Source organism: Mobula birostris, chromosome 29 (genome assembly GCF_030028105.1).
Source record: "Mobula birostris isolate sMobBir1 chromosome 29, sMobBir1.hap1, whole genome shotgun sequence".
Taxonomy (NCBI): Eukaryota; Metazoa; Chordata; class Chondrichthyes; order Myliobatiformes; family Myliobatidae; genus Mobula; species Mobula birostris.
In genome coordinates, this window is record NC_092398.1 from 26,083,129 (window position 1) to 26,154,966 (window position 71,838).

Genomic DNA, 71,838 nt, shown 5'->3' on the forward strand with positions numbered 1-71,838 from the left:
TACAGAGAAAGGTTGAACAAGTTGGGTCTTTATTCTTTGGAACGTAGAAGGTTGAAGGGGGACTTGATAGAGGTGTTTAAAATTATGAGGGGGATAGATAGAGTTGATGTGGATAGACTTTTTCCATTGAGAGTGGGGGAGATTCAAACAAGAGGACATGAGTTGAGAGTTAAAGGGTGAAAGTTTAGGGGTAACCTGAGGGGGAACTTCTTTACTCAGAGAGTGGTAGCTGTGTGGAATGAGCTTCCAGCAGAAGTGGTTGAGGCAGGTTCGATGTTGTTGTTTAAAGTTAAATTGGACAGCTGTATGGACAGGACAGGAAAGGAATGGAGGGTTATGGGCTGAGTGCAGGTCAGTGGGACTAGGTGAGAATAAGAGCTCGGCACGGACTAGAAGGGCCGAGATGGCCTGTTTCCATGCTGTAATTGTTATATGGTTATGTGGTTATTGCATCTGGGTAGCCCCCAACCTAATTTCCCCTTCAGGTGAAATTCCTTTCTTTCTCCCCCTTCCCCTCCCATCTTCTATTTTCCTCTCTGGCCTCTTGCCTCTTCTCCTCAGCTGCCTGTCATCTCCCCCTTGTGCCTCTTCTCCTTCCCCTTATCCCATGGTTCACTCTCCTATCGTATCAGATTCCTTCCTCTTCAGCTCTTTGCCTTTTCCACCTACCACCTCCCAGTCTTGCACTTCATCTTCCCCCTCCCCACTCAGTTGGCTTCACCTATTACTTTCTAACTTGTCCTCCTCTTCCACCCAGCCCCACACCTTCTCAATCTGGCACCGTTCTCCTTCCTTTCCAGTCCTGATGAAAGGTCTCGGGCCAAAACATCGACGGTTTACTCATTTCCATGGATGCTGCCTGACCTGCTGAGTCCTCCAGCATTATGTGCTGGGTTTCCAACTTCTGCAGAATATCTTGTGTTTATGAGTCATTGGTGAAGTTAGAACTTGTGAAAAGCGATACATAAACAAAGAGTGACAAACAGGCACTGTGCCAATGTGTAAATGATAATAAATAAATAATACTGAGAACAGGAGGCCTTGTAAGTCGGTCCACAGGTTGTGGAATCGGTTCAGAGTTGGGGTGAGTGAAGTGATCCACACTGGTTCAGGAGCCTGATGGTTGAGGGGTAATTACTGTTCCTGAACCTGGTGGTGTGGGACCTGAGGCTCCTGTACCTCCTTCCCGATGGCAGCAGTGAGAAGAGAGCATGGCCTGGGTGGTGGGGTTCTTGATGATGGATGCTGCTTTCTTGAGGTGAGTGAAGCTGTCCACACTGTACTCCTGCTGTAAAGTTGACAAATTTCACAACATATGCCAGTGATATTAAATCTGATTCTGATTATTATTTGCTTTAAATTTAGTGAGGTAGTGTGATGGGTTCATTTATGGGACGATGAACCTACTCTGGACCCTCTCCAATATCAGCACATCGTTTCCTCGTTAAGGGACTCAAAGCTGCTCAGAATACTCCAAGTTGGTTTTTGAAGAGCATTTGGCTTGTTGACATTATTTGAGGGAGGTTAATAAGGGAGAGAGTTTCCCGTCTCTTTGCTGTCAGTAGATTGTTTGTTCTACACTCCGGTCAGTAGGGGCTGGTAATGAGAGTGAGAGGCAGCTGCAGAGAGAGAAACCGGGAGAACTCGAGAGATCGACGAGTTAGAAACGGCGCCGATTGTCGGTGAAGTGACTGAATTTCAATTTCAGTGAGAAACTGTGAACTTCCATTTAACTTTGTGAGTCAATTTGAATTTAAATTTAAGTTGGAGCGACAAGGTCAGAACGAGTCCCCGAGTGAGTCACAGTGGGCTCACTTTCAAAAACCCTTTACCTCACGTTCTCGATACTTATTCATTCATTTTTCTTTTTGTGTTGATCTAGCTTATTGTCTTTTACACACTCAACACCTATAGCTATAAGGTATGGAGACTCAGTTGACACGTTTTACACGCCAGATCAAGACCTGTTTATTTAACCATCTCCTCCTCCTCCTCCCCCTTTCTCTCACCCTCAACCTCCCCTCCCTCGCCCTCCCTGCCTCTTTCTCTCCCTCCCCCTCCCCTTTCTCTCCCTCCCCTCCCCCTTTTTTCTCCCTCCTCCTCCCCATTCTCCTCTCCCCATTCTCCCCCTCCCCTTTCTCCCCCTCCCCCTTTCTCCCCCTCCCCTCTTTCTCCCCCTCCCCTCTTTCTCCCCCTCCCCCTTTCTCCCCCCCCTTTCTCTCCTTCCCCCTGTTTGTGCTACACTCCGGGCAGTAGATGGCGGTAATGAGAGTGGGAGGTAGCGGGAGAGAGAGAAAAAGAAACGGTAGAGAGCTTGAGAAAACGAGGAGTCAGAAAAAAGTGCCAATTGTCAGTGAAGTGAGTGAATTTCAGTTTCAGTGAGAATCTGAGCGAACTTATTTTCAACACTTTTTGTAGGGTTTCAGTTGCTGGGATTGCTGTTTCCATACCAGGTCCAGTCAGGATACACTCCACCGTGCATCTCTTGAAGTTTGTCAAAGTTTTAGATGATGAGTCGGATCTGCACAATCCAGGGAAGTAGAGGTTCTGTAGTGCCTTTTTCGTAATGACACTTTGGTGTTGGTCCCTGGGGAGGTCCTCTGCCCTGATAAAGCCAAGGAATTTACTGATAATACTGGTTACCTCTTCAGATGTCCATCGACAGCATTCTTACTGGCTGCATCACCGCCTGGTATGGCGGGGACGGGGGAGCTACTGCACAGGATCGAAGTAAGCTACAGAGAATTGTAAGCTTAGTCAGATCCATCATGGGCACTAGCCTCTGTAGTATCTCAGACATCTTCAAAGATCAATGCCACAGAAAGGGCATCCGTGAGAGATCACCTCAAAGCCAGTGTTAAGTTGTCTTCAAAGAGGGTGAACCCTCGCAAATAGGAAGGTCCCAATGGAGTACCTGGTAAGGCTCTGAAAACCTGTGCCAACTAACTGGTGTGAATATTCAAGGACATTTTCAACCTCACACTGCTACAGGCAGAAGTTCTCACTTGCTTCAAAAAGGCAACAATTATACCAGTGTCTAAGAAGAATAATGTGAGCTGCCTTAATGACTATCGCCCGGTAGCACTCACATCTACAGTGATGAAATGCTTTGAGAGGTTAGTCATGACTAGAGTGAACTTCAACCTCAGCAAGGACCTGGACCCATTTCAATTTGCCTATCGCTACAATAGGTTAACAGCAGATGCGTTCTCAATGGCTCTTCACATGGCTTTAGACCACCTGGACAACACAAACACTTACGTCAGGATGCTGTTCATCGACTATAGCTCAGCATTTAATTCCATCATTCCCACAATCCTGATTGAGAAGTTACAGAACCTGGGCCTCTGTACTTCCCTCTGCAATTGAATCCTTGACTTCCTAACCAGAAGACCACAATCTGTGTGGATTGGTGACAATATCTCCTCAGGAGTGTGTGTTTAGTCCACGGCTCTTCTCTCTATACCAATGGCTGTGTGGCTGGGCATAGCTCAAATACCATCTATAAATTTGCTGATGATACAACCATTGTTGGTAGAATCTCAGATGGAGATGAGGGTGCATACAGAGTGAGATATACCAACTAGTGGAGTGGTGTCACAGCAACAACCTGGCACTCAATGTCAGTTAGACAAAAGCTGATTGTGGACTTCAGGAAGGGTAAGACGAAGGAACACATACCAATCCTCATAGAGGGATCGGAAGTGGAGAAGAGTGAGCAGCTTCAAGTTCCTGGGTGTCAAGATCTCTGAGGACCTAACCTGGTCCCAACATATCGATGCAGTTATAAAGAAGATAAGACAGCGACTGTACTTTGTTAGGAGATTAAAGAGATTTGGGATGTCAACAAATATACTCAAAAACTTCCATAGATGTACAGTGGAGAGCACTCTGACAGGCTGCGTCACTGACTGGTTTGCAGGAGCTACTGCACAGGACCAAATAAAGCTGCAGAGATTTGTAAATTTAGTCGGCTCCAACCTGGGTAGTAGCCTACAAAGTACCTAGGACATCTTCCAGGAATGGTGTCTCAGAAAGGCAGCATTTATTATTAAGGACCTCCAGCACCCAGGGCATGCCCTTTTCTAACTGTTACCATCAGGTAGGAGGTACAGAAGCCTGAAGGCACACACTCAGCGATTCAGGAACAGCTTCTTCCCCTCTGCCATCTGATTCCTCAATGGACATTGAACCCATGAACACAACCTCACTTCATTTTTTAATTTCTATCTTTGCATTGCTTATTTAATTTAACTATGTCAAATTCTGTGAGAATCTTGCCAGCCAGGACTGTACACTGCTTCCCCAACAACAAGCCCTGGATCACCAGTGACCCGAAAGAGCTTTTGAATATGAAGAAGTAAGCCTTCAGGTCTGGAGATTGACAGATACTGAGGCAAGTATGTAGTGAACTGGGGATAAAGCTGAGGGAGTGGAAAGAGCCCTACAAGAGGAAGCTGGAGTACAAGCTCCAGCAGAATAGCATAATGGAAGTGTGGTTGGGCATGCAGCAGATCACTGGCCTCAAGGTTAAGGAAAGGAAGATGGAGGGCTGCCTGGATAGGGCCAACAAATTGAAGTTGTTTTTCAACAGGTTCACCACGGGACCTCCTGATGTCCCCTCCCCCACTTGCCCAGATCACACACCCTCCCTTCCCCCAAAGCCTTCTCCCTCCTCTCTGGTGAGCACTCGTGTTCTAAATCCCCAAAGTTTGGAGCCTCCTGCCTCCATGGGGATGACTGCCTTCCCCCGCCTGACTGCGACTGCAGGTCAGGTTAAGAGACGGCTGGAGAGACAATATCAAGGCAAGGCTGCTGGCCCAACAGTATCAGCCCCAGGGTACTGAAGGCCTGTGCGGCCAGCTGTCTGGTATTTTGCAGCACCTTTAAAATCTGAGTCAGGAAAAGATACTGATGCTATGGAAGATACCATAGTACAATAGTCTGTTTTATTGTTTTGTACATTAATATATGCACATTGGTAAATTATTATTGTGTATATTGTTATTCTATACTTTATTATTAGTTAATATTATTATATTTATTATTGTTAAGTGTGTTTTCAAATGTTGGTGCTGTAACAAAATAATTTCCCGCTCATGATTAAGAAAGTGCTTATTATTATTATATATTTACTGTAGTTCAGATTTTTCTCCATTGTTATGTATTGCATTGCACTGCTGCCGCAAAGTTAATATTAGAAACATAGAAAATAGGTGCAGGAGTAGGCCATTCGGCCCTTCCAGCCTGCACAGCCATTCAGTACGATCATGGCTGATCATCCAACTCAGAACCCTGTACGTGCCTTCTCTCCATACCCCCTGATCCCTTTAGCCACAAGGGCCATATCTAACTCCCTCTTCAATATAGCCAGTGAACTGGCCTCAACTGTTTCCTGTGGCAGAGAATTCCACAGATCCACCACTCTCTGTGTGAAGAAGTTTTTCCTCATCTCGGTCCTAAAAGGCTTCCCCTTTATCCTCAAACTGTGACTCCTCGTTCTGGACTTCCCCAACATCGGGAACAATCTTCCTGCATCTAGCCTGTCCAATCCCTTCAGGATTTTAGACGTTTCAATACTCTCAATCTTCTAAATTCCATTGAGTATAAGCCTAGTCGATCCAGTCTTTCATCATATGAAAGTCCTGCCATCCCAGGAATCAATCTGGTGAACCTTCTTTGTACTCCCTCTATGGCAAGGATGTCTTTCCTCAGATTAGGGGACCAAAACTGCACACAATACTCCAGGTGTGGTCTCACCAAGGCCTTGTACAACTGCAGTAGTACCTCCCTGCTCCTGTACTCGAATCCTCTTGCTATGAATGCCAGCGTGCCATTCGCCTTTTTCACTGCCTGCTGTACCTGCATGCCCACTTTCAATGACTGGTGTATAATGACACCCAGGTCTCGTTGCACCTCCCCTTTTCCTAATCGGCCACCATTCAAATAATAATCTGTTTTCCTGTTTTTGCCACCAAAGTGGATAACCTCACATTTATCCACATTAAATTGCATTTGCCATGAATTTGCCCACTCACCCAACCTATCCAAGTCACCCTGCATCCTCTTAGCATCCTCCTCACAGCTAACACTGCCGCCCAGCTTCGTGTCATCCGCAAACTTGGAGATGCTGCATTTAATTCCCTCATCTAAGTCATTAATATATATTGTAAACAACTGGAGTCCCAGCACTGAGCCTTGTGGTACCCCACTAGTCACTGCCTGCCATTCTGAAAAGGTCCCGTTTATTCCCACTCTTTGCTTCCTGTCTGCCAACCAATTCTCTATCCACATCAATACCTTACCCCAATACCATGTACTTTAAGTTTGCATACTAATCTCCTGTGTGGGACCTTGTCAAAAGCCTTTTGAAAATCCAAATATACCACATCCACTGGTTCTCCCCTATCCACTCTACTAGTTACATCCTCAAAAAATTCTATGAGATTCGTCAGATGTGACTTTCCTTTCACAAATCCATGCTGACTTTGTCCAATAATTTCACTGCTTTCCAAATGTGCTGTTATCACATCTTTGATAACTGACTCTAGCATTTTCCCCACCACTGATGTTAGGCTAACCGGTCTAAAATTCCCCGGTTTCTCTCTCCCTCCTTTTTTAAAAAGCGGGGTTACATTAGCCACCCTCCAATCCTCAGGAACTAGTCCAGAATCTAAAGAGTTTTGAAAAATTACCACTAACACGTCGACTGCACCTCTTCCTACAGATGCTGCCTGGCCTGCTGCGTTCACCAGCAACTTTGATGTGTGTTGCTTGAATTTCCAGCATCTGCAGAATTCCTGTTGTTTGCATCCACTATTTCTTGGACTACTTCCTTAAGCACTCTGGGATGCAGACCATCTGGCCCTGGGGATTTATCTGCCTTTAATCCCTTCAATTTACCTAACACCACTTCCCTACTAACATGTATTTCCCTCAGTTCCTCCATCTCACTGGACCCTCGGTCCCCTACTATTTCTGGAAGATTACTTATGTCCTCCTCAGTGAAGACAGAACCAAAGTAGTTATTCAATTGGTCTGCCATGTCCTTGCTCCCCATAATCAATTCACCTGTTTCTGTCTCTAGGGGACCTACATTTGTCTTAACCAATCTTTTTCTTTTTACGTATCTATAAAAGCTTTTACAGTCAGTTTTTATGTTCCCTGCCAGTTTTCTCTCATAATCTTTTTTCCCTTTCCTAATTAAGCCCTTTGTCCTTCTCTGCTGGACTCTGAATTTCCCCCAGTCCTCAGGTGAGCCACTTTTTCTGTCTAATTTGTATGCTTCTTCTTTGGAATTGATACTATCCCTAATTTCCCTCATCAGCCACGGGTGCACTACCTTCCTTGATTTATTCTTTTGCCAAACTGGGATGAACAATTGTTGTAGTTCATCCATGCGATCTTTAAATACTTGCCATTGCATATCCACCGTCAACCCTTTAAGTGTCATTTGCCAGTCTATTTTAGCTAATTCACATCTCATACCTTCAAAGTTACCCTTCTTTAAGTTCAGAACCTTTTTTTCTGAATTTACTATGTCACTCTCCATCTTAATGAAGAATTCCACCATATTATGGTCACTCTTACCCAAGGGGCCTCTCATGACAAGATTGCTAATTAACCCTTCCTCATTGCTCAATACCCAGTCTAGGATAGCTTGCTCTCTGGTCAGTTCCCTGACATGTTGGTTCAAAAAACCATCCTGCATTCATTCCAAGAAATCCTCTTCCTCAGCACCTTTACCAATTTGGTTCACCCAATCTGTATGTAGATTGAAGTCACCCATTATAACTGCTGTTCCTTTATTGCACACATTTCTAATTTCCTGTTTAATATCATCCCCAACCTCACTATTACTGTTAGGTGGCCTGTACACAACTCCCACCAGTGTTTTCTGCCCCTTAGTATTATGCAGCTCTACCCATATCGATTCCACATCCTTCCGGCTTATGTCCTTCCTTTCTATTGCGTTAATCTCCTCTCTAACCAGCAATGCTACCCTACCTCCTTTCCTTTCATGTCTATCCTCCTGAATATTGAATATCCCTGAATGTTGAACTCCCATCCTTGGTCACCCTGGAACCATATTAAACCTGATTCTGATTCTCCATTTAAGGAAGGGTATCACCCCCTCTGTAACCGTCATAAAGTTTACTGGAATGATACCAGGTGTGGAGAGGTTGCCTGTCAGATAATGCTCTCAGATATGGTAAAGCAAAGTGTGAAGGTCAAATTGAGTTTGTTGTCACGCACAGGAGCAAATGAAAAACTTGCTTACAGCAGCATTATGGGTATATCACAACATTCAGTAAACAAAAATCCAAAACTATTCAAGGGAAAAACACCAAAGGCCCATTGTGGTGCAACGTGGACACAGTTTTGCTGACTGATGTAGTGATTAGGGTTGTGCCCCTAGGTTCAAGAACAGAGTGATCGAAGGGAAGTAGCTGTTTCTGAACCCGGCAGTGCGGGATGTCAAGCTTCTGTACCTTCTGCCTGATGGGAGTTGTGAGAAGATGACACGGCCTGGATGCTGATGGATGTTACGTTTCTGAGGCGGCAGCTCCTGTGGATAGTGCGAATAGTGAGGGAAGGTATGTGTCCGCGATGTATTGGCTGAGTCCATTATACCCTGGAGCTTCTTGCGTTCCTGTACGTTCGAATTGCTGAACTAGACTGTGATGCAAGCAAGACACTTTCAACAGGACATCTGTAGAAGTTTGGAACTTGGAACTTGCAGAACATGATAAAGTTCAAAGCTCTAGGTAAATTTTATTATCAGAGTACCTATATGTCACCATATACAACCTTGAGATTCATTTACCTGCGGGAATACTCAGCAAATCTATAGAATCGTAACTGTAACAGGGTCGATGAAAGATCAGCCAGAGTGCAGAAGACAACAAACTGTGCAGATGCAAATATAAATAAATAGTAATAAATAACAAGAATATGAGATAACAAAATAAAGAGTCCTTAAAGTGAGATCATTGGATCATATCTCAATGGATGGGCAAGTGAACGTAGTTATCACCTTTGGTTCAAGGGCCTGATGGTTGAGGGGTAGTAACTGATCTTGAAACTAGTGGTGTGAGTCCTGAGGCTCCTGTATCTTCTGCCTGATGGCAGCAGTGGGAAGGGAGCACGGCCTTGGTGATGTGAGTCCTGAGGATGGATGCTGCTGTCATGTAGATGTGCTCAATGGTTGTGATGGCTTTACTCGTGATGTACTGGGCCGAATCCATCGCCTTTTGTAGAATTTTCCACTCAAAGGCACAGGTGTTTCCATACCAAGCTGTCATACAACCAGTCAATACACTCTGCACCACACATCTGTAGAAGTTTGTGAAAGTTTGTTGTACTGTATATTGATCCTGTTTATAGTTACTGTTCTAGAGACTTGCTAAGTATGCTCACAGAGAAAGAATCTCAGGGTTGTATGTGGTGACGTGTATGTACTCCGATCATACATTTTACTTTGAACTTTGACTGAAGAGATTGTCTGCCTGGAGTCAGTGGTTGCATAACCAGGACTTGTGATCTGCACCGGCTGCTCATACGACCACCAGCCCCTGCTCCCGTGGCTTCACGTGCCCCTGATCAGGGGGTGAAGCAGGTGCTACACCTTGCCCAAGGGTGCCCAGCAGGCTAGCGGAGGGAAGGAGCACCTCGCACCTCCTTCGGCAGAGGTGTATCCACCACCCCTTCCCCAGGATAGTGGAGTCTAAATTAGAGGGGAGAGATTTGAAGGGGATTTTAGAGACAAGGTTTTGGTGGGTCTCGGGAATGAGCAACGGGGGGAGATGGGTGAGGATGGAGTGGGAGGTGAACAGATGTGCCAGGAATGGACTGACCAAGGGACAGCACCTGGTGGTGGGGCAGAGTGGCCTCCGCTCATTAATCACTGACAACGTTCCAAGATCGCCGACTGGCGGCAGGGTTCAGTTGGTAATTATCAAAGGCTGTGTCAGTGCCGACGGATTCCAGGAAAAGGCCACTCTCGTCCCGGAACAAGGGGGCTTTCGGAGAGAGAGAGGATGTGTTGTACTCCACACCACTTCTCTACTCTCCTCCCTCTCCCCCTCCTCTGTAACCATCTATACTACTACAAGTTTGTGTGATCTTTGCCAGAGTACACCCCTCCCTGTCTCTGTAACCCCTCCCTCTCCAACGGCCCTCCCTGCCTCTGTAACGGCCTCCAGCCCCTGCACCCCTCCACATCTCTGTGACCCTCCATCTGGTCCCAATATCTCTCCTTTCTGAAACTCCCCTTCCCCATCTCTATGACCCCTCCCTGTGTCTCCATCACCCTTCCCCGTCTCTTTAAGACCCACCAGCAGGAGACCAACACCCCTCACTGTCTGTCTCTATAACCCCCATCTTTCCCTCTCCCTGTCTGAGGTAAGCCCTTTCTCTTTCACTTTCTTTCTGTCAAAGGAAGCTTCACTCTCCTCACACCCCTCCCCCGGGTAAGAAATGACAGCTGAGGGGTGGGGAGTAGGTTGTAGCTGATTAATCCTGTTCTGCTGTTGAGAACCGGCGTGACTGGATATCACCTGTGGAACGTTGCTGCTGTCTGCCTGGTGCAGGAATGTCTTCCACCGGTGAGTACACGCCTGGTCGGGTGGTGGGGGGAACCTGGCTCTGGGGGTGTCCCGAGACCCTTGTGTTGGGACCCCCATATCGCACTCTCCCTCTCTCAACATCTGTCTCGCTCCCTCTATTCCTCTCTCACTAACTCTTCTCACCCGCTCTCCTTTCTCTCTCTCTCCCTCACCTCTCCCTCCCTCTCTCTCTCTCTCCCCCCTCTCCCTCTCGTCTCCCCACCTGCTTTCCTCACTCTCCCCATGTTTCGATCCTTCTATCCCACTCGCTGCCCTCCCTCTCTCACTACCTCCTCTCTCCCCGTATTCTCTCTCTCGCTCCTTTCTCTCCTTTCTCCCCCTCTCTCTCTCCCCCTCTACCCTCTCCCTTTCTCCCTTCTCTCCCTTTCACACTCCTTTCGCTCTCCCTTCCCCTCACCCCACTCTCTTCCCCCTCTCGCCACTGTCTCTTGCCCCTCCCCCCAGCTGTGGGACGAGGGTGAGCCTTTCTCCCGGAAACCACAGCACAGACACACCCTTGTAAGAATCTCAGCCAGTCCCTGCCCCCACTCGGCAATCTGGGAATGTTGCCAGTGATTAACGAGTGGAGGCCGCTCCATCCCCACCATCCAGTGCTGTCCCTTTGGTCAGTATATTCCCGGCCAGCGGCTATGGGCTTGCAGCGTTCCCAGATTCCAGAGGAAAGGTGCCAGAATGCCAGCTGATTCCGGGAAATGAGACTCCCCTTCCGGGAATCATCAAGAGTTGGGATGTGGGTAAAGGGGAGGATACAGAGGGAGAGAGAAATAGGGGAGGGGGAAGGGAGCGACAAAGGGAGGTGAGGATGGAGGGAAGGGAGGTGGGAGAAGGGGTGGGGGTGAGAGAAGGGGTGTATGGAAGCGACTGAACTGGATGTTTGGAAGATGATTTGGGCCCCAGGCTGAATCGGAAAGGTCAGGTACAGGCCGAATCAAGGTGGTGCAGTCCAGGCTATCGAAGATTTAGCACTGGACCCGATTGAAAATGTCAGGGTGTCGAGGTCCGAGGTGAGGGATGGGCTGGTTCAGGTCACTGCTCCATGACGTTTGCTTGGCTCTGCACTGAAGTAAGGGTCTGTGGACAAAGTGCTTGGGGACTTCAGTTCTGAACATCATTTGTTTGTGTTTATTGTTTGCAGGATTTCTGCTTTATTTCTCTTTTTGCTCATTGGATGTGTGATGATCTTTTTTAAGGGTTTTATTGGGTATCTTTGTTTTGTGGCTGCTGTAAGGAGACAAATCTCAAGCTTGTATAGCGAGTATAGGTATATTCTGATAAAAAATGTACTTTGGAATCTTTGAGAGAGGGAGGATATCATGAAGCTGGAGAGGGAGCTTTCATTTAAAATGCTGGCGGAACTGAGCAGGTCAGGCAGCATCTATGGAAAACGTACGGGCTGAGACCCCCGAAATGTTGACTGTACTATCATTGAACCCTCCGACAAACTTTGTACATCTATAAGTCATAAGAGCCGAATTAGGCCGTTCGGCCCATTGAGTCTGCTCCACCATTTCACCATGGCTGACTCATTTCCTGCTCAGCCCCATTCTCCTGCCTTCTCCCCGTAATCTTCCACACCGTGACTGATGAAGAATGTACCAAGCTCCACCTTAAATGCCCCCAGTGACCCAGCCTCCACTGTTGCCTGTGGCAATGAATTCCACAGATTTACCACCCTCTGGCTGAAGAAATTCCTGCTCATCTCTGTTCTAAATGGACATCCCTCTATTTTGAGAGTGTACACTCTGGTCCTAGACTGCACCGCCACAGGAAACCTCCTCTCCATGTTCACTGTATCAGGGCCTTTCAACATTCAATAGGTTTCAATAACATCCCCCCTCATTCTTCTGAATTCCAATGAGTACAGGCCCAAAGCTATCAAAAGCCCCTCATATGATGACCCTTTCCTGGAATCATTCTCGTAAACCTCCTTTGAATCCTCTCCAATGTCAGCAGATCCTTTTTCAGATAAGGCCCCCAAAACTACCGACGATTCTCCAAGTGAGGCCTCACCAGTGCCTGATTAAGCCTCAACGTTACGTCCTTGCTTTTATGTTTTAGTCCTTTCAAAATGATTGCTACCATTTACCTTCCTCGCCACAGACTCAAGCTGAAAATTAACCTTTAGAGAATCCTGCATGAGGTCTCCCAAGCCCCTTTGTACCTTGGATTTTTGTATGTTCTCTTTATTTAGAAAATAGCGTATGCTTTTATTCCTTGCAGTAACGTTCATGAGCATTTAGGTTCAAAGCAAATGTATTATCAAAGTATATATTTGCCACCATATACAACCCTGAGATTCGTTTTCTTGTGGGCATACTCAACAAGTATACAGAATAATAACTAGAGGAGAATTAATGAAAGACCACCCAATTAGGGCATTAAACCAAAGAACAGATAACAAGTTGCACAAACACAAAAAGAAGAAATAATAAATAAATAAGCGGGAACATGAGATGAAGAGCTCTTGAAAGTGGGTCCATAGGTTTCGGGAAGAGTTCAGTGATGGGGCAAGTGAAGATATCCCCTCTGATTCAAGGGCCTGATGTTTGGGGTAGTGACTGTTCCTGAACCTGCTGGTGTGAGTCCTCCCTTCACTGGGTTTCAGTGAGATCCCCACACCTCAGTTCTTCCCTCTTGCAGGGATGAGGTTCTGTTGCCATTTCCATAGCTCTGGGGTTTTATGGGAAGGCGTTGCTAGCCCTATGTTCAACCCTCTTCCTTTCACAGCCGGGTTTGTGACCGTCCGCAGGGGTGTCTTAACTCATGGTCTTAATATTTATTATTTATTTTGTTATTATTACCATTTCTATAACTTGCCTTTTTCATATTGGTCGATTTTCCCAGTTTTTGTTATGTGATGTTTTCTATTCTTTCTAATGTGTTTCTTACTCTTTACTGTGAATGCCCTCAAAAATGATGAATCTTGGGGTAGTCTATGGTGATGTATACATTATTTACTTTAAACTCTGGAAAGAATGGCAGTGGACAGGCCGTGGTGAAGAGCATTTTTGAGTGAAGTTTCCCTTTGGTTCAGGAGCCTGTTAGTTGAGGGGTAATAACTGTTCCTAAAACCGAGTCTTTCTCTCAACTATGGGCTCCAGGGCTTCATTGATCTTGAATTTGTTTCCTCAGATGTGGACAGCGAAGCTGCCCTGGAGTCCCCTCGTCCAGACAATGATGTGTCGTTGCCATCACCGAGAGCCTCTAGGCCGCAGGACGTGCAGGATCAGGTGGGTCAGGGAGGAGTGGGGTAGACACATCTGGTGAAACGATGTGAGCTCAGTACGCAACAGGGGGCGGTGGTGGGGGAGGAGACCATTAAACAGCACGGGCGTTGACCAGACCCTGGGTGTGGCATCACATGGGCGTCCAACTCGCAGGTCAAATGGGAGAGAGGCCAGAGGTGTGGGTGTGGTCAGTTGTCAGGCTGGTGGACTGGCGAGGGGGTTGGGGGTCCTGTCACCAGTGAGACCAGAGGTTGAGGCCTAGTTTTCAGGGTCCCACTATTGGTGAGTCCAGTGTTCATAGTCTTTGGTTCAGGTTCTCATTCATTGTTGTCTGTGAGTCCTACATTGATACTAGATATTGAGGTCCAAAGACCAGTAGGAAGCCTGGGTCAAGGCCCAAAGGCCAGACAGCGGTCCGGGTCAAGGCCTGAAGACTGGTAGGAGGCCAGGGTCGAGGCCTGAGTCCAGGCCTGAAGACCTGTAGGAGGCTCAGACACTGGTTAGAGGCAGAGGCCAGATGGTGGTCTGGGTCAAGGCCCAATTGAGGCACAAACATAGCATGCCCACAACTCACTAACCCTAACCCAAATGTCTTTGGAATGTGGAAGAAATCCACATGGTTGTAGGGAGAACATACAGTGGGAAGCGGGCAGGGAGATAGGACCCGTGGTTTGGAAAAGGGGAAGGGAACGGGAAACACCAGAGAGACATTCTGTACTGATCAATAAACCAATTATTTGGAATCAGATGACCTTGCCTGGTGTCTCAGGGCTGGGTGTGTCTGCTCCCACACCCCTGGCACTCGCTCCCTGCCACCTGTTCCACACCCCTCCACCCTCGCCATTCCCAACACCCTTTGTTCCCAGGGACCCTGTGATCTCCGTCTCAGAGGCCGACCTTAGGCTGTCTTTAAAGAGAGTGAACCCTCGCAATGTGGAATGCCCCAATAGAGTACCTGGCAAGGCTCTGAAAACTTGCACCAACCAACTGACGGGAGTATTCAAGGACATTTTCAACCTCTCACTGCTATGGGCAGAAGTTCTCACGCTTCAAAAAGGCAACAATTATGCCAGTGCTTAAGAAGAAAAATGTGAGCTGCCTTAATGACTATTGCCCAGTAGCACTCACATTGACAGTGATGAAATGCTTTGAGAAGTTGGTCATGACTAGACTGAACTCCTGCCTCGGTAAGAACCTGGACCCATTGCAATTTGCCTATCACCACAATAGGTCAACGGTAGGCACAATCTCAATAGCTCTTCACAGGGCCGTAGACCACCTGGACAATACAAACCCCTGTGTCAGGATGCAGTTCATTGACTATAGCTCAGCATTGAACACCATCATTCCCATGATCCTGATTGAGAAGTTACAGAACCTGGGCCTCTGTACCTCCCTCTGCAACTGGATCCTCGACTTCCTAACCACAAAACCACGATCTTTGTGGATTGGTGATAATATCTCCTCCTCGCTGATGATCAACACTGGTGCACCTCTCTCTGTAGCCGCGACTGTGCGGCTAGGCATAGCTCAAATACCATCTATAACTTTGCTGATGATACAACCATTGTTGGTAGAATCTCAGATGGAGACAAGAGGGCGTACAGGAGTGAGATATGCCAACTAGTGGAGTGGTGTTGCAGCAACAACCTGGCAGTCAACGTCAGCAAGACGAAAGAGCTGATTGTCGATTTCAGAAAGGGTAAGATGATAGAACATATACCAATCCTCATAGAGGGATCGGAAGTGGAGAGAGAACAGTTTTAAGTTCCCGGATGTCAAAATCTCTGAGGACCTAACCTGGTCCCAACATATCGATGCAGTTATAAAGAAGACAAGACAGCGACTGTACTTCATTAGGAGTTTGAAGAGATTTGGTATGTCAACAAAAACAATCAAAACCTGTAGATGTACCGTGGAGAGGATTCTGACAGGCTGTATTCTATGTGGTATGGGAGAGGGGGGCTACCGCTCAGGACCGAAAGAAGCTGCAGAGGGTTGTAAATTTAGTCAGCTCCATCTTGGGCATTAGCCTATAAAGTACCATGACATCTTCAAGGAGTGGGGTCTCAGAAAGGCAGTGTCCATTATTAAGGACCCCCAGCACCCAGGGTGTGCCCTGTTCTCATTGCTACAATCAGGAAGGAGGTACAGAGCCTGAAGGCACACACTCAGCGATTCAAGAACAGCTTCTTCCCCTCTGCCATCCGATTCCTAAATGGACATTGAACCCGTGAACACTACCTCACTTTTTTAATATATATTATTTCTGTTTTTGCATGATTTTAAGTCTATTCTATATATGTATATTGTAATTGATTTATTTATTCTTCTAGATTATGTATTGCATTGAACTGCTGCTGCTAAGTTAACAAATTTCACGACCCATGCTGGTAATAATAAATCTGATTCTGATTTATAAACTGGCTCTCCGTTCCATGTTGACAAATACAGTAGTGTGCAAAAGTCCCGTTCACCCTAACAATAGAAAATCTGCAGATGCTGGAAATCCAAGCAACACACACAAAATGCTCCTGTTCACACTCGCTATCTACATGTGCCTAAAGCTTTTGCACGTTACTGTATAAACTTGTTACAGGCAGCGGCAGGATTTGAACCCAGATTACTGGCACTGTAAAGGCGTTACGCGAACCGCTAAACTACTGCAGATTAATTCGTTGAAGTTATTCAGGGGTTTGTAGGTAATGGTGGGACAGAAATGTGATGTGATATTTCCTGTATTCTATCTCACAGGATGACCGCTACAACATGTCCGGTGTAAGGAAGGCCTTCATCCTCTGTGTCACAGAGCAGAGAGAAGGGGCCAAAATAGATTTGCGTAATCTCAAGGATATATTGCAGACCCTGGATTTCGAAGTGACTGAGTGTATCAATCCGACTGGCAAGGTGAGGTATTTTCATAGTATTTGTTCACTGTATAGGGTCCACATTTCCGAGGATCTCACCTGGTTCCTGGACTCCTCCATCCTGATCAAAAAGGCACAACAGCACCTTTATTTCCTGCGGAGCATGAAAAAAGCTCACCTCTGTCCCAGGATACTGACGGACTTTTACCGCTGTTCCACTGAGAGCATACTCAGCAACTGCATCTCAGTGTGGTATGGCAATTGTCCCGTATCGGACTGCAAAGCACTCCAGCATGTGGTGAAAACTGCCCAGCAGATTATCGGCACCCAATTGCCCACCATTGAGAACATCTACCATAAACACTGCCTGGGCAGGGCGAAAAGCAATATCAGGGATGCATCTCATCCTAACTATGGACTTTTTACTCTTCTCCCATCCGGTAGGTGCTACAGGAGCCTCCGTTCCCGCACCAGCAGGCACAGGAAGAGCTTCTTCCCTGAGGCTGTAACACTATTGAACCTCACATCACAGCGCTAAGCAGTATTGCATCTGTATTGTGCTGTCTCAGTACTTTTATATTTGTGTGCTGTCGCACTTACTTTTATTCACAGTTATTTTGTAAGTAACACTATTCTTTGCATTTCTGGTCAGGTGCTAAATGCATTTCATTGGCATTGTATCTGTACCCGGCACAATGACAATAACACCTGCAAGAAGTGCATCCAGCTGCAGCTCCTAACAAACCGCGTTAGGGAACTGGAGCAGGAGCTGGATGACCTGCGGATCATTCGGGAGAATGAGGAGATTATAGGTAGTAGCTACAGGGAGGTAATTATGCCAAAGGAGCAGAGGACAGGAAATTGGGTCACTGTCAGGCGAGGGAAGAGGAAAGGGCAGGCAGAGCAGGGTTCCCCTGTGGCCATTCCCCTCAACAACAAGTATACCGCATTGGATACTGTTGGGGGGGGATGACTTACCTGGGACAAGCTGCAGTAGCTGGATCTCTGGCACTGAGTCTGGCTCTGCAGTGCAGAAGGGAGGGTGGAAAAAGAGGAGAGCAGTAGTGATAGGGGACTCGATTGTTAGAGGTGCAGATAGGAGGTTCTGTGGTCGTGACAGAGAATCCAGGATGATTTGTTGCCTCCCGGGTGCCAGGGTCAAGGTTGTCTCTGATCGATTGCATGACATTCTGAAGTGGGAGGGTGATCAGCCAGATGTCGTGGTGCACATTGGTACCAATGACATAGTAAGGAAGAGTGAGGAGGTCCGGGAGAGTGAGTATAGAGAGCTTGGTAGGAAGTTGAAAAGCAGGACCTCGAGGGTGGTAATCTCAGGATTGCTACCTGTGCTACGTACCAGTGAGGGTAAGAATAGGATGCTCTGGAGGATGAACAAGTGGCTGAGGAACTGGTGTAGGGGGCAGGATTTCAGATTTCAGGATAATTGGGACCTCTTCTGGGGCAGCTGGGACCTGTACAAGAGAGACGGTTTACACTTGAACTACAGGGGGACCAATATCCTTTCAGGGAGGTTTGTTAGTGCTATTGGGGAGGCTTTAAACTAGATTTGCAGGGGGATGGGAACCAGAGTGCCAGAGCCGACAGTAGGGCTGGGGTGAAAATAAATGATGTTAAAAGTTCAAACAAATCCGCTAATAGAAAGGTTGTGAGTGGTGGTAAAAATCTTCTGAGGTGTAAATATTTCAATGCTAGGAGTATTGCGGGGAAGGCGGATGAGTTGAGGGCGTGGATTGATATGTGGAGTTATGACGTTATAGCAATTAGTGAAACTTGGCTACAGGAGGGGCAGGACTGGCAGCTTAATATTCCAGGGTTCCGATGTTTCAGATGTGATCGAGGCAGAGGAATGAAAGGTGGGGGAGTAGCATTGCTTGTTAGGGAAAATATTACTGCAGTGCTCAGGCAGGACAGATTAGAGGGCTTGTCTACTGAGTTCCTATGGGTGGAGCTGAGAAACAGGAAAGGTATGGCCACATTAGTGGGGTTGTATTATAGACCACCCAATAGTCAGCGAGAATTGGAGGAGCAAATCTGCAGAGAGACAGCAGGGAACTGCAGGAAACATAAGAGTGTGGTGGTAGGGGATTTTAATTTTCCACATATTCGTTGGGACTCCCATACTGTTAGGGGTCTAGATGGGTTAGAGTGTGTAAAATGTGTTCAGGAAAGTTTTCTAAATCAGTATATAGCGGTACCAGCTAGAGGGGATGCAATATTAGATCTCCTATTAAGAAACGAGTTAGGACAAGTGACGGAAGTGTGTGTAGGGGAGCACTTCGGTTCCAGTGAATCATAACACCATTAGTTTCAACCTGATCATGGATAAAGATAGATCTGATCCTAGGGTTGAGGTTCTAAACTGGAAGAAGGCCACATTTGAAGAAATGAGAAAGGATCTAAAAAGTGTGTATTGGGACATGTTGTTCTCTGGCAAGGATGTGATCGGTAAGTGGGAAGCCTTCAAAGGAGAAATTTTGAGAGTGCAGAATTTGTATGTTCCTGTCAGGATTAAAGGCAAAGTGAATAGGAATAAGGAACCTTGGTTCTCAAGGGATATTGCAACTCTGATAAAGAAGAAGAGAGAGTTGTATGGCATGTATAGGAAACAGGGAGTAAATAAGGTGCTTGAGGAGTATAAAAAGTGCAAGAAAACACTTAAGAAGGAAATCAGGAGGGCTAAAAGAAGACATGAGGTTGCCTTGGCAGTCAAAGTGAAGGATAATCCAAAGAGCTTTTACAGGTATATTAAGAGTAAAAGGATTGTAAGGGATAAAATTGGTCCTCTTGAAGATCAGAGTGGTTGGCTATGTGCAGAACCAAAAGAAATGGGGGAGATCTTAAATGGTTTTTTTGCATCTGTATTTACTAAGGAAACTGGCATGAAGTCTATGGAATTAAGGGAAACAAGTAGTGAGATAATGGAAACTGTACAGATTGAAAAGGAGGAGGTGCTTGCTATCGTGAGGTAAATTAAAGTGGATAAATCCCCAGGACCTGACAGGGTATTCCCTCGGACCTTGAAGGAGACTAGTGTTGAAATTGCAGGGGCCCTGGCAGATATATTTAAAATGTCGGTGTCTACGGGTGAGGTGCTGGAGGATTGGAGAATGGCTCATGTTGTTCCGTTGTTTAAAAAAAGATCAAAAAGTAATTTGGGAAATTATAGGCCGGTAAGTCTGACGTCGGTGGTGGTTAAGTTATTGGAGGGAGTACTAAGAGACAGAATCTACAAGCATTTGGATAGACAGGGACTTATTAGGGAGAGTCAACATGGCTTTGTGCGTGGTAGGTCATGTTTGACCAATCTATTGGTGTTTTTTGAGGAGGTTACCAGGAAAGTGGATGAAGGGAAGGCAGTGGATGGTGTCTACATGGACTTCAGTAAGGCCTTTGACAAGGTCCCGCATGGGAGGTTAGTTAGGAAAATTCAGTCGCTAGGTATACATGGGGAGGTGGTAAATTGGATTAGACATTGGCTCGATGGAAGAAGCAGAGAGTGGTAGTAGAGAATTGCTTCTCCGAGTGGAGGCCTGTGACTAGTGGTGTGCCACAGGGATCAGTGCTGGGTCCATTGTTATTTGTCATCTATATCAATGATCTGGATGATAATGTGGTAAATTGGATCAGCAAATTTGCTGACGATACAAAGATTGGAGATGTAGTGGACAGTCAGGAAGGTTTTCAAAGCTTGCAGAGGGTCTTGGACCAGCTGGAAAAATGGGCTGAAAAATGGCAAATGGAGTTTAATACAGCCAAGTGTGAGGTATTGCACTTTGGAAGGACAATCCCAAGTAGAACATACAGGGTAAATGGTAAGGCACTGAGGAATGCAGAAGAACAGAGGGATCTGGAAATACAGATACAAAATTCCCTAAAAGTGGCGTCACAGGTCGATAGGGTCGTAAAGAGAGCTTTTGGTACATTGGCCTTTATTAATCAAAGTATTGAGTATAAGAGTTGGAATGTTATGATGAGGTTGTATAAGCATTGGTGAGGCCGAATCTGGAGTATTGTGTTCAGTTTTGGTCACCAAATTACAGGAAGGATATTAATAAGGTTGAAAGAGTGCAGAGAAGGTTTACAAGGATGTTGCCGGGACTTGAGAAACTCAGTAACAGAGAAAGGTTGAATAGGTTAGGACTTTATTCCCTGGAGCGTAGAAGAATGAGGGGAGATTTGATAGAGGTATATAAAATTATGATGGGTATCGATAGAGTGAATGCAAGCAGGCTTTTTCCACTGAGGCAAGGGGAGAAAAAAACCAGAGGACATGGGTTAAGGGTGAAGGGGGAGAAGTTTAAAGGGAACATTTGGGGAGACTTCTTCACACAGAGAGTGGTGGGAGTGTGGAATGAGCTGGCAGACGAGGTGGTAAATGCGAGTTTTTTTTTTGACATTTAAGAATAAATTGGACAGATACATGGATGGGAGATGGGAGGTGTATGGAGGGATATGGTCCGTGTGCAGGTCAGTGGGACTAGGCAGAAAATGGTTCTGCACAGCCAAGAAGGGCCAAAAGGCCTGTTTCTGTGCTGTAGTTTTTCTATGGTTTCTAAATTGAATCTAATCTAATCTAATATTTCTCACTCACTCTTAGAGAAATTGGGGGGGCATATCACCTGTTTTCCTCCCCCCCCCCCCCCCCCCCCCGTGTTGGCAAAGGGATTCTCAGATTTGAGAAGGGTCGAAATCGGAACGACTTTGTTATTGTCACGTGAACAGTGAGGAGGAGATGGTCACCTCTTTGTACACTGTGGCTTTGTGAAGAGGGTCTGGATAAGGCAGCAGGGATCTACAAGTTGCTACGAGAAAGACAAAGAAGGACCGGCTGTGATGAAATGGTGAAGTAGACTTGATGGGCTAAATGGCCTAATTCTGCTCCTGTATCTTATGGTCAGACCCCGGCACCTGCTTGGCAGAGGACTTGTCTGGTCTTCTGGGAGGGTAGGGGCGGGGGGACACGCAGTGACAGACAACGAGTGAGTACCCCGGTGAAGGACGCCCAAAGCATGCTTAAGCCAGTTCCATTTGTCTGTACTTGGCCCGTGTCATAAGACACCACCCACCACGTGACAATTAACCAATTTACTAACTTATCGTTTTCTGTTTGTACGACTTCAATTTATTGAAAAGATCTGTATGGATGGGAAACAATTCAAATGTTTAGACTGTGCTTGTTGTTCTGTACTTAATATTTCAGTAATCTTGTATATATACTGGCTGATTAAGCATTCTTGTTCTTTTAAGTAATCCATTACAGGTTGTATGTATAAATACGTGAATTGCATACTACTGTCATATCGCATACAGTTTGCCCACTACAGAAAGGATGTTGAGGCTTTGGAGAGGGTGCAGAGGAGGTTTACCAGAATACTGCCTGGTTTAGAGGGCGTATGCTATCACGAGAGGCTGGATAAACTTGGGTTGTTTTCTCTGGAGTGCCGGAGGCTGAGAGGAGATCTGATATGTGAGGCATCAATAGAGTAGATGGGGAGTATCTGTTTCCCAGGGTTGAGATGTTTAATACCAGAAGGGCATGCATGAAAGTGAGAGGGGGTAGGTTCAAAGGGGTAAGTTTTTTACTCAGTGCCTGGAATGTGCTCCCTGGTATGGTGGGAGAGGCAAATATATTAGAGGTTTCTAAGAGCAGTTTGAATTGGCACATAAATGTGCGGAAGATGAAGGGATATGGACTTTGTGTAAGTAGGAGGGAATAGTGCTTGGGTGTATTCTTTTTAATTTTTAGCTGGTTCAGCACAACATTGTGGGCCGAATGGCCTGTTCCTGTGCTGTATCTTCTATGTTCTATCATGCTACCATGTGAAACGTGCACACCTTGCATAAAGTAAACCCAAAGTTCCCCGACTCCTGTGTCTTCATTTGAATTAATCTAATGTTTTGAAATGACAAACCTGTACTTGCTCAGCATCTGAACCAAGTTTGGATGCAGGGCGAGGAGCAATAGTCTCACGAGCCGTGGCCAGAGGGGCAGTAAACAAGGGCATTCACACCTTGGCTCTTCACGCAGGAAATCATCTCCTCCCTGGAGAAGTACCGTGACAGCATCGAGGACGAAGTCTGCTGCTCCTTCGTGTTCATTCTGGCGCATGGATCGGAGGGCAAGGTTAAGGGTCGTGACAAAAAAGAGGTTGACCTTGAGGAGATCTTCGACATGTTCAACAACGAGGAGTGTTGTAGTCTGCAGCAGAAGCCCAAGGTGTTCGTCATCCAAGCCTGCAGAGGAGGTGAGAACAGAGAGAGAGACACACAAAGATAGAGAGAGAAAGAGAGGAAAAAAAAAGAGACAGAGAGTGACACAGACAGAGAGACCGGGAGAGAGGGAGACAGAGAGGGAATGACAGATAGACAGAGAGACGGGGGACAGACAGAGAGAGTGACAGAGAGGGACAGATAGACAGCCGGAGAGAGAGAGAGAAAGGTGAGATGGGGAGAGGCAGGCAGTCAGAGAAAGAGACAGAGAGACTGTGTGAGAGAGGCAGAGATATGAGATATGACAGGCAGACAGACACTTGGTGTGAGAGAGAGAGAGAGAGAGAGAGAGAGACTGAGAGGAGAGCAGGAAAGAGAGAGAGTAATACGAGAGTGAAAGGGAAGATGAGATGAGGAAACAGGCTGAGAGGAAAAGGGAATGAGAAGGGATGGGAAGGGTGAACAGGGAAAATGTGGAACAAGCAACTTGGGGGAACTTCGGCAAACCCACTACATGCCTCACCACACCCAACTACATAACGGGGGTGAGAGAGGGTAGAGACAGAGAGAGGTGAGGGAAATGGAGAGAGAGAGAGAAAGAGACAGAGAGGGAGAGATACAGGGGTCTCAGGACCATTTCCAAATGCAGCTTTCCCCAATCGCCCAGACATGTACTCGCTGGTAGAAGACATTCCTGAACTACTGAGACAGGACCAACATCCCCCAGACAACAGGAAGATGTGCCCTGTCTCAATACTGGCACAGGGTTAATCAGGGTGGGGTGAGGTGAGGGGGATGGAGTGAGGAGGTGTTGGAGTGGGGGGTAGGGTGAGGGGGATGCGGTGGGGGTGTTGGGGTCAAGGGGATGAAGTGAGGGTGTTGGGGTGAGGGGGATAGGGGATGGGAGTTAGGGTGAGGGGGATGGAGTGAGGGTGTTGGGGTGAGGGGGATGGGGTGAGGGTGTTGGGGTGAGGGGGATAGGGGATGGGGGTAGGGTGAGTGGGATGGGGTGAGGGGGATGCGGTGGGGGTGTTGGGGTCAAGGGGATGGAGTGAGGGTGTTGGGGTGAAGGGGATAGGGGACAGGGTTAGGGTGAGGGTGTTGGGGTGAGGGGGATGGGGGTGGGGTGAGTGGGATGGAGTGGCTTTCCCTGAGGCCCACAGGACCAGGAATTCTGCTAGTTGGATCAGGATGAGACGTATTTGTTGCTTCCTGCATTCAATATACTCCAGGCTCATCCTGTCTCTCGATTGCAATTCCTGCTCTCTCCACTCACCCCTTGGCACCTCTCATGGCTGGAATTTTCTCAGGGCGGCACGGTTATCGTGACACCATTGCAGTGCCAGTGACCCGGGTTCGATCACTGTCAGTAAGGAGTTTCTCCGCTCTCACGAAACCGCTTGGGAGCAAATTCCATGCATTTACCACCCTCAAGAAGGGAAGGAATTTTTCATCCCATTTCAAATTGCTTTGGTTGTGCCCTGAGCCCCACCCCCACCCCCACCCAGAGACAAAAGAAACAAACCCCTCCCAGGGTTTACACACAACCTGTTCTTTGCAAGTATGTGATGGGACAGTGTGGAGGGAGATTCACTCTCTGTCTGACCCTGGGAGTGTGCGATGGGACAGTGTGGAGGGAGCCTCACTCTGTGTGTGACCCCGGGAGTGTGTGATGGGACAGTGCGGAGGGAGTTTCATTCTCTGTCTGACCCCGGGAGTGTGTGATGGGACAATGTGGAGGGAGTTTCACTCTCTGTCTGACCTCGGGAGTGTGCAATGGGACAGTGTGGAGGGAGCCTCACTCTGTGTGTGACCCCGGGAGTGTGCGATGGGACAGTGTGGAGGCAGCTTCACTTTGTGTCTGATCCCAGGATTGTGTGATGCAACAATGTAGAGGGAATTTCACTGCGTGTCTGACCCCAGGAGTGTGTGATGGGACAGTGTGGAGGGAGCTTCACTCTGTGTCTGAACCCAGGAGTGTGTTATGGGACAGTGTGGAGGGAGACTCCTCCGTGTCTGACCCCGGGAGTGTGTGATGGGACATTGTGGAGGGAGTTTCATTCTCTGTCTGACCCCGGGAGTGTGTGATGGGACAATGTGGAGGGAGTTTCACTCTGTGTCTGACCCCAGGAGTGTGTGATGGGACGGTGTGGAGGGAGCTTCACTGTGTGTGTGACCCCAGGAGTGTTGTGATGGGACAGTGTGGAGGGAGCCTCACTCTGTGTCTGACCCTGGGAGTGTGTGATGGGACGGTGTGGAGGGAGTTTCACTCTGTGTCTGACCCCGGGAGTGTGTGATGGGACAGTGTGCAGGGAATTTCACTCTTTGTCTGACCCCAGGAGTGTGTGATGGGACAGTGTGGAGGGAGCTTCACTTGGTGTCTGACCCCGGGAGTGTGTGATGCAACAGTGTAGAGGGAATTTCACTGCGTGTCTGACCCTAGGAGTGTGTGATGGGACAGTGTGGAGGGAGCTTCACTCTGTGTCTGACCCTGGGAGTGTGCGATGGGACAGTGTGGAGGGAGCTTCACTCTGTGTCTGACCCCGGGAGTGTGTGATGGGACAGTGTGGAGGGAGCTCTATGTCTGACCTTGGGGGTATGCGATGGGATGGGACAGTGTGGTAGGAGTTTTTCTCTGTGTTCGACTGTGGGATTGTGTGATAGGTCGGTGTGGAGGGAATTTTTACTTTATGTCTGGCTCTGGGATTGTGTGATGAGATATATAATGGAAAGTTTTGATGTATTTTTCTAGAGAAAAAAGACCATGGTTCTGATTTGGCCGGCTTCCGTGCTTTGCCTTCGGAACCTGAGAAACTCCCGATGGTTTCGGACACCTTTGTCGTGTACCCCTCACGACCAGGTTAGTTGTCTCCTTGCTCCATCGTCGATCCCAATCCACCTTGAGTCTACTCTTCCCTCTCCAGAACACCATCCACATGCATTCCCAGACTTCCAAATCCCCATCCCAAAGCATCCACAATTCCAGTCTTCCAAATCCCCATCCCAATCTACCAAATCCCCATCCCAATGTATCCAGTCACCATCCCAACGCATCCACCATTGCAATTTTCAGAATTCGCTTCCCAAAGAATGCATAATCCCTATCTTCCCAGTTCCCATCCCAAAACATCCACGATTCCAACTTCCCATACCAACCCAAAATGCCCAGGATTCCACTCTTCCCTTACCTCATTCCAAAGTGTCAGCAATTCCAATTTTCCCAATCCCCATCCCAAAACATTCAATCTCAGATCTTCCAGACCCAAATCCCAACCCAGGAAAGGCCCTAACACCTGGATTTCTCTGAGCCTCAATTTGGCGACATGCATAGCAAGATCCCACGGTGATTGTTGGCCCCCTCTGGGTGCCTTGGTTGTCCAAGGACCCCCTCTACCCTACATTCCAGGCAGGGAATCTCACTCACTAGTGGGTGTTCTACAGGGTCTGTGTTGGGACCGATTCTTTTTACGTTATATGACAGTGATCTAGATGATGAAATTGATGGCTTTGCGGGCAAATTTGCAGACAATACAAAGAGGCGGAGGGACAGGTAGTGCTAAGGAAGCAGAGAAATTTAGACAGATTATAAGAATGGACAAAGAAGTGGCAGATAGAATATAGTGTCAGGATATGTATGGTCATGCACTTTGGTAGAAGGAATAGACTATTTTCTAAATGGAGAGAAAATTCAAAAAACTGAGATCCAAAAGGATTTACTAACCCCTCCCTCCACTTCCTCATCTAGGTCATTTATAAAAATCACGAAGTAGGGGTCCCAGAACAGATCCCTGAGGCACACCAGTGGTGACCGACCTCCATCAGAATATGACATGTCTACAACCACTCTTAGCCTTCTGTGGGCAAGCCAGTTCTGGATCTACAAAGCAATGTTCCCTTGGATCCTATGCCTCCTGACTTTCTCAATAAGCCTTGCATGGGATACTTTGTCAAATGTCTTGCTGAAATCCACCTACTGCTTTACCTTCATCAATGTGTTTAGTCACATCCTCAAAAAATGCAATCAGGCTCGTAAGGCACAACCTACCTTTGACAAAGGCATGCTGACTATTCCTAATCATATTATGCCTCTCCAAATGTTCATAAATCCTGCTTCTCAGGATCTTCTCCATTAACTTACCAGCCACTGAAGTAAGATTCACTGGTCTATAATTTCTTGGGCTGTCTCTACTCCCTTTCTTGAACAATGGAACAACATCTGCAACCCTCCAATCCTCCGGAACCTCTCCCGTCCCCATTGATGATGCAAAGATCATCACCAGAAGCTCAGCAATCTCCTCCCTCGCCTCCCACAGTAGCCTGGGGTACATCTCCTCCGGTCCCGGTGACTTATCCAACTTGATGCTTCCCAAAAGCTCTAGCGCATTCTCTTCCTTAATATCTACATGCTCAAGCTTTTCAGTCTTCTGTAAGTCATCCCTACAATCGCCAAGATTCTTTTCCGCAGTGAATACTGAAGCAAAGTATTCATGAAGTACCTCTGCTATCTCCTCCTCTTCCATACACACTTTTCCACTGTCACACCTGATTGGTCCTATTCTCTCACGTCTTATCCTCTTGCTCTTCACATACTTGTAGAATGCCTTGGGGTTTTCCTTAATCCTGTCCGCCAAGGCCTGCTCATGGCCCCTTCTGGCTCTCCTAATTTCTTTCTATGGTCCTTCCTGCTAGCCTTATAATCTTCTAGATCTCTATCATTACCTAGTTTTTTGAACCTTTGGTAAACTCTTCTTTTCTTCTTGACTAGATTTATAACAGCCTTTGTAGACTAGGGTTCCTGTAACCTACCATCCTATGCCTGTCTCATTGGAACGTACCTATGCAGAACCCCAAACAAATATCCCCTGAACATTTGCCACATTTCTTCCGTACATTTCCCTGAGAACTTCTGTTCCCAGTTTATGCTTCCAAGTTCTTGCCTGATAGCCTCATATTTCCCCTTACTCCAATTAAACACTTTCCTAACTTGTCTGTTCCTATCCCTCTCCAATGCTCTGGTAAAGGAGATAGAATTATGAACACTATCTTCAAAATGCTCTCTCACGGAGAGATCTGACACCTGACCAGGTTCATTTTCCAATACCAGATCAAGTACAGTCTCTATTCTTGTAGGCTTATTTACATATTATGTCAAGAAATCTTACCGAACACACCTAACAAACTCCACCCCACCTAAACCCCTCGCTCTAGGGACATGCCAATCGATATTTGGGAAATTAAAATCTCCCACCACAACAACCCTGTTATTATTACACCTTTCCAGAATGTGTCTCCCTATCTGCTCCTTGATGTCCCTGTTACTATTGCGTGGTCTATAAAAAATACCCAGTAGAGATATTGACTCCTCCTTGTTCCTAACTTCCATCCACAGAGACTCAGTAGACAAACCCTGCATTGCGTCCAGCTTTTCTGCAGCTGTGACAGTATCGCTGATCAACAGTGCCACGCCCCCTCCTCTTTTGCCTCCCTCCCTGTCCTTTCTGAAACACCTAAAACCCGGCACTCAAAGTAACTATTCCTGCCCCTGAGCCATCCAAGTCTCTGTAATGGCCACAACATCATAGCTCCAAGTACTGATCCACACTCTAAGCTCATCCGCTTTGTTTATAATACTCCTTGCATTAAAATAGACACATCTCAAACCATCGGTCTGAGCGTGTCCCTTCTCTATCCTCCCCCTCACACCATCTCCAAGATTTCTCTATATGTGAGCCAACCACCTCTTCCTCCATCTCTTCAGTTTGGTTCCCACCCCCCAGCAATCCTAGCTTAAACTCTTCCCAATTGCCTTAGCAAACCTCCTCGCCAGGATATTGGTCCCCCTGGGATTCAAGTACAACCCGTCCTTTTTGTACAGGTCACTCCTGCCCCAAAAGAGGTCCCAATTATCCTGAAATCTGAACCCCTGCCCCCTGCTCCAATCCCTCAGCCACACATTTATCCTCCACCTCATTCTATTCCTGTACTCACAGTCGCGGGGCACAGGTAGTTATCCCGAGATGACTTCCCTTGTGGTCCTGCTTCTCAACTTCCTTCCTAACTCCCTGTAGTCTGCTTTCAGAACCACCTCCCTTTTCCTGCCTATGTTGTTGTTACCAAAATATACCAGGACCTCTAGCTGTTCTCCTTCCCACTTCGGGATATTGTGGACGCGATCAGAAACATCCCGGAACCTGACACCTGGAGGCAAACTACCATCTGCGTTTCTTTCCTGCGTCACAGAATCACCTGTCTGACCCCCTAACTACAGAGTCCCCTATCACTGCTGCCATCTGCTTCCTTTCCCTACCCTTCTGAGCCACAGGGCCAGACTCTGTGCCAGAGCCGCAGCCACTGTTGCTTCCTGCAGGTAGGCTGTCCCCACCCTCCCCCACCCAACAGTACTCAAGCAGGAGGACTTATTGTCGAGGCGTACAGCCACAGGGGTGCTCTCTAGCGTCTGACTCCTGCCCTTCCCTCTCCTGACTGTTACCGGCTTATCTGTCTCCCCAGGCCCCGGTGTGACTACCTGCCTATAGCTCCTCTCTATCACCTCCTCACTTTCCCTGACCAGACAACGATCATCGAGCTGTATCTCCAGTTCCATAACCCGGTCCCTCAGGAGCTGCAGCTTGACGCACCTGGCGTTGATGTGGCCGTTCCAGGAGGCTGAGAGTCTCCAGGACTTCCCACATCTGACACCGAGCAGAGAACACTGGCCTCACACACATTCTTCCTGTCTGTATTCTACATAAGCAGCCTACCTCACCTCAACCCGTTATCGCCTAAGCCCAGTTGAGCCAAAGCCTTTCTACTCTGTCTCCCTCTACTCTGGCGCCCGCTCTATAAGGTGTCTCCTTTTAAACTCTTCTCATTGCTCTCACTGGCTGACATCCACGCGCTTGTGCAGTCATGCCCCAATCAAACCGCTGAAGAAATAGCCATCTCCCTTTAAACTCCTCTCGTTTTTAAACTCTTCTCACTGTTCTCACTTTCTAACGTCCACACACTTGCACAGTCAAGCCTGATCAAGTTGGACTCCTTAGGCTTTTGACTACCAGGAAGCTGTCACACACGTTCGTTAGTGCCATCTTGATGGAAATTCCAGGAATGACAGGTTTATGATGTGAGCAGCGATTGAAAGCTCCGGGCTTGTACTTTCTGGAATTTAGAAGAACTGAGTGGGGGGTGGGGAAGATCTCATTGAAACCGATCGAATTTTGAAAGGCCTAGATAGAGTGGACATAGAGAATACAGTATGTTTTCAATAGTGGGTGAGTCTAGGGCCAGCCTCAGAAAAGAGGGATGTCCCTTTCAAACAGAGATGAGGAGGATTTCTTTTGCCAGAACGTGGTGAATCTGTGGAATTCATTGCTACAGGCAGCTGTAGAGGCCAAATCATCGAGTATATTTAAAGTGAGGTTGATAGGTTCTTGATTAGGTTGCCAGACAAGCTCGAATGCACATGGATGCATCCACGATCTGAAAGCTGGCATCTCATTCACTATTATGTCATCACCCGACAACAAGACATCTCTGACGTTCGTATCACCAGAGTTAAGCGTGGAGCTGAGTGCTCAACTGATCATCAAATGGTATGGTCGGATCTATGTCTATCGATCAAACCTCCACGCAGACCGAATGCTGCCAAACCACCCAATAAGTTGAACACCACCAAATTAAAACACCGCGAGTTGGCTGATGCCCTGAAATTCTCTATGGAAACTGCTCTAAGCAGACTGGTTGAGAATCCACTAGACGATATTACTGATCAGAAACGGTCTACAGCGCTGCCCAGGACACCTCGGGGAAAGTCAAGCACAAGCAGCAGGACTGGTTTGATGAGAGCAACCAATCTGTGCAAGACCTTCTCAGAGCTAAGGCAGCTGCACACCAGGCTCTTCTTCGACACCCAAACTCAAGTTCCAAGAAACGTGCCTTTTTGAGTGCAAAATCAACTTTGCAGAGGCAGCTGAGAGCTATGAAAGACCAGTGGTGGGTGAACAAGGCCAAGGAGTTACAGGCCTTCGCTGACTGTAATGACTCAAGAAGCTTCTATGAAGCAATCAAGGCACCTCACAACTCCTGAGCAAGGACAGTACATCCATTTTCACTGAGAAGTCAGAGCACATAAAAAGATGGCAAGAACACTTCCACGAGCTGCTGAACAGTCCAGGAACCATCACCAATGAAGCAGTAGGCAGAGTACACCCTCGACCCATAGTGTTCGAGCTAGATGCTCCCCCTACTCTTCACGAGGTCATCAAACAGCTAAAACCCAACAAAGCACCAGGGCCTGACGGTATCGCAGCCAAAATCTACCAGTATGGTGGTCACACACTGACATCATGCCTGTACCAGCTGTTCACAAAGTTGTGGGGAGCTGCAGAACTACCACAAGACTTCAAAGATGCATCAATCGTGACCATCTACAAGAACAAGGGAGACAAGGGAGACTGCAACAATTACCGTGGCATCTCTCTTCTGTCAGTCGCGGGAAAATGCCTCGCGAAGATCATCCTTAGATGCTTGGTGTCCAACATCAGTGACAACATCCTTCCAGAAAGCCAGTATGCTTTTTGAACGGGCCGTAGCACAGTGGACATGATCTTTTCACTGAGGCAGCTCCAAGAGAAATTGTGTTGAGCAGCAGAGAAGTCTCTCTGTCACATTTGTTGATCTAACCAAAGCGTTTGACACTGTTGGTAGAGATGGCCTGTGAAAACTCCTGCCAAAATTTGGTTGCCCCCATGCCTAACCAACATCATCCGTCAGTTCACGAAGGCATAGAAGGCCGCGTCAACGTGTGTCGTGAATTGTCAGACATATTTTCCATCAGCAACGGCGTAAAACAGGGTTGTGTTCTGGCTCCTACTCTGTTTGGACTATTCTTCGCTGCTGTTCTTCAGGATGCCACATCAGACCTGAAGTCAGGGGTCTTCCTACAAATGAGGGCTGATGGCGGGCTCCTCAACCTCGCAAGACTGAGAGCAAAAACAAAGGTCAGGGAAATTATGGTGCATGAGCTACAGTTTGCTGATGACTGTGCACTGGTTGCCCACTCTCTTGAAGACTTACAGGAGATCACCAGTCGCTTTACCAGCGCAGCCAAAAGCTTCGGACTGACAATCAGCCTGAAAAAGATGGAAGTTTTGTACCAACTGGCTCCTGGCTCAAGCGATGAAGAACCAAATGTCCTCATTGATGACACTCATCTCAATGCTGTCAACAAGTTTTGCTACCTGGGCAGCATAATAACATCCTCAGCTTCTCTGGATGTAGAGGTTGAGTCAAGAACCAGAAAAGCCTGCTTTGCCTTTGGTCAGCTGAAAGATCAAATTTGGTTGCAGAACATCAGGTTGGCCACCAAGTGCAAGGTTTACAGGGCAGTTGTCATATCAACCTTGTTATAGGGATGTGAGACATGGTGCCGATATCAGAGACACTTACGCCAGCTTGACCAACTGCAGCAGCGTCACCTACGTTCTCTGATGAAGATCACCTGGCGAGATAAGGTCTCCAATACCGAGGTCCTCTCTCGAGCTGGAATGCCAACAGTTTCAACCTTGGTGATGTCAGCCCAACTGCGCTGGGCAGGACATGTTGTCAGAATGGCTGACGGAAGACTGCCCGAGGACGTCTTGTACAGCCAACTGTCCAGTGGTACCCGAAAAAGAAGAGGCCAGTGACTACGGTACAAGGATGTTCTTTACAAGAGCCTCAAGAAAGCTGGCATTGCCCCATCAACATGGGAGGATCTGGCTGAAGATTGCTCACAGTGGAGGGATGCCATCAGGAAAGGTGTGGACGCTGCTGAGAACAAGCTCAACGAGGCAACAGAGGAAAGGCACAGGAAGCGCCACAACAGAGCTTCTGCTCCTGCTGCCCCTCCAGGCCTCACCTGCCAAGTATGTGGCAGGCAGTGCCCGTCAAGGATCGGTCTGTACAGCCACTCCAGGACACACATATCAAACCCTACTAACTGACTGAAAGGAACCATCATCATCCTATGGGATAGATAGCCAGAGAGAGAGAGTCAGGGCGTGAAAGGTTACAGAGAGAAGGCAGGAGAATGGGACTGAGAGGAAAATGGACCAGCCATGTTGAAATACAGGAGCAGACTCGATGAGCCGACCTTTCTGTCCATTCATTCACTTCTGCGGTCTTGCTGTCATAAAAAAGGAGGAGGAGAGGAGAAGGTGGCGGCGCGATGCAGTGTGCGCAGCCGTTCTGAATGAATATCGTATGTGTAACTAGGGGGGCCATGCACAATCCAGATTTGATGGAGACAGCCGTGAGAGTACAGAGGAACACCTGGAGTAACTTCTGAAACGCCTGCTTCACTGCCACTGCTACCGTGTGATCCAGAATCTCCAGAAAAGAAGGCCCCAAATCCTCGGCTTTGCCTATTGCTTGTTGCCGGGGCCGGGGCCGAGTATGTGCTCGGTCCTCGGTGTCGGAGAGGTGGTCGGAGGCTCGGAGTTTTCAGATGGACTCGGAATTGGACTGTGGTTGGATGCTTCCAGGATACTGCATCGACAAGTTGGCGCTGGAGTTTTACCGTCTGCGTGAGATGATGGGACTTTCGAGAGACTTTGAGACTTTAACGTGCCATGGTCTGTTCTTATCAAATTACGGTATTGCTTTGCACTGTTGTAACTATATGTTATAATTATGTGGTTTTTGTTAGTTTTTAAGTCAGTTTGTCATGTGTTTTCGTGATATCATTCTGGAAAAACATTGTATCATTTCTTAATACATGCATTACTAAATGACAATAAAAGAGGACTGCATGTCCTCATAATCTAATCTTAAAAAAAAGCTGTAGAGTTGACGTGCCTCCACGATCACCTGCAGCCTCAGCCACAGATCTAGCCCTCAGCAGACCCTCCCGGTTCATCGATGGCTTTTCATTCGGGTATGCACGGTACGTTCTCGTAGGCACACACTCATCCACACAGGTTTTGATGAAGTCAGTTACGGCTGCGGTGTACTCAATCAGACTCTGAGATGAAACCCTGAGTACAGTCCAGTCCATCGATTCAAAGCAATCCCGTAAGCGATCTTGCGCCTCTCTTGTCCGTACCCTCTTGCTCCTCACTGCTGGTGCTGATAATAAATTAATTGAGACGGCTTCCTGTTCCCACCCTGTGCTCCATTCTAATTCTGTGACTCCTCTGCAGGTTACGTGGCCTATCGGAACCCAGAGAAGGGATCATACATGATCACATTCATGACGGAGGTCTTCAGAAGCCACTGGAACCGGGAGCATCTGTATGACATGTTCGTCAGGGTAAGACAGAGTTAAGGCAATTGGGGTGTGAAGGAAGAGGGGAGAGAGATTGACTTATCCCTCAGCCCCACTCAGAGGGGAGAAGATCCTCGTTTCCCTTGTTTGCCGGTTGGAATGTGCCAGAGGAGCTCAGCAGATCAGGCAATGACTGTGGACGGGAATAAACAGTCGACGTTTTGGGCCGAGACCCTTCATCAGGACTGGAAAGGAAGGGGGAAGAAGCCAGAACAAAAGGTGGGGAGGGGGAAAGGGGGAGGAGCAAAAGTTGGCCTGAGATAGGCGAGGCAGGTGGGATGAAGCAGGAATCTGGGAGGTGATAGGTGGAAGAGGTAAAGGGCTGAAGAAGAAGGAACCTGATAGGAGGGGGCAGTGGACCATGGGAGAAAGGGAAGGAGGAGAGGCACCAGTGGGAGGTGATGGCAACTGAGGAGAAGAGAAGGGGTAATAGGCGAGCCAGAATGGGGAATGAAGAGAGAAGGGGAGGGGAGAAATTCTGGAGGTTAGAGAAATCAGTGTTCATACTATCAGGTTGTACACCATCCAGATGGAATATGAGGTGTTTCTCCTCCAACCTGAGTGTGGCCTCATCATGGCAGTAAAGGAGACCATGGAGTAACATGTCGGAAAGGGAATGGGAGTGGAATTTAAACGAGTGGCCACCTGCCTGTTGTGAGAGATGGAGCGAAGGTGCTGAAAGAAGTGCCCCCCCACCCCCTATCTACATTGGGTCTCACCGCTGGAGATTTCCAGCATCAGCAGAATCTCTTGTGTTTGTGCTGGGTTTACATGTTGGGCCTTGAATTCCTGCTGGCCTATTCTCCAACTGAACCAACACGATTGGGTCTTTCAGGTGAACCGACGGATGGTGAGCGGAAAATATGACAAATACAAGACCACTCTGGTGATGGAATCGACCCTGACCAAGGCCATCTACCTCAAACGCACCTGATGCTGAAAGTTGAGACTGAGCTGAATTCACTTCGTCTCAGAACAGCTCCGGACATTAATCAGATACGGCATCACTCACTCACACAGATTCAATGTCAATTTCAATTTTTTTTTTCTCTCCTTCCCTCCTCCTTGCCCCCACTCTCACAAACTCACTCAGTCTCTCTCACACACACACATATACAAACACTCTGTTTAAAGTTTAACAGAATTATAGAGCACTACAGCACTGAAGCAGGTCCTTTAGCCCATCTAGTCCGTGCCAAACAGTTTATTCTGCCTAGTCCCATCTATGATATCATTGGAATGATGCTGAAAATTAAGTTATTTTTAAGATAAGACAGTGGAAGAGGAGAAGATGGCGCGACGCAGCGCTCAGCAGCCACTCCAGTGGTGATATCTGTTATCTGTCAAGTCGGATGCCGTGCAGAATTCTGATTTGATGGAGACAGACACGAGAGCACGGAGGAACATCTGGAGAAACTTCTGAAATGCCTGCTTCGCTGCCGCTGCTACTGTGTGATCCAGAATCTCCGGAGGAGAAGGCCCCGAGTCCTCGGCTTCGTTTGTTGCTCGGAAGAGATGGTGCTCGGTGTCAGAGACTTGAAGTTTTCAGACGGACTCAGAGTCGGCTGTGGTCGGGTACTTCCAATGCATTGGCAGTTGTTGGCGCCTAGAGGTTTATGGGAGGGAGAGTTTCTCCCTTTTGCCGCCTGCTGTCGGGACTATTGGGAGTCGATCGGAACTTTGAAACTTTTTTTTTACCCTGCCCATTAGATTATGAAGACATGCAATCCTCTTTTATTGTAATTTAGTAATGCATGCATTAAGAAATGCTACAATATTTCCTCCGGTGTGATATCACAAAACACAGGACAGACCAAGACTAAAAAAACTAACAAAACCACATAATTATAACATATAGTTACAACAGTGCAACAATACCATAACTTGATGAAGTACAGTCCATGAGCACAGTAAAAAGTTCAAAGTCTCTCAAATGTCCCACATCTCACGCAAACGGGAGAAGGAAGAAAAACTCTCCCTGCCATGTCCAACCACAGTCCGACTCTGAGTCTAAAGAAAACTTTGAGCCTCCGATCAGTTCTCCAACACCGAGTACCGAGCACCATCTCTATCTGAACGATTCGACCTCAATCTCGGTGGCCAACAGCAGGCAAAGCCGGGGATTTTGAGGCCTTCCCTCCAGAAGATTCTTGATCACGCAGTACAACAGCAGCGAACTTGCATTTCAGAAATTTCTCCAGATGTTCCTCTGTGCTTTCACGTCTGTCTCCATCAAATCAGAACTGTCCACGGCCCCTATTTAACAGATAAAATATCATTTTCACCGGAGGGCTGCGCACGGGCGGCGCGCTGTTATCTCTGCTCCCCCCCCTTGGTCTGCTCTTTATCAAATTATGGTATTGCTTTGCACTGCCGTAACTATATGTTATAATTATGTTGTCTTGTCAGTGTCAGTCTTTGGTTTGTCATGTTTTTTTTGTGATATCACTCTGGAGGAACATTGTATCATTTTTTAATGCATGTATGCATTTCTAAATGACAATAAAGGAGGACTGAGTGTCCTCATAATCTAATCTAATCTAATCCTCTGGCCTCTCCCCACACTCATGATGGGACTTTGGGTCTTCGGCACAAGATTGGTATTCAACTGTACACGTACACAGCTAAAGAAAGCAACATTCCTCTGGGACCAAGGTACAATATGTACTCCATAGACACATCCAGCACATAAAATAAGTTTAACATTATACGCCTTTAAACCTCTACCTTTCCTCAGAACACACTTCCTCAGATTCACTTTCGCTTACTCTAGTATTCTCTTGTTTCATTGTGAGAGTTTGGGCCCCTGCGGAGTTTGTCAATTTGGGTGGACGTCCTGTGGCCCTTCAGCATCGAGTAATAATGAAGACGTGTAATAAATCAGAACATTTTACTCTAATGCAGAACTTTCTGAAGATTTATTCACTTCTGGGGTCATGACATCTCAAAAGTTTCCCCACCTTGCTGCCTGTTTCAGGAGTGGGGTGACCCCCTCACTCTGGAACTACTGTGGGGAAGGGGCTCCCATTGTGCTGTTGCAGAGGGAGTTTGAGGAGTTAGACCCAGCGATGATTTTATATTTCCAGAAAGGATGACGGACCTCTTGTTGCTGGGGTTTTACAGAATGGGGGAAATGGTGGGAGGGTCTCATTGAAACCTGCACTGAACACAATATTTTTTCAAAGTGTTGCATCCCCTGACATTTTTTGTTGTTATGCTGGACCACTTGAACATGAGCACAAATGTAATTTCAGACCACTTGTATCATGTAGGAATTTGGAGAAATGAGAAATTAACTTTTATTGAATACTAGACAGGGGGGTGACCCTCTGATGTGAGCAGAATGAACATTAAATTTTCCTGAATGCTATTGGTATCACTTTGCTTTGGAAACGGAAGTAGAAAACCTCATTTCATTAAAGAAGAACAACGCGTGGCAAAGCAAATATAGCTGTTCCTCATTTAACAAAGGACACTTTTGATGGCATCATTTCATTTCATAATATCTTTTGTTCTTTTTACTACACCATCTTCTCATGTTTCTTCTCCCCATAATTCCTTTCTTTTTTTTTGAAGTGCCGTTTTCAATTATTTATGTCTGTAATTGATTAATAATAAGCATCGGCAGTTACTTTTTTCTTTGTTCATTTTAGAAATCATGAAGACTATTGTACAGAGTTTAATTTTTATTTTTGGATTTCTGGGGGTTCTCTTTCTAACATATTTCTTTGGAGTTGCCTTCTGGAGAAATGGAGGTAGATTTAGTATTAGTTCTTAGTTCTTTTTCTAGCCCTTTCTGGCTAAGTTTCGGGACTTTCTGGGTGGAGGACGGGGGGTTCTTTACTTTTATTATTAGTCTTTTCTATTGGGCTCATTCAGACCTACAAAGATCTCTGCAATGTCGTGACTTCCGGTTCCGCTCTGAATATGTATTCCTCTTACATTGTGGTTAACTCTTTTTTCCAAAAGGTTGACTTTAAAATATGGCTCAGATGATTAATTTTGTCTCTTGGAATACAAATGATTTAAACCATCCAATAAAACGGAAAAAGATTTTTAAAGTATTACAAAGACTGAATTCTCATATTATTTTTGCACAAGAAACTCATGTGAGGAAAGAGGATAATCAACGTTTCTTTAGGTTTTGAACGGAAGAATAGTATCACTCAAGCTCTCAGGCCAAAGTGAAAGGAGTTTCAATTTTTATAGATTCCTCAATTACATTTACTAATCAAGACATTGTTTCAGATTTGAGTGGTAGATTTTTGTTAATTACTGGGTTACTTTTTAATAAAAAAGTTGTTATGGTCAATATTTATGCTCCAAACATGGATCATCCTGAATTTTTTAAGCATCTTTTCACTTCTTTTCCTAATTTAAACGAGTATATGTTAATAATGGGTGGTGATTTTAGCTGTTGTTTAAATCCCGTGATGGATAGATCCATATCTAGTCAGGTTTTACCGAATAAGTTGGCTAATCTTATCAACTCCTTTATGATTGACTCTGGAATTTTAGAAATTTAGAGATTTTTACACCCTAAGGATAAAGGTTTTCACTCTTCTCACACGTTTATCATTCTTATTCTCGAATTGACTACTTTTTTATTGACTCTCGTTTAATTCCATCTGTAATTGACTGTAATTATGACATTATCATCATTTCTGATGATGCTCCAATGAAACTGTCTATCAAGTTAATGGATATTTCTCCTAGTATTAGACAATGGCGATTTAATTCTAATTTGCTTCAAGACCCGGATTTTGTCAAGTTTATGAAAGAACTGATTGATCACTTTTTATCAACTAATATTACGGAAGAAATCTCCAACAGGACAATATGGGACACTTTTAAAGCATATATCCGCGGACAGATTATTTCTTATTCTGTTGGTTTGAAAAGGCGTATTAAGAAAAACACTTTTGTTGGTTGACAAAATTAAAGAAATTGATAAGAAATATTCTTTTACTCCCAGTAAGGAGCGTTATAAACAGAGAGTCGAACTTAAAATGGAACACAGCTTATTATTAACATCCTGGATTGAAAATCACTTAATGAAAACTTGAATTTCCGGCATCTGCAGAATTCCTCTTGTTTGCGTAATGAAAACTAGAAGTGAGCTTTATATACATGGTGACAAATCGGGTAAATTATTAGCTAATCAACTGAAAACTGCTTCGGTTAAACGTCAAAGTTTTAAGATTTGCAAACATGATGACACCTTGACAGTTAATCATGACGAGATAAACAAATCTTTTCAAGAATTTTATACCTCTTTATACCAGTCTGAATTTCCTCACGACCCCAACAGTATGTGTGACTTTTTAAGGAAATTGAATTTTCTGAAATTATCAGCCGAAGAATGTTTACCATTGGAAACTCCTATTACGGATGAAGAAATAACAGCTGTTATTTCCTCAATGAATTCCGGCAAAGCACCTGGTCCAGATGGTTTTACAGTGGAATCTTTAAAGTTTTTATCATCTATTCTTTCTCCTTGGTTGTCTAGAGTTTTTAAAGAAGCAATCAGATTAGGTAAATTACAATCATTTTATGGAACTTCTATTTCTTTAATTCTTAAAAAGAATAAAGATCCTACTGATTGTGCATCATACAGACCGATATCTCTCTTGAATGTGGACTCTAAAATTTTTTCTAAAGTATTAGCAACTAGGTTAGAGAAGGCATTACCTCCAATTATTGCTGTGTACCAAACTGGATTTATTAAAAACCATTATTCATCTTTTAATATTAGGAGGTTAGTGAATATTGTCTATACTCCTTCACTTATGGGAATGTACGAATGTGTGTTGACTATCGGACTCTGAACCAACGCACAGTTCCTGAACAGTATACAGTTCTGAAGATCAAGGACCCGCTAATCTGTCTGAGTGGAGCGAAGTGGTTCAGTGTGCTGGACCTAAGGAGTGGGTGTTATCAGATGCCCGTGAGTCAGGCTGACAAGGAGAAGACGGCATTCATGTTGAAATCCGCAGAAAGTTCCTTTTTCGACGAACACTGTTCTGACCGTGTTGAACTCATTTCACTGTTGCATGGTTTCAGCTGAGAGGTCCTGAGCGAAGAAAAGCTTGTTTCCCTCATACGTGATATTATGCTGTTTAGTGGAGCGGAAAACAGACTCCTGATCCCGAAATCTCAGGAACCAAATGAGAACTGCTCTGTTCTGCTTTGGTTTCGGCAGTGCTAGAGTTCGGTGAACTCTTTCTAGAATGAAGGATCTGTCAGTTTCCAGCTCCAGCCAGCGCGGTAGCTTATTTTGTATGAACTCCAGCAGTGGTTGGTTTCCTTCAGCGTCCTCCCGGAGGCCGAACAACCACAAGTTTTTCATTCAACTCCGATTCTCCAGGTCTTCAGCCTTGGATTCTAGGTAGGTGATTCGTTTCATGGCATTGGTTCATTCAGTCTTGTTCTTTTCCAAGTGCTCCTCTGCCAACATTATTTGGTTTTCAGCCTCTTCCATCCATGTGGTATTAGAAGCAATATTTGGCTTCACCTCTGACATATTGTTTTCCAAGGCAGCGACAGAGCTGGCCATCTTACCCAGGCGGTCATCTATACTGTCCAGTTTGGGTCCAAACTCAGAGTGAAGTAACTTTAGTTCAGCTAGCACTGCCGTTAGCTCCGCTATGTTACTAGTAGCTTCCTCGTCTTGCTCTATTGATAGAGTGTTGATTTTCTGTTTTTGGGAGCCACGTCTTCAGGTGAAAATATCACAGTCCTTGATTATAGTCATTTTTGACATAGTCCGAGTTCAGTTGGTATTGTTAGCTTAGAGTTTTAAAGTTTTTTAGTGCAAGGTTGTACGGAGCCTCATCGTTAACTTGCCATCTTGGTTTGTGGCTCCATAGCACCCTGAAGAGGGCATTCATATGTCCACCTGGATTATTTCAGTTTGAAAGATGCCCCAGAGCATTTCAAGAGCCCTGGCTACTTCCAGCGAGTCATGGAGAAAACTGTGGGCGATATAAACTTGCTTGAGGTACTGGTGTACCTGGATGATCTCATAGTGTCCGGGTCCATCCTGGAAGAGCAGGAGGGGAGGGCGCTCTGAAGGTGTTGGGCCGCCTGAAAGCTGCAGGGTTAAAACTCTCACTGGGCAAGAGCCTGTTCTACAAGACATCTATCAACTATGTTGGGCACATAGTCTCATGGAATGGAGTAGTTAGAGATCCGTCTGAGATAGAGATGGTGACCACATGGCCAAGGCCCAAGAATGTGAGCACCTTACGCTCATTCCTTGGATTCTGTGGGTACTATCGGAGGTTTGTAAAGAACTACTATAAAGTGAGTCACCCTTAGTTTCAGCTTCTACGTGGTTACCCTTCCCTGGTAAAACTGGAGGAGGATAAAAGGAAAAGATGGTAAAGATTATCTTAGTCCTTTAGGGCGTTTTGGAGGAAGATGGGATGCAAAATGTGAAAAGGCCCTTCAGTCACTGAAGGAGCTGCTGATGAAAGCACCCATGTGAGCTTTTGCAGACCCCCGATTGCCGTGTGTGCTGTATACAGATGCCCGCAGACAGGTCTTAGGGGGTGTTCTGTATCAGGATCAGGGCACAGGGTTGAGACCTGTCATTTTGTCAGCCGGTGTGGTCACCCTCCTAGTAAAGCTACTCCATGCACAAATTGGAGTTTCAGACATTGAAGTGGGCTATGGAGGTTAAGTTAAGTGATCATCTGTATGGTACCAAGTTCAAGGTGGGAACGGACAATGGCCTATTGACTTATATCCTGTCCTCGGTGAAATCGGATGCCACAGGCCATCGTTGGTTGGCGGAGTTGTCTGCCTATGATTTCAGCCTGAAATACCGGCCAGGAGCCAGAACATTGATATGGATGCATTGTCCTGACGTGGCATGAAGGGCTGGAAATGGACAGAAAGTGGGAGAACGTACACAGAATGCAGGAGGGGCTCAGCTGCTGAGGCATCATTTATGGAAATGAAGAATCAATCAACATTTTGGGACAAAACCCTTCATCAGGAATGGAAATGAAGGGGGAAGAAGCTAGCTGGGGGTGGGAAGAAGGGGGACTAGCTAGAAAATGGCCTCATAGACCTGACTTAAAGTGGCGGACAGCTCTGTCGAGCTCCATTCGCAAAATGAGGAATTTCCCAGTAGCCAAACATTTTAATCCCTATCCCTATTCACGTTGGTCCACAGCCACTCTCAGGGTGGAGGAGTAACACTTCATATTCTAATTACCTTAACAGTAGGTGTCACGTACCCAGTGACAGGGATAAAGGTACCAGCAGAGATGGAAAACACTTTGGAGTCTTGTACTGCTATAAACTACTAATATTTATTAGTAACTATGCAATACAGTAATATCAATGTAAATAAATCACACAGGTTAGCAATGAATATATATATATGTACGTAAATCAGTAGGTGTGGCAATATATGTATGAAAACCAAGCTTCTTTAAGTCTAGGGGTAAAATGATACAGTCTTACGATGTTGAGTAAAGTTCAGTTCAGTTCATGGTATTTAGTTGAGTAGTGATAGAGAGAGAGTGAGTTGAGTCTTCAGGTGAGCTGTTGTCGTCGATCTTCTCGTCCTCCTCCGAAATCCTTCCCAAGTCACTGACTGTGACTTTAACCAGCGGGACTGGTCTTTTGTGGTGGAGCTATCACCCCGGCAAGGGTGGATACATAGACAACTCCCCACCAGTCAACCCCTTCTTCACCGTTGGAATAGCAATTTGGATCGATCCGCCTGATCGATCCTCCAAAACCCACTTTCTCTGCAGGCACATCAATGCTCATTCAGTGTCCAGATCATGTGTCTGAGGTCTGTATCATCTGACCTCCTATTAATCTCACCAGGCTGAGCATCACCTGTCATTCAAAGAGTCCCTCCTTCCTTTGTCCGTAAAGGAATGCGAGCAGGCAACAAGTCCTTGGAAGTAACATCAATAATGTCCTGTCGGTCACCATAGCAACTTTCGAGCTGCTCAGTGCTGTGTCCAAACCCAACTCAGTAGAAATCCAAAGTTACTTCCGATGCCTTAAAGTGACAGTCCAACCGTTAATCTTCATCTCTGTCTCCTTTCCAAACAAACCATCAATGATAAATGTCTCTCTCTGTCTCTCATCAAACAGTTAATAGGGGCACTCCTGGATCCCCTCACATAGGTAATGGAGGCAGCAGTTAGGGCAGTTGAGTGCTCCATTTGCAGGACGTGGGAAGTCAGGGCGAGCACAATCGTCCCTGATGACTACACCTGCGAAAGGTGCATCCAGCTGCAGCTCCTGCTAAACCAAGTTAGGGAACTGGAGCTGGATGAAGTTTGGATCATTCGGGAGGCAGAGGCAGAAATAAACAGGAGTTACAGGGAGATAGTCACCCCTAAGAGTCAGGAGACAGGTAGCTGGGTGACTGTCAGGAGAGGGAAGGGGAATAGACAGAATGAGCAGAGCACCCCTGTGGCCGTTCCCACCAATAATAAGTACATTGTTTTCGATACAGTTGATGGGGACGACCTACCAGGGACAAGTTGCAGTGGTTGCATCTCTGACACCGAGACTGGACCCTCAGCTCAGAAGGGAAGGAGGGAAAAGAGGAGAGCAGTAGTGATAGGGGATTCGATAGTTAGGGGGACAGATAAGAGGTTCTGTGGAAGAGATCGAGAATCATGGATGGTCTGTTGCCTCCCTGGTGCCAAGGTCCGCGAGATCTTGGATCGAGTTCTCAGTGTTCTCAAGAGGGAGGGTGAGCAGTCAGATGCCGTGGTCCATTTAGGGACCAATGACGTGTGTAGGAAGAGTGAGGAGGTCCTGAAAGGTGAGTTCAGGGAGTTAGGCGCCAAGTTAAAGGGCAGGACCTCCAGGATAGCAATCTCAGGATTGCTACCAGTGCCATGTGCAGGCAGGTTTAGAAATAGTAAGATAGCGCCGATCAACACATGGCTGAAGACATGGTACAGGAGGGAGGGCTTTAGATTTATAGATAATTGGGCAGTTTTCCAGGGAAGGTGGGGCCTTTTCCGGTGGGACGGTTTACATCTGAACTGGAGGGGGACAAATATTTTTGCAGGTAGGTTTGCTGGAGAGGCTCCGGTGGATTTAAAGTAGATACGGGGGGGGGGGGGGGGAGGGAGGGGAACCAGACTGTAGGAACAGATGTAGGGGAGAAGGAAGAAAAAGAAAATAGTAAAGTTGTTTGCCCTGTTAGTGATAAACAGAGAGTAAGAGGTGGAAAATTTCTTAAATGTATTTATTTTAATGCTGGGAGCATTATAAGAAAGCTGGATGAGCTTAAAGCATGGATTGATACCTGGAAGTATGATGTGGTAGCTATTAGTGAATCATGGTTACAGGAGGGGTATGATTGGGAACTAAATATTCCTGGATTCAATTGCTTCAGGTGTGATAGAATCAGAGGGACAAGAGGGGGAGGTGTTGCATTGCTTGTCAGAGAAAATAATACAGCAGTGCTCTGGCAGGATAGATTAGAGGGCTCATCCAGGGAGGCTATTTGGGTGGAATTGAGGAATGGGAAAGGTGTAGTAACACTTATGTGGCTATGTGTGGAGCCAAAAGAGATGGGAGAGATTCTGAACAATTTCTTTTCCCCGGTATTCACTTAGGAGAAGGATATTGAATTGTGTAAGATAAGGGAAACAGGTAGGGAAGTTATGGAAACTATGATGATTAAAGAAGAGGAAGTACTGGAGCTTTTAAGGATTATAAAAGTGGATAAGTCTCCGGGCTCCTGACAGGATATTCCCTTGGACCTTGAGGGAAGTTAGTGTGGAAATAGCAGAAATATTTCAAATGTCCTCAGAAACGGGGATGATGCCAGAGGATTGGCGTATTGCTCATGTTATTCCATTGTTTACAAAGGGTTCTAAGAGTAAACCGAGCAATTATCGGCCTGTGAGTTTGACGTCAGTGGTGGGTAAATTGATGGAAAGTATTCTTAGAGATGGTATATGTAATTATCTGGATAGACAGGGTCTGATTGGGAACAGTCAACATGGATTTGTGCGTGGAAGGTCATGTTTGACAAATCTTATTGAATTTTTTGAGGAGTTTACTAGGAAAGTTGACGAGGGTAAAGCGGTGGATGTTGTCTATATGGATTTCAGTAAGGCCTTTGACAAGGTTCCACACGGAAGGTTAGTTAGGAAGGTTCAATCATTAGGCATTAATATCAAAGTAGTAAAATGGATTCAGCAGTGGCTGGATGGGAGACGCCAGAGAGTGGTGGTGGAAAACTGTGTGTCAGATTGGAGGCCGGTGACTAGTGGTGTGCCTCAGGGATCTGTCCTGGGTCCAATGTTGTTTGTCATGTATATTAATGATCTGGATGATGGGGTGGTAAATTGGATGAGTAAGTATGCAGATGATACTAAGATAGGTGGAGTTGTGGATAATGAAGTAGGTTTGCAAAGCTTGCAGAGAGATTTAGGCCAGTTAGAAGAGTGGGCTGAAAGATGGCAGATGGAGTTTAATGCTGATAAATGTGAGGTGCTACATTTTGATAGGACTAATCAAAATAGGACGGACATGGTAAATGGTAGGGCATTGAAGAATGCAGTAGAACAGAGTGATCTAGGAATAATGGTGCATAGTTCCCTGAAGGTGGAATCTCATGTGGATAGGGTGGTGAAGAAAGCTTTTGGTATGCTGGCCCTTATAAATCAGAATATTGAGTATAGAAGTTGGGATGTAATGTTGAAATTGTACAAGGCATTGGTGAGGCCAAATTTGGAGTATTGTGTACAGTTTTGGTCACGGAATTATAGGAAGGATGTCAACAAAACAGAGAGAGTACAGAGAAGATTTACTAGAATGTTGCCTGGGTTTCATCTGCTAAGTTACAGAGAAAGGTTGAACAAGTTGGGTCTTTATTCTTTGGAACGTAGAAGGTTGAAGGGGGACTTGATAGAGGTGTTTAAAATTATGAGGGGGATAGATAGAGTTGATGTGGATAGACTTTTTCCATTGAGAGTGGGGGAGATTCAAACAAGAGGACATGAGTTGAGAGTTAAAGGGTGAAAGTTTAGGGGTAACCTGAGGGGGAACTTCTTTACTCAGAGAGTGGTAGCTGTGTGGAATGAGCTTCCAGCAGAAGTGGTTGAGGCAGGTTCGATGTTGTTGTTTAAAGTTAAATTGGACAGCTGTATGGACAGGACAGGAAAGGAATGGAGGGTTATGGGCTGAGTGCAGGTCAGTGGGACTAGGTGAGAATAAGAGCTCGGCACGGACTAGAAGGGCCGAGATGGCCTGTTTCCATGCTGTAATTGTTATATGGTTATGTGGTTATTGCATCTGGGTAGCCCCCAACCTAATTTCCCCTTCAGGTGAAATTCCTTTCTTTCTCCCCCTTCCCCTCCCATCTTCTATTTTCCTCTCTGGCCTCTTGCCTCTTCTCCTCAGCTGCCTGTCATCTCCCCCTTGTGCCTCTTCTCCTTCCCCTTATCCCATGGTTCACTCTCCTATCGTATCAGATTCCTTCCTCTTCAGCTCTTTGCCTTTTCCACCTACCACCTCCCAGTCTTGCACTTCATCTTCCCCCTCCCCACTCAGTTGGCTTCACCTATTACTTTCTAACTTGTCCTCCTCTTCCACCCAGCCCCACACCTTCTCAATCTGGCACCGTTCTCCTTCCTTTCCAGTCCTGATGAAAGGTCTCGGGCCAAAACATCGACGGTTTACTCATTTCCATGGATGCTGCCTGACCTGCTGAGTCCTCCAGCATTATGTGCTGGGTTTCCAACTTCTGCAGAATATCTTGTGTTTATGAGTCATTGGTGAAGTTAGAACTTGTGAAAAGCGATACATAAACAAAGAGTGACAAACAGGCACTGTGCCAATGTGTAAATGATAATAAATAAATAATACTGAGAACAGGAGGCCTTGTAAGTCGGTCCACAGGTTGTGGAATCGGTTCAGAGTTGGGGTGAGTGAAGTGATCCACACTGGTTCAGGAGCCTGATGGTTGAGGGGTAATTACTGTTCCTGAACCTGGTGGTGTGGGACCTGAGGCTCCTGTACCTCCTTCCCGATGGCAGCAGTGAGAAGAGAGCATGGCCTGGGTGGTGGGGTTCTTGATGATGGATGCTGCTTTCTTGAGGTGAGTGAAGCTGTCCACACTGTACTCCTGCTGTAAAGTTGACAAATTTCACAACATATGCCAGTGATATTAAATCTGATTCTGATTATTATTTGCTTTAAATTTAGTGAGGTAGTGTGATGGGTTCATTTATGGGACGATGAACCTACTCTGGACCCTCTCCAATATCAGCACATCGTTTCCTCGTTAAGGGACTCAAAGCTGCTCAGAATACTCCAAGTTGGTTTTTGAAGAGCATTTGGCTTGTTGACATTATTTGAGGGAGGTTAATAAGGGAGAGAGTTTCCCGTCTCTTTGCTGTCAGTAGATTGTTTGTTCTACACTCCGGTCAGTAGGGGCTGGTAATGAGAGTGAGAGGCAGCTGCAGAGAGAGAAACCGGGAGAACTCGAGAGATCGACGAGTTAGAAACGGCGCCGATTGTCGGTGAAGTGACTGAATTTCAATTTCAGTGAGAAACTGTGAACTTCCATTTAACTTTGTGAGTCAATTTGAATTTAAATTTAAGTTGGAGCGACAAGGTCAGAACGAGTCCCCGAGTGAGTCACAGTGGGCTCACTTTCAAAAACCCTTTACCTCACGTTCTCGATACTTATTCATTCATTTTTCTTTTTGTGTTGATCTAGCTTATTGTCTTTTACACACTCAACACCTATAGCTATAAGGTATGGAGACTCAGTTGACACGTTTTACACGCCAGATCAAGACCTGTTTATTTAACCATCTCCTCCTCCTCCTCCCCCTTTCTCTCACCCTCAACCTCCCCTCCCTCGCCCTCCCTGCCTCTTTCTCTCCCTCCCCCTCCCCTTTCTCTCCCTCCCCTCCCCCTTTTTTCTCCCTCCTCCTCCCCATTCTCCTCTCCCCATTCTCCCCCTCCCCTTTCTCCCCCTCCCCCTTTCTCCCCCTCCCCTCTTTCTCCCCCTCCCCTCTTTCTCCCCCTCCCCCTTTCTCCCCCCCCTTTCTCTCCTTCCCCCTGTTTGTGCTACACTCCGGGCAGTAGATGGCGGTAATGAGAGTGGGAGGTAGCGGGAGAGAGAGAAAAAGAAACGGTAGAGAGCTTGAGAAAACGAGGAGTCAGAAAAAAGTGCCAATTGTCAGTGAAGTGAGTGAATTTCAGTTTCAGTGAGAATCTGAGCGAACTTATTTTCAACACTTTTTGTAGGGTTTCAGTTGCTGGGATTGCTGTTTCCATACCAGGTCCAGTCAGGATACACTCCACCGTGCATCTCTTGAAGTTTGTCAAAGTTTTAGATGATGAGTCGGATCTGCACAATCCAGGGAAGTAGAGGTTCTGTAGTGCCTTTTTCGTAATGACACTTTGGTGTTGGTCCCTGGGGAGGTCCTCTGCCCTGATAAAGCCAAGGAATTTACTGATAATACTGGTTACCTCTTCAGATGTCCATCGACAGCATTCTTACTGGCTGCATCACCGCCTGGTATGGCGGGGACGGGGGAGCTACTGCACAGGATCGAAGTAAGCTACAGAGAATTGTAAGCTTAGTCAGATCCATCATGGGCACTAGCCTCTGTAGTATCTCAGACATCTTCAAAGATCAATGCCACAGAAAGGGCATCCGTGAGAGATCACCTCAAAGCCAGTGTTAAGTTGTCTTCAAAGAGGGTGAACCCTCGCAAATAGGAAGGTCCCAATGGAGTACCTGGTAAGGCTCTGAAAACCTGTGCCAACTAACTGGTGTGAATATTCAAGGACATTTTCAACCTCACACTGCTACAGGCAGAAGTTCTCACTTGCTTCAAAAAGGCAACAATTATACCAGTGTCTAAGAAGAATAATGTGAGCTGCCTTAATGACTATCGCCCGGTAGCACTCACATCTACAGTGATGAAATGCTTTGAGAGGTTAGTCATGACTAGAGTGAACTTCAACCTCAGCAAGGACCTGGACCCATTTCAATTTGCCTATCGCTACAATAGGTTAACAGCAGATGCGTTCTCAATGGCTCTTCACATGGCTTTAGACCACCTGGACAACACAAACACTTACGTCAGGATGCTGTTCATCGACTATAGCTCAGCATTTAATTCCATCATTCCCACAATCCTGATTGAGAAGTTACAGAACCTGGGCCTCTGTACTTCCCTCTGCAATTGAATCCTTGACTTCCTAACCAGAAGACCACAATCTGTGTGGATTGGTGACAATATCTCCTCAGGAGTGTGTGTTTAGTCCACGGCTCTTCTCTCTATACCAATGGCTGTGTGGCTGGGCATAGCTCAAATACCATCTATAAATTTGCTGATGATACAACCATTGTTGGTAGAATCTCAGATGGAGATGAGGGTGCATACAGAGTGAGATATACCAACTAGTGGAGTGGTGTCACAGCAACAACCTGGCACTCAATGTCAGTTAGACAAAAGCTGATTGTGGACTTCAGGAAGGGTAAGACGAAGGAACACATACCAATCCTCATAGAGGGATCGGAAGTGGAGAAGAGTGAGCAGCTTCAAGTTCCTGGGTGTCAAGATCTCTGAGGACCTAACCTGGTCCCAACATATCGATGCAGTTATAAAGAAGATAAGACAGCGACTGTACTTTGTTAGGAGATTAAAGAGATTTGGGATGTCAACAAATATACTCAAAAACTTCCATAGATGTACAGTGGAGAGCACTCTGACAGGCTGCGTCACTGACTGGTTTGCAGGAGCTACTGCACAGGACCAAATAAAGCTGCAGAGATTTGTAAATTTAGTCGGCTCCAACCTGGGTAGTAGCCTACAAAGTACCTAGGACATCTTCCAGGAATGGTGTCTCAGAAAGGCAGCATTTATTATTAAGGACCTCCAGCACCCAGGGCATGCCCTTTTCTAACTGTTACCATCAGGTAGGAGGTACAGAAGCCTGAAGGCACACACTCAGCGATTCAGGAACAGCTTCTTCCCCTCTGCCATCTGATTCCTCAATGGACATTGAACCCATGAACACAACCTCACTTCATTTTTTAATTTCTATCTTTGCATTGCTTATTTAATTTAACTATGTCAAATTCTGTGAGAATCTTGCCAGCCAGGACTGTACACTGCTTCCCCAACAACAAGCCCTGGATCACCAGTGACCCGAAAGAGCTTTTGAATATGAAGAAGTAAGCCTTCAGGTCTGGAGATTGACAGATACTGAGGCAAGTATGTAGTGAACTGGGGATAAAGCTGAGGGAGTGGAAAGAGCCCTACAAGAGGAAGCTGGAGTACAAGCTCCAGCAGAATAGCATAATGGAAGTGTGGTTGGGCATGCAGCAGATCACTGGCCTCAAGGTTAAGGAAAGGAAGATGGAGGGCTGCCTGGATAGGGCCAACAAATTGAAGTTGTTTTTCAACAGGTTCACCACGGGACCTCCTGATGTCCCCTCCCCCACTTGCCCAGATCACACACCCTCCCTTCCCCCAAAGCCTTCTCCCTCCTCTCTGGTGAGCACTCGTGTTCTAAATCCCCAAAGTTTGGAGCCTCCTGCCTCCATGGGGATGACTGCCTTCCCCCGCCTGACTGCGACTGCAGGTCAGGTTAAGAGACGGCTGGAGAGACAATATCAAGGCAAGGCTGCTGGCCCAACAGTATCAGCCCCAGGGTACTGAAGGCCTGTGCGGCCAGCTGTCTGGTATTTTGCAGCACCTTTAAAATCTGAGTCAGGAAAAGATACTGATGCTATGGAAGATACCATAGTACAATAGTCTGTTTTATTGTTTTGTACATTAATATATGCACATTGGTAAATTATTATTGTGTATATTGTTATTCTATACTTTATTATTAGTTAATATTATTATATTTATTATTGTTAAGTGTGTTTTCAAATGTTGGTGCTGTAACAAAATAATTTCCCGCTCATGATTAAGAAAGTGCTTATTATTATTATATATTTACTGTAGTTCAGATTTTTCTCCATTGTTATGTATTGCATTGCACTGCTGCCGCAAAGTTAATATTAGAAACATAGAAAATAGGTGCAGGAGTAGGCCATTCGGCCCTTCCAGCCTGCACAGCCATTCAGTACGATCATGGCTGATCATCCAACTCAGAACCCTGTACGTGCCTTCTCTCCATACCCCCTGATCCCTTTAGCCACAAGGGCCATATCTAACTCCCTCTTCAATATAGCCAGTGAACTGGCCTCAACTGTTTCCTGTGGCAGAGAATTCCACAGATCCACCACTCTCTGTGTGAAGAAGTTTTTCCTCATCTCGGTCCTAAAAGGCTTCCCCTTTATCCTCAAACTGTGACTCCTCGTTCTGGACTTCCCCAACATCGGGAACAATCTTCCTGCATCTAGCCTGTCCAATCCCTTCAGGATTTTAGACGTTTCAATACTCTCAATCTTCTAAATTCCATTGAGTATAAGCCTAGTCGATCCAGTCTTTCATCATATGAAAGTCCTGCCATCCCAGGAATCAATCTGGTGAACCTTCTTTGTACTCCCTCTATGGCAAGGATGTCTTTCCTCAGATTAGGGGACCAAAACTGCACACAATACTCCAGGTGTGGTCTCACCAAGGCCTTGTACAACTGCAGTAGTACCTCCCTGCTCCTGTACTCGAATCCTCTTGCTATGAATGCCAGCGTGCCATTCGCCTTTTTCACTGCCTGCTGTACCTGCATGCCCACTTTCAATGACTGGTGTATAATGACACCCAGGTCTCGTTGCACCTCCCCTTTTCCTAATCGGCCACCATTCAAATAATAATCTGTTTTCCTGTTTTTGCCACCAAAGTGGATAACCTCACATTTATCCACATTAAATTGCATTTGCCATGAATTTGCCCACTCACCCAACCTATCCAAGTCACCCTGCATCCTCTTAGCATCCTCCTCACAGCTAACACTGCCGCCCAGCTTCGTGTCATCCGCAAACTTGGAGATGCTGCATTTAATTCCCTCATCTAAGTCATTAATATATATTGTAAACAACTGGAGTCCCAGCACTGAGCCTTGTGGTACCCCACTAGTCACTGCCTGCCATTCTGAAAAGGTCCCGTTTATTCCCACTCTTTGCTTCCTGTCTGCCAACCAATTCTCTATCCACATCAATACCTTACCCCAATACCATGTACTTTAAGTTTGCATACTAATCTCCTGTGTGGGACCTTGTCAAAAGCCTTTTGAAAATCCAAATATACCACATCCACTGGTTCTCCCCTATCCACTCTACTAGTTACATCCTCAAAAAATTCTATGAGATTCGTCAGATGTGACTTTCCTTTCACAAATCCATGCTGACTTTGTCCAATAATTTCACTGCTTTCCAAATGTGCTGTTATCACATCTTTGATAACTGACTCTAGCATTTTCCCCACCACTGATGTTAGGCTAACCGGTCTAAAATTCCCCGGTTTCTCTCTCCCTCCTTTTTTAAAAAGCGGGGTTACATTAGCCACCCTCCAATCCTCAGGAACTAGTCCAGAATCTAAAGAGTTTTGAAAAATTACCACTAACACGTCGACTGCACCTCTTCCTACAGATGCTGCCTGGCCTGCTGCGTTCACCAGCAACTTTGATGTGTGTTGCTTGAATTTCCAGCATCTGCAGAATTCCTGTTGTTTGCATCCACTATTTCTTGGACTACTTCCTTAAGCACTCTGGGATGCAGACCATCTGGCCCTGGGGATTTATCTGCCTTTAATCCCTTCAATTTACCTAACACCACTTCCCTACTAACATGTATTTCCCTCAGTTCCTCCATCTCACTGGACCCTCGGTCCCCTACTATTTCTGGAAGATTACTTATGTCCTCCTCAGTGAAGACAGAACCAAAGTAGTTATTCAATTGGTCTGCCATGTCCTTGCTCCCCATAATCAATTCACCTGTTTCTGTCTCTAGGGGACCTACATTTGTCTTAACCAATCTTTTTCTTTTTACGTATCTATAAAAGCTTTTACAGTCAGTTTTTATGTTCCCTGCCAGTTTTCTCTCATAATCTTTTTTCCCTTTCCTAATTAAGCCCTTTGTCCTTCTCTGCTGGACTCTGAATTTCCCCCAGTCCTCAGGTGAGCCACTTTTTCTGTCTAATTTGTATGCTTCTTCTTTGGAATTGATACTATCCCTAATTTCCCTCATCAGCCACGGGTGCACTACCTTCCTTGATTTATTCTTTTGCCAAACTGGGATGAACAATTGTTGTAGTTCATCCATGCGATCTTTAAATACTTGCCATTGCATATCCACCGTCAACCCTTTAAGTGTCATTTGCCAGTCTATTTTAGCTAATTCACATCTCATACCTTCAAAGTTACCCTTCTTTAAGTTCAGAACCTTTTTTTCTGAATTTACTATGTCACTCTCCATCTTAATGAAGAATTCCACCATATTATGGTCACTCTTACCCAAGGGGCCTCTCATGACAAGATTGCTAATTAACCCTTCCTCATTGCTCAATACCCAGTCTAGGATAGCTTGCTCTCTGGTCAGTTCCCTGACATGTTGGTTCAAAAAACCATCCTGCATTCATTCCAAGAAATCCTCTTCCTCAGCACCTTTACCAATTTGGTTCACCCAATCTGTATGTAGATTGAAGTCACCCATTATAACTGCTGTTCCTTTATTGCACACATTTCTAATTTCCTGTTTAATATCATCCCCAACCTCACTATTACTGTTAGGTGGCCTGTACACAACTCCCACCAGTGTTTTCTGCCCCTTAGTATTATGCAGCTCTACCCATATCGATTCCACATCCTTCCGGCTTATGTCCTTCCTTTCTATTGCGTTAATCTCCTCTCTAACCAGCAATGCTACCCTACCTCCTTTCCTTTCATGTCTATCCTCCTGAATATTGAATATCCCTGAATGTTGAACTCCCATCCTTGGTCACCCTGGAACCATATTAAACCTGATTCTGATTCTCCATTTAAGGAAGGGTATCACCCCCTCTGTAACCGTCATAAAGTTTACTGGAATGATACCAGGTGTGGAGAGGTTGCCTGTCAGATAATGCTCTCAGATATGGTAAAGCAAAGTGTGAAGGTCAAATTGAGTTTGTTGTCACGCACAGGAGCAAATGAAAAACTTGCTTACAGCAGCATTATGGGTATATCACAACATTCAGTAAACAAAAATCCAAAACTATTCAAGGGAAAAACACCAAAGGCCCATTGTGGTGCAACGTGGACACAGTTTTGCTGACTGATGTAGTGATTAGGGTTGTGCCCCTAGGTTCAAGAACAGAGTGATCGAAGGGAAGTAGCTGTTTCTGAACCCGGCAGTGCGGGATGTCAAGCTTCTGTACCTTCTGCCTGATGGGAGTTGTGAGAAGATGACACGGCCTGGATGCTGATGGATGTTACGTTTCTGAGGCGGCAGCTCCTGTGGATAGTGCGAATAGTGAGGGAAGGTATGTGTCCGCGATGTATTGGCTGAGTCCATTATACCCTGGAGCTTCTTGCGTTCCTGTACGTTCGAATTGCTGAACTAGACTGTGATGCAAGCAAGACACTTTCAACAGGACATCTGTAGAAGTTTGGAACTTGGAACTTGCAGAACATGATAAAGTTCAAAGCTCTAGGTAAATTTTATTATCAGAGTACCTATATGTCACCATATACAACCTTGAGATTCATTTACCTGCGGGAATACTCAGCAAATCTATAGAATCGTAACTGTAACAGGGTCGATGAAAGATCAGCCAGAGTGCAGAAGACAACAAACTGTGCAGATGCAAATATAAATAAATAGTAATAAATAACAAGAATATGAGATAACAAAATAAAGAGTCCTTAAAGTGAGATCATTGGATCATATCTCAATGGATGGGCAAGTGAACGTAGTTATCACCTTTGGTTCAAGGGCCTGATGGTTGAGGGGTAGTAACTGATCTTGAAACTAGTGGTGTGAGTCCTGAGGCTCCTGTATCTTCTGCCTGATGGCAGCAGTGGGAAGGGAGCACGGCCTTGGTGATGTGAGTCCTGAGGATGGATGCTGCTGTCATGTAGATGTGCTCAATGGTTGTGATGGCTTTACTCGTGATGTACTGGGCCGAATCCATCGCCTTTTGTAGAATTTTCCACTCAAAGGCACAGGTGTTTCCATACCAAGCTGTCATACAACCAGTCAATACACTCTGCACCACACATCTGTAGAAGTTTGTGAAAGTTTGTTGTACTGTATATTGATCCTGTTTATAGTTACTGTTCTAGAGACTTGCTAAGTATGCTCACAGAGAAAGAATCTCAGGGTTGTATGTGGTGACGTGTATGTACTCCGATCATACATTTTACTTTGAACTTTGACTGAAGAGATTGTCTGCCTGGAGTCAGTGGTTGCATAACCAGGACTTGTGATCTGCACCGGCTGCTCATACGACCACCAGCCCCTGCTCCCGTGGCTTCACGTGCCCCTGATCAGGGGGTGAAGCAGGTGCTACACCTTGCCCAAGGGTGCCCAGCAGGCTAGCGGAGGGAAGGAGCACCTCGCACCTCCTTCGGCAGAGGTGTATCCACCACCCCTTCCCCAGGATAGTGGAGTCTAAATTAGAGGGGAGAGATTTGAAGGGGATTTTAGAGACAAGGTTTTGGTGGGTCTCGGGAATGAGCAACGGGGGGAGATGGGTGAGGATGGAGTGGGAGGTGAACAGATGTGCCAGGAATGGACTGACCAAGGGACAGCACCTGGTGGTGGGGCAGAGTGGCCTCCGCTCATTAATCACTGACAACGTTCCAAGATCGCCGACTGGCGGCAGGGTTCAGTTGGTAATTATCAAAGGCTGTGTCAGTGCCGACGGATTCCAGGAAAAGGCCACTCTCGTCCCGGAACAAGGGGGCTTTCGGAGAGAGAGAGGATGTGTTGTACTCCACACCACTTCTCTACTCTCCTCCCTCTCCCCCTCCTCTGTAACCATCTATACTACTACAAGTTTGTGTGATCTTTGCCAGAGTACACCCCTCCCTGTCTCTGTAACCCCTCCCTCTCCAACGGCCCTCCCTGCCTCTGTAACGGCCTCCAGCCCCTGCACCCCTCCACATCTCTGTGACCCTCCATCTGGTCCCAATATCTCTCCTTTCTGAAACTCCCCTTCCCCATCTCTATGACCCCTCCCTGTGTCTCCATCACCCTTCCCCGTCTCTTTAAGACCCACCAGCAGGAGACCAACACCCCTCACTGTCTGTCTCTATAACCCCCATCTTTCCCTCTCCCTGTCTGAGGTAAGCCCTTTCTCTTTCACTTTCTTTCTGTCAAAGGAAGCTTCACTCTCCTCACACCCCTCCCCCGGGTAAGAAATGACAGCTGAGGGGTGGGGAGTAGGTTGTAGCTGATTAATCCTGTTCTGCTGTTGAGAACCGGCGTGACTGGATATCACCTGTGGAACGTTGCTGCTGTCTGCCTGGTGCAGGAATGTCTTCCACCGGTGAGTACACGCCTGGTCGGGTGGTGGGGGGAACCTGGCTCTGGGGGTGTCCCGAGACCCTTGTGTTGGGACCCCCATATCGCACTCTCCCTCTCTCAACATCTGTCTCGCTCCCTCTATTCCTCTCTCACTAACTCTTCTCACCCGCTCTCCTTTCTCTCTCTCTCCCTCACCTCTCCCTCCCTCTCTCTCTCTCTCCCCCCTCTCCCTCTCGTCTCCCCACCTGCTTTCCTCACTCTCCCCATGTTTCGATCCTTCTATCCCACTCGCTGCCCTCCCTCTCTCACTACCTCCTCTCTCCCCGTATTCTCTCTCTCGCTCCTTTCTCTCCTTTCTCCCCCTCTCTCTCTCCCCCTCTACCCTCTCCCTTTCTCCCTTCTCTCCCTTTCACACTCCTTTCGCTCTCCCTTCCCCTCACCCCACTCTCTTCCCCCTCTCGCCACTGTCTCTTGCCCCTCCCCCCAGCTGTGGGACGAGGGTGAGCCTTTCTCCCGGAAACCACAGCACAGACACACCCTTGTAAGAATCTCAGCCAGTCCCTGCCCCCACTCGGCAATCTGGGAATGTTGCCAGTGATTAACGAGTGGAGGCCGCTCCATCCCCACCATCCAGTGCTGTCCCTTTGGTCAGTATATTCCCGGCCAGCGGCTATGGGCTTGCAGCGTTCCCAGATTCCAGAGGAAAGGTGCCAGAATGCCAGCTGATTCCGGGAAATGAGACTCCCCTTCCGGGAATCATCAAGAGTTGGGATGTGGGTAAAGGGGAGGATACAGAGGGAGAGAGAAATAGGGGAGGGGGAAGGGAGCGACAAAGGGAGGTGAGGATGGAGGGAAGGGAGGTGGGAGAAGGGGTGGGGGTGAGAGAAGGGGTGTATGGAAGCGACTGAACTGGATGTTTGGAAGATGATTTGGGCCCCAGGCTGAATCGGAAAGGTCAGGTACAGGCCGAATCAAGGTGGTGCAGTCCAGGCTATCGAAGATTTAGCACTGGACCCGATTGAAAATGTCAGGGTGTCGAGGTCCGAGGTGAGGGATGGGCTGGTTCAGGTCACTGCTCCATGACGTTTGCTTGGCTCTGCACTGAAGTAAGGGTCTGTGGACAAAGTGCTTGGGGACTTCAGTTCTGAACATCATTTGTTTGTGTTTATTGTTTGCAGGATTTCTGCTTTATTTCTCTTTTTGCTCATTGGATGTGTGATGATCTTTTTTAAGGGTTTTATTGGGTATCTTTGTTTTGTGGCTGCTGTAAGGAGACAAATCTCAAGCTTGTATAGCGAGTATAGGTATATTCTGATAAAAAATGTACTTTGGAATCTTTGAGAGAGGGAGGATATCATGAAGCTGGAGAGGGAGCTTTCATTTAAAATGCTGGCGGAACTGAGCAGGTCAGGCAGCATCTATGGAAAACGTACGGGCTGAGACCCCCGAAATGTTGACTGTACTATCATTGAACCCTCCGACAAACTTTGTACATCTATAAGTCATAAGAGCCGAATTAGGCCGTTCGGCCCATTGAGTCTGCTCCACCATTTCACCATGGCTGACTCATTTCCTGCTCAGCCCCATTCTCCTGCCTTCTCCCCGTAATCTTCCACACCGTGACTGATGAAGAATGTACCAAGCTCCACCTTAAATGCCCCCAGTGACCCAGCCTCCACTGTTGCCTGTGGCAATGAATTCCACAGATTTACCACCCTCTGGCTGAAGAAATTCCTGCTCATCTCTGTTCTAAATGGACATCCCTCTATTTTGAGAGTGTACACTCTGGTCCTAGACTGCACCGCCACAGGAAACCTCCTCTCCATGTTCACTGTATCAGGGCCTTTCAACATTCAATAGGTTTCAATAACATCCCCCCTCATTCTTCTGAATTCCAATGAGTACAGGCCCAAAGCTATCAAAAGCCCCTCATATGATGACCCTTTCCTGGAATCATTCTCGTAAACCTCCTTTGAATCCTCTCCAATGTCAGCAGATCCTTTTTCAGATAAGGCCCCCAAAACTACCGACGATTCTCCAAGTGAGGCCTCACCAGTGCCTGATTAAGCCTCAACGTTACGTCCTTGCTTTTATGTTTTAGTCCTTTCAAAATGATTGCTACCATTTACCTTCCTCGCCACAGACTCAAGCTGAAAATTAACCTTTAGAGAATCCTGCATGAGGTCTCCCAAGCCCCTTTGTACCTTGGATTTTTGTATGTTCTCTTTATTTAGAAAATAGCGTATGCTTTTATTCCTTGCAGTAACGTTCATGAGCATTTAGGTTCAAAGCAAATGTATTATCAAAGTATATATTTGCCACCATATACAACCCTGAGATTCGTTTTCTTGTGGGCATACTCAACAAGTATACAGAATAATAACTAGAGGAGAATTAATGAAAGACCACCCAATTAGGGCATTAAACCAAAGAACAGATAACAAGTTGCACAAACACAAAAAGAAGAAATAATAAATAAATAAGCGGGAACATGAGATGAAGAGCTCTTGAAAGTGGGTCCATAGGTTTCGGGAAGAGTTCAGTGATGGGGCAAGTGAAGATATCCCCTCTGATTCAAGGGCCTGATGTTTGGGGTAGTGACTGTTCCTGAACCTGCTGGTGTGAGTCCTCCCTTCACTGGGTTTCAGTGAGATCCCCACACCTCAGTTCTTCCCTCTTGCAGGGATGAGGTTCTGTTGCCATTTCCATAGCTCTGGGGTTTTATGGGAAGGCGTTGCTAGCCCTATGTTCAACCCTCTTCCTTTCACAGCCGGGTTTGTGACCGTCCGCAGGGGTGTCTTAACTCATGGTCTTAATATTTATTATTTATTTTGTTATTATTACCATTTCTATAACTTGCCTTTTTCATATTGGTCGATTTTCCCAGTTTTTGTTATGTGATGTTTTCTATTCTTTCTAATGTGTTTCTTACTCTTTACTGTGAATGCCCTCAAAAATGATGAATCTTGGGGTAGTCTATGGTGATGTATACATTATTTACTTTAAACTCTGGAAAGAATGGCAGTGGACAGGCCGTGGTGAAGAGCATTTTTGAGTGAAGTTTCCCTTTGGTTCAGGAGCCTGTTAGTTGAGGGGTAATAACTGTTCCTAAAACCGAGTCTTTCTCTCAACTATGGGCTCCAGGGCTTCATTGATCTTGAATTTGTTTCCTCAGATGTGGACAGCGAAGCTGCCCTGGAGTCCCCTCGTCCAGACAATGATGTGTCGTTGCCATCACCGAGAGCCTCTAGGCCGCAGGACGTGCAGGATCAGGTGGGTCAGGGAGGAGTGGGGTAGACACATCTGGTGAAACGATGTGAGCTCAGTACGCAACAGGGGGCGGTGGTGGGGGAGGAGACCATTAAACAGCACGGGCGTTGACCAGACCCTGGGTGTGGCATCACATGGGCGTCCAACTCGCAGGTCAAATGGGAGAGAGGCCAGAGGTGTGGGTGTGGTCAGTTGTCAGGCTGGTGGACTGGCGAGGGGGTTGGGGGTCCTGTCACCAGTGAGACCAGAGGTTGAGGCCTAGTTTTCAGGGTCCCACTATTGGTGAGTCCAGTGTTCATAGTCTTTGGTTCAGGTTCTCATTCATTGTTGTCTGTGAGTCCTACATTGATACTAAATATTGAGGTCCGAAGACCAGTAGGAAGCCTGGGTCGAGGCCCAAAGGCCAGACACCGATCCGGGTCGAGGCCCAAAGGCCAGACAGCAGTCCCAGTCGAGGCCCAAAAGCCAGACAACGGTCCGGGTCGAGGCCCAAAGGCCAGACAGCGATCCAGGTCGAGGCCCAAAGGCCAGACAGCGGTCCGGGTCGAGGCCCAAAGGCCAGACAGCGATCCGGGTCGAGGCCCAAAGGCCAGACAGCGATCCGGGTCGAGGCCCAAAGGCCAAACAGCGATCCGAGTCGAGGCTCGAAGACCAGCAGGAGGCCTGAGTCGAGGCCTGAAGGCCAGTAGGAGGCCCAGACACTGGTTAGAGGCAGAGGCCAGATAGCGGTCTGGGTCAAGGCACAATTGAGGCACAAACATAGCATACCCACAACTCACTAACTCTAACCTAGATGTCTTTGGAATGTGGGAAGAAATCCACATGGTTGTAGGGAGAACATACAGTGGGAAGGGGGCAGGGAGATAGGAACCGTGGTTGGGGAAAGGGGAAAGGAACGGGAAACACCAGAGGGACATTCTGTACTGATCAATAAACCAATTATTTGGAATCAGATGACCTTGCCTGGTGTCTCAGGGCTGGGTGTGTCTGCTCCCACACCCTTGGCACTCGCTCCCTGCCACCTGTTCCACACCCCTCCACCCTCGCCATTCCCAACACCCTTTGCTCCCAGGGACCCTGTGATCTCCGTCTCAGAGGCCGACCTTAGGCTGTCTTTAAAGAGAGTGAACCCTCGCGATGTGGAATGCCCCAATAGAGTACCTGGCAAGGCTCTGAAAACTTGCGCCAACCAACTGACGGGAGTATTCAAGGACATTTTCAACCTCTCACTGCTATGGGCAGAAGTTCTCACGCTTCAAAAAGGCAACAATTATGCCAGTGCTTAAGAAGAAAAATGTGAGCTGCCTTAATGACTATTGCCCGGTAGCACTCACATTGACAGTGATGAAATGCTTTGAGAAGTTGGTCATGACGAGACTGAACTCCTGCCTCAGCAAGGACCTGGACCCATTGCAATTTGCCCATCACCACAATAGGTCAACGGTAGGCACAATCTCAATAGCTCTTCACAGGGCCGTAGACCACCTGGACAATACAAACCCCTGTGTCAGGATGCAGTTCATTGACTATAGCTCAGCATTTAACACCATCATTCCCATGATCCTGATTGAGAAGTTACAGAACCTGGGCCTCTGTACCTCCCTCTGCAACTGGATCCTCGACTTCCTAACCACAAAACCACGATCTTTGTGGATTGGTGATAATATCTCCTCCTCGCTGATGATCAACACTGGTGCACCTCTCTCTGTAGCCGTGACTGTGCGGCTAGGCATAGCTCAAATACCATCTATAACTTTGCTGATGATACAACCATTGTTGGTAGAATCTCAGATGGAGACAAGAGGGTGTACAGGAGTGAGATATGCCAACTAGTGGAGTGGTGTTGCAGCAACACCCTGGCACTCAACGTCAGCAAGACGAAAGAGCTGATTGTCGATTTCAGAAAGGGTAAGATGATAGAACATATACCAATCCTCATAGAGGGATCGGAAGTGGAGAGTGAACAGTTTTAAATTCCTGGATGTCAAAATCTCTGAGGACCTAACCTGGTCCCAACATATCGATGTAGTTATAAAGAAGACAAGACAGTGACTATACTTCATTAGGAGTTTGAAGAGATTTGGTATGTCAACAAAAACAATCAAAAACTTCTACAGATGTACCGTGGAGAGGATTCTGACAGGCTGTATCACTGTCTGGTATGGAGGGGCTACTGCACAGGACTGAAAGAAGCTGCAGAGATTTGTAAACTTAGTCGGCTCTATCTTGGGCACTAGCCTACCAAGTACCCAGGACATCTTCGGGGAGCGGTGTCTCAGAAAGGCAGCATCCGTTATGAAGGACTTCCAGCACCCAGGGCATGCCCCTTTCTCACTGTTACCATCAGGTAGGAGATACAGAAGCCTGAAGGCACACACTCAGCGATACAGGAACAGCTTCTTCCCCTCTGCCATCCGATTCCTAAATGGACATTGAACCCGTGAACACTACCTCACTTTTTTAATATATATTATTTCTGTTTTTGCATGATTTTAAGTCTATTCTATATATGTATATTGTAATTGATTTATTTATTCTTCTAGATTATGTATTGCATTGAACTGCTGCTGCTAAGTTAACAAATTTCACGACCCATGCTGGTAATAATAAATCTGATTCTGATTTATAAACTGGCTCTCCGTTCCATGTTGACAAATACAGTAGTGTGCAAAAGTCCCGTTCACCCTAACAATAGAAAATCTGCAGATGCTGGAAATCCAAGCAACACACACAAAATGCTCCTGTTCACACTCGCTATCTACATGTGCCTAAAGCTTTTGCACGTTACTGTATAAACTTGTTACAGGCAGCGGCAGGATTTGAACCCAGATTACTGGCACTGTAAAGGCGTTACGCGAACCGCTAAACTACTGCAGATTAATTCGTTGAAGTTATTCAGGGGTTTGTAGGTAATGGTGGGACAGAAATGTGATGTGATATTTCCTGTATTCTATCTCACAGGATGACCGCTACAACATGTCCGGTGTAAGGAAGGCCTTCATCCTCTGTGTCACAGAGCAGAGAGAAGGGGCCAAAATAGATTTGCGTAATCTCAAGGATATATTGCGGACCCTGGGTTTCGAAGTGACTGAGTGTATCAATCCGACTGGCAAGGTGAGGTATTTTCATAGTGTTTGTTCACTGTAGAGGGTCAATATTTCTCACTCACTCTTAGAGAAATTGGGGGGGCATATCACCTGTTCCCCCCCCCCCCATGTTGGCAAAGGGATTCTCAGATTTGAGAAGGGTCGAAATCGGAACGACTTTGTTATTGTCACGTGAACAGTGAGGAGGAGATGGTCACCTCTTTGTACACTGTGGCTTTGTGAAGAGGGTCTGGATAAGGCAGCAGGGATCTACAAGTTGCTACAAGAAAGACAAAGAAGGACCGGCTGTGATGAAATGGTGAAGTAGACTTGATGGGCTAAATGGCCTAATTCTGCTCCTGTATCTTATGGTCAGGCCCCGGCATCTGCTTGGCAGAGGACTTGTCTGGTCTTCTGGGAGAGTAGGGGCGGGGGGGACACGCAGTGACAGACAACGAGTGAGTACCCCGGTGAAGGACGCCCAAAGCATGCTTAAGCCAGTTCCATTTGCCTGTACTTGGCCCGTGTCATAAGACACCATCCACTACGTGACAATTAACCAATTTACTAACTTATCGTTTTCCATTTGTACAACTTCAATTTACTGAGAAGATCTGTATGGATGGGAAACAATTCAAATGTTTAGACTGTGCTTGCTGTTCTGTACTTAATATTTCAGTAATCTTGTATATATACTGGCTGATTAAGCATTCTTGTTCATTTAAGTAATCCGTTACAGGTTGTATGTATAAATACGTGAATTGCATATTACTGTCATATCGCATACAGTTTGCCCACTACAGAAAGGATGTTGAGGCTTTGGAGAGGGTGCAGAGGAGGTTTACCAGAATATTGCCTAGTTTGTGTGCTATCACGAGAGGCTGGATAAACTTGGGTTGTTTTCTCTGGAGTGCCGGAGGCTGAGAGAAGATCTGATATGTGAGGCATTGATACAGGAGACGGGGAGTATCTGTTTCCCAGGGTTGAGATGTTTAATACCAGAAGGGCATGCACGAAGGTGAGAGGGGGTAGGTTCAAAGGGGTAAGTTTTTTACTCAGTGCCTGGAATGTACTCACTGGTATGGTGGTAGAGGCAAATATATTAGAGGTTTCTAAGAGCAGTTTGAATTGGCACATAAATGTGCGGAAGATGAAGGGATATGGACTTTGTGTAAGTAGGAGGGAATAGTGCTTGGGTGTATTCTTTTTACTTTTTAGCTGGTTCAGCACAACATTGTGGGCCGAATGGCCTGTTCCTGTGCTGTATCTTCTATGTTCTATCATGCTACCATGTGAAACGTGCACACCTTGCATAAAGTAAACCCAAAGTTCCCCGACTCCCGTGTCTTCATTTGAATTAGTCCAATGTTTTGAAATGACAAACCTGTACTTGCTCAGCATCTGAACCAAGTTTGGATGCAGGGCGAGGAGCAATAGTCTCACGAGCCGTGGCCAGAGGGGCAGTAAACAAGGGCATTCACACCTTGGCTCTTCACGCAGGAAATCATCTCCTCCCTGGAGAAGTACCGTGACAGCATCGAGGACGAAGTCTGCTGCTCCTTCGTGTTCATTCTGGCGCACGGATCGGAGGGCAAGGTTAAGGGTCGTGACGAAAAAGAGGTTGACCTTGAGGAGATCTTTGACATGTTCAACAACGAGGAGTGTCTTCGTCTGCAGCAGAAGCCCAAGGTGTTCGTCATCCAAGCCTGCCGAGGAGGTGAGAACAGAGAGAGACACACAAAGATAGAGAGAGAAAGAGAGGAAAACAAAGAGACAGAGAGTGACACAGACAGAGAGACGGGGGACAGACAGAGAGAGTGACAGAGAGAGACAGATAGACAGCCGGAGAGAGAGAGATGAGATTGGGAGAGACAGGCAGGCAGAGAGACTGTGAGACACAGACAGAAAGAGATATCTATGAGATGGAGAGAGACACGCAGGCAGACACTCGGGGAGAGAGAGAGAGAGAAGGAGACTGAGAGAAGAGCAGGCAAACCAGAGGAGAGTAAAGCGGGAAAGACAGAGAGTGATGGGGGAGGATGAGATGAGGGAAGGGGACTAGAGGAAAAGGGAATGAGAAGGGATGGGAGGGGTTAACAAGGAAAATCAGTGGAAAAAGCAACTTGGGGAACTTAGGCAAACACATTGCACGCCTCACCACACCCCCCTCCGTAAGTGGGGGTGAGAGGGCAGCGACAGAGAGGGGTGAGGGTAAGAGAAAGGACAGAGAGAAAGAGAGAGACTGACAGAGAGTAAGAGGTATCTCTGTTCCTAAGGCAGGGGTCTCAGAACCATTTCCAAATGCAGCTTTCCCCAATCACCCGGGGGATACGTACTCGCTGGTAGAGGACATTCCTGAACTACTCAGACAGGACCATCATCCCCCAGACAACAGGAAGATGTGCCCTGTCTCAATACTGGCACAGGGTTAATCAGGGTGGGGTGAGGTGAGGGGGATGGAGTGAGGAGGTGTTGGTGTGCGGGGTAGGGTGAGGGGGATGCGGTGGGGGTGTTGGGGTCAAGGGGATGGAGTGAGGGTGTTGAGGTAAGGGGGATAGGGTGGGGGTGATGGGGTGAGGAGGATAGGGTGGGGGTGATAGGATGGGGTGAGGGGATGGGGTGGGGGTGTTGGGATGAGGGGGATGGGGGGGTTGTTGGGCTGAGGGGGATAGGGTGGGGGTGATGGGGTGGGGGTGTTGGGATGAGGGGGATGGGGGGATGGGGGTAGGGTGAGTGGGATGGGGTGAGGGGGATGCGGTGGGGGTGTTGGGGTCAAGGGGATGGAGTGAGGGTGTTGGGGTGAGGGGGATGGGGGTGGGGTGAGTGGGATGGCGTGGCTTTCCCTGAGGCCCACAGGACCAGGAATGCTGCTAGTTGGATCAGGATGAGACGTATTTGTCGCTTCCTGCATTCAATATACTCCAGGCTCATCCTGTCTCTCGATTGTAATTCCTGCTCTCTCCACTCACCCCTTGGCACCTCTCATGGCTGGAATTTTCTCAGGGCGGCACGGTTATCGTGACACCATTGCAGTGCCAGTGACCCGGGTTCGATCACTGTCAGTAAGGAGTTTCTCCGCTCTCACGAAACCGCTTGGGAGCAAATTCCATGCATTTACCACCCTAAGGAAGGGAAGGAATTTTTCATCCCATTTCAAATTGCTTTGGTTGTACCCCCACCCCCACCCCCATCCCCACCCAGAGACAAAAGAAACAAACCCCTCCCAGGGTTTACACACAACCTGTTCTTTGCAAGTATGTGATGGGACAGTGTGGAGGGAGATTCACTCTCTGTCTGACCCTGGGAGTGTGTGATGGGACAGTGTGGAGGGAGCTTCCTCTGTGTCTGACCCTAGGAATATGCGATGGAACAGTGAAGAGGGAGTCTCACCCTGTATCTGACCCCAGGAGTGTGTGATGTTACTGTGTGGAGGGAGCTTCACTCTGTGTCTGACCCCAGGAGTGTGTGATGTTACTGTGTGGAGGGAGCTTCACTCTGTGTCTGACCCCGGGAGTGTGTGATGGGATGGTGTGAAGGGAGATTCACTCTGTGTCTGACCCCGGGAGTGTGTGACGGGACGGTGTGGAGGGAGCTTCACTCTGTGTCTGACCCCGGGAGTGTGTGATGTTACTGTGTGGAGGGAGCTTCACTCTGTGTCTGACCCCAGGAGTGTGTGATGTTACAGTGTGGATGGAGATTCACTCTGTGTCTGACCCCGGGAGTGTGTGATGGGACGGTGTGGAGGGAGCTTCACTCTGTGTCTGACCCCGGGAGTGTGTGATGGGATGGTGTGAAGGGAGATTCACTCTGTGTCTGACCCCGGGAGTGTGTGACGGGACGGTGTGGAGGGAGCTTCACTCTGTGTCTGACCCCGGGAGTGTGTGATAGGATGGTGTGAAGGGAGATTCACTCTTGTGATGGGACGGTGTGGAGGGAGTTTTTCTCTCTGTCCGTCTCTGGGATTGTTTGTTGGGGCGGTGTGTGGGGAATTTTACTTTCTATCTGACTCTGGGATTATGTGATGAGATATGATGGTAAATTTTGAGGTATTTTTCTAGATAAGCAAGACAGTGGAGTTTCTTTGACCGACTTCCGTGCTTTGCCTTTGGAACCTGATGAACTCCCGAAGGTTTCGGACACCTTTGTCGTGTACCCCTCAATACCAGGTTAGTTGTCTCCTTGCTCCATCGTCGATTCCAATCCACCCTGAGTCTGCTCTTCCCTGTCCTAATCACCAACAACATTCTAGTCTGGGTTATCTGACCTTCGCTCTTGTGTTGGACCCCAATTCCATAATCCCTACTGTGATCCCTAATTGCTCAGTCTTTCCTTGCTCACCGTTCCTGGTTTCTGACCCATATCCAGATCTTCCACATCCTAGACTCAAACCAAAAACTGAAATGCCATCGCAATTTTTCCCAATCCCCATCCCAAAGTGTCTACAATTCCAATCTTCACAATCTCCATTCCAATCTTACAATCCCCATCCCAGTGTCTACAATTCCAATCTTCACAACCTCCATTCCAATCTTATGGTCCTCGTCCCAAAGCATCCACAATTCCAGATTTAGCTACCTTCCCAATCCCCATCCTAAAGTGTCAGCAATCCTAGGCTTCCAAGTCCCCGTCTCGAAGCATCCTCAATTCAGTCTTCCAAGTCCCCGTCCCAATCTACCTAGTCACCATCCCAATGCATCCACCATTGCAATCTTTGCAATACGCTTCCCAAAGAATGCATAATCCCTATCTCCCTATCTCCCCAATCCCCACCCCAAAGCATCCACAATTGCAACTTCCTATACCAACCCAAAACGCCCAGGATTCCACTCTTCCCTGTCCTCATTCCAAAGTGTCTGCAATCCCAGTTTTCCCAATCCCCATCCCAAAACATCGACCATTTCAGATCTCTCAGACCCAAATCCCAACCCAGGAGAGGCCCCATCGTCTGCTCCCAAGATCCTGGATTGGCCCGATTTGGCGACACGCATAGCAAGATCCCACACGCTGTGATTGTTGGCCCCCTCTGGGTGCCTTGGTTGTCCTAGGTCTCTCTCTATCATACATCCCAGGCAGGGTGTCTCGCTCACCGCTAAGGCCATACTGGAGCAATAGATTTCTTGATATTGAGGGGGGGGGTGTTTTGAGGGTGATAGCAGGCAGTACAGTTGTCTTTCCAATGAATGGTCGGGTTGAGGGCCGAATGGCCTCCTAATAGTCATCTTCAGTTAGGGTTCAGCTGTCCATCTTTGCTCGTTTCGCTGCTGGTGTTTAGAGCAGAAATGAAAGTCCTTCATCTCTGGTGGTGTTCAGGGCTTCCTTTATCATGTCAGACTTCCTCTCGGTTTCCACGACTGTCAGTCACTCAAGTCCCGGGTGGAAACTCAGGAAGACCACCACACTCAGATGTAGAAAGATTCTTCACTGCTGTTTCTGTAATAATTTTGTTGTACCAGTCAGGGTTGTTGGCCCTAAAGCTGGAGGACCAGCGAGCCATTCTTAGCCTCACCTCTACCCTTTGACCTGCTTGGCATGGGTGATCCTGCCAAGAGCCAAAGCATAAAAGCCTGACACCAGCCAACAGAACTCTCTCCGGGTCATTGAAGCATGCAAGTCTCCAAACCCTGTGACGAGGTTGTGGTCCTCTTCGAGGGCAGCAGTGCGAGGGAACACAATCACGACGCAGAATAAAGTGTCACAATTACAGAGAAAGTGCAGTGCAGGCAGACAATAAGGTAAACTGTGAGATCCATGTTAATGTACTAGGGAAATGTTCAGTGGTCTTACAATATCGGTGTAGAAGCTATCCTTGAGTCTGATGGGACGTGCTTTTGAATCTGCTGCCCGATGGGACAGGAGAGGAGAGAGAATATCTGGGGTGGGTAGCGTTTTTGATTTTGCTGGCTGCTTTACTGAGGCAGGAGGAAGTGTAGGTAAAGCCCATGGAGGGGAGGCTGGTTTCCATGGTCACCAAGCAAATTCCACACCTCGCTGCAGTTTTTCACGGTCACGGGCAGAGCAATTGCCATACCAAGCTGTGACACAACCGGGTAGGATGCTTTTTGTGGTATTTCAATTTTTTTAAATCAGTGGGGCCAAATTTTCTTAGTCTCCTCGAGGGAGTCAAAGCTTGGCTGCCCTGTCTACGTGATGTTTACACCAAAGAAGTTGAAGGTCTTGACTGCCTTCACCTTGACACCTTTGGTACAGCGAAAGTGTGTCTCTGCCCTTCCTGAAGACAATGACCAGCTCTTTGGTTTTGTTGACATTGAGGGAAAGGTTATAGTTTTGACATCATCTCATTGAAATCTTTGGCAAACTTGTATAGATGCACAGTGGAGAGATTCCTGACTGATTGCATCACGGCCTGGTATGGAAACACCAAAGCCCAGGAATGGAACGGTCTACAGAAAGTGATGGATACAGCCCAGTCCATCACAGGCAAAGCCCTCCCCACCCCTGAGCACATCTACTAGGGGCTCTGCCACAAGAAAGCAGATTGGGGAGGCATTCATAATGATCTTTCACGAATAAATGGATCCTGGCATAGTTCTAGAGTACTGGAAAATTGCAAATGTCACTCCACTCTTCAAGAAGGGAGGGAGGGAGGCAGAAGAAAGGAAATTATAGGCCAGTTCACCTGACCTCAGTGAGTGGGAAGATGTTGGAGTTGATTGTTAAGGAGGTGGCTTTAGGATACTTGGAGGCACATGATAAAATAGGCCAAAGTCAGCATGGTTTCCTTAAGGGAAAATCTTGCCTGACAAATCTGTTTGTCACATGACTGGCAACAATGAATATAGAAATGAGTCAGGTTTTATTAACAAACAAACATTTATTAAACTCGACTCAACATTAGTGAAAAGATAAACAAACAAAAACCTTAACCGGAAGTAAACCGCTATGCGGCCATTTGACAAACCGCCAAACTCAGTACTAGTTCTTAAAACAAGTCTTAAAGTGATAAATTCGAACACAGTTCCTAGAATGGTAAATTCTAAAGTCCAAGAGATTGATACAGTCAATTAGGAGGGACTTTCTTGAAGTAAAGAATTCCTCAAAGACTTGACGTTACTGCTGATCCCAGTCAGAACCTGCTTTGTCCGCAGGATTCACAATGGCGGAAATAAAACGGTTTAAAGGAACTGACCTTTCCTCTGTAGAATAGACACTGCACAACCTTTTCTGCTTTAGCAGAGGTTATCTCATGCAGATCACTCTTTCTTGAATGAAGATTCCACAATGGTCGGTCCTCTCCAATACCGCCGAACGATATCAGCTTTACTCGACTCCTTCAGGTTCCGTACTTTAGTAATGTCTTCACTCTCCAATACTACTGAAAAGGTACACCAACAAATCTGGCAGCTATTGGTGAAACTGCCAGCCCAACACTTGTGTACCTTACAATAGAAAGTAAAATTCCGTTTTAAAATTAAACTGCGTCATGGGACGAATACACAGCATAGCGGAGTATCTGACTGACGATCTAACTGAAAACTAACTGCATCACCGGGGTCTCCCCTTTATACCCATGGTGAACATGTCATCACGTGACCTTCCATCGGTGGGAAAATTACATCAGGTGACCTCCAAAAGACCATTACATCATGCCCATCAGCTACTCAATTACATCATGGTCATGAGACAGTCACAAGATATCCGTGAGGTTTGTAACATGTTGGAATTCTTTGAAGACGTAATAAGCAGGATAGACAAAGGAGAATCATTGGATGTTGTGTACTTGGATTTTCTGAAGGCTTTTGACAAAGTGCCATGCATACAGCTTAAGATCCCGTGGAATTACAGGAAGTGTAATGGACAAAGTGTAATGGAAGACTTGCACGGACAAAGAAGTGGCTGACTGGCCTCTAGTTGACTGGGGTGACTAGTGGTGTTCCACAGAGGTCTATATTGGGACCGGTTCTTTTTATGTTGTATGTCAATGATTTGGATGATGAAATTGATGGCTTTGTGATTGTTTGTGGACAATACAAAGATAGGTGGAGGGGCAGGTAGCGCTGAGGAAGCAAGGAGACTGCAGAAGGGCTTAGAGTAGGAGAATAGGCAAGGAAATGACAGATGGAATACCGTGTCCAGATGTGTATGGTCATGTACTTTGGCAGGAGGAATAAAAGCATAGACTATTTTCTAAGCAGAGAGACTATTCAGGAATCTGAGATGCAAAGGGACTTGGGATTCCCTAAAGGTTAATTTGCAGATTGAGTTTGTGGTAAGGAAGGCAAATGCAACGTTAACCTTCATTTCAAGAGGACTAGAGTACAAAAGCAAGGATGTATGTTGAGGCTTTATAAGGCATTGGTGAGGCCTCACTTGGAGTATTGTGAGCAGTTTTGGTTCCCTTGTTTAAGAAAGAATGTCCTGACATTGGAGAGGGTTCATGAGAATGGTTCCGGGAATGAAAGGGTTATCATATGAGCAATGATTGAAGGCTCTGGGCCTGTACTCACTGGAATTTAGAAGAATGAGGTGGGATCTCATATAAACCTATCGAATGTTGAAAGGCCTAGATAGAGTGGATGTGGAGAGGATGTTTTCTTTGGAGGGGGACTCTAGGACCAGAGGGCACAGCCTCAAAATAGAGGAACGTTTATTTAGAACAGAATGAGAAGGAATTCCTTTAGCCCGAGGGTGGTGGATCTGTGGAATTGGTTGCCACAGGTAGTTGTGGAGGCCATCATTGGGTATATTTAAGATGGCAGTTGATAGCTTCTCGATGAGTTAGGGCGTGAAAGGTTATGGGGAGAAGGCAAGAAATTGGGGCTGAGAGGGAAAAGCTG

The 71,838-nt window shown here is 46.6% G+C and overlaps 2 protein-coding genes across 2 annotated transcripts in view; both read left to right on the top strand.

The window, feature by feature from the left end:
• Positions 1–10,028: 10,028 nt before the first annotated feature.
• Positions 10,029–37,628, top strand: LOC140189879 (caspase-14-like). The gene is made up of 7 exons (XM_072246217.1): positions 10,029–10,607; positions 13,761–13,858; positions 16,610–16,762; positions 22,772–22,988; positions 25,706–25,813; positions 34,134–34,243; positions 35,094–37,628. Exons 1-7 carry the CDS (start codon positions 10,595–10,597, stop codon positions 35,190–35,192), a joined length of 798 nt encoding a protein of 265 aa, XP_072102318.1. The 5' UTR covers positions 10,029–10,594; the 3' UTR covers positions 35,193–37,628.
• Positions 37,629–56,138: 18,510 nt separating this feature from the next.
• The window catches only part of LOC140190009 (caspase-14-like), a 19,131-nt gene continuing 3,431 nt past the window's right edge, over positions 56,139–71,838 (top strand). The window contains exons 1-5 of the mRNA XM_072246401.1: positions 56,139–56,709; positions 59,863–59,960; positions 62,919–63,071; positions 64,544–64,760; positions 67,102–67,209. Coding sequence (XP_072102502.1) covers positions 56,697–56,709; positions 59,863–59,960; positions 62,919–63,071; positions 64,544–64,760; positions 67,102–67,209 — 589 coding nt within the window. The 5' untranslated portion in view covers positions 56,139–56,696. The remainder of the gene's footprint in view (positions 56,710–59,862; positions 59,961–62,918; positions 63,072–64,543; positions 64,761–67,101; positions 67,210–71,838) is intronic.

Excerpts from the sequence above, each read along its gene's own strand:
- LOC140189879 (XM_072246217.1), top strand. Across the intron at positions 13,859-16,609 it reads CGCAGGACGTGCAGGATCAG|GATGACCGCTACAACATGTC; the intron begins GTGGGTCAGGGA and ends TCTATCTCACAG. Across the intron at positions 16,763-22,771 it reads GTATCAATCCGACTGGCAAG|GAAATCATCTCCTCCCTGGA; the intron begins GTGAGGTATTTT and ends CTCTTCACGCAG.